Source organism: Jaculus jaculus, chromosome 2, assembly GCF_020740685.1.
Source record: "Jaculus jaculus isolate mJacJac1 chromosome 2, mJacJac1.mat.Y.cur, whole genome shotgun sequence".
NCBI classification, from domain to species: Eukaryota; Metazoa; Chordata; class Mammalia; order Rodentia; family Dipodidae; genus Jaculus; species Jaculus jaculus.
The window spans coordinates 85,484,417-85,556,505 of NC_059103.1; positions in this window are offsets into that span (position 1 = coordinate 85,484,417).

Genomic DNA, 72,089 nt, shown 5'->3' on the forward strand with positions numbered 1-72,089 from the left:
AAAGATAGCATCTTCAACAAATGGTGCTGGACAAACTGGATAACCACATGCAGGAAACTAAAACTTGATCCACACATTTCACCATGCACAACACTCAAATCCAGATGGATCAAAGACCTCAACATAAGACCAGAAACTCGAAAACTACTGGAAGAAAATTTAGGAAGTACTTTCCATGATATAGGAATGGAAAAAGACTTCCTGAATAAAACCCAGTGGCTCAAGTTCTTAAACAGTCACTCAACCATTGGGATCATATGAAGCTGAAGAGTTTCTTTACAGATAAGCATATAATAAACAAAGCCAATAGATTACCCACAGAGTGGGAGAAAATATTTGCAGGTTATCCAACTGATAGAGGCCTTATCTCTAGAATTTACAAAGAACTCAAAAGTCTAAACAATAAGAAGACAAATACCCCACTCACAAAATGGGGCACAGAGTTAAACAGGCAATTCACAGAGGAAGAGATACAAATGGCAAACACACACCTAAGAAAATGTTCATCATCCCTAATCATCAGAGAAATGCAAATTAAAACAACTATGAGATTCCACCTTACCCCAATAAGGATAGCCAACATCAAAAGGTCAAATGAAAATAAATGCTGGCGAGGATGTGGAGAAGCAGGGACACTCATTCACTGTTGGTGGGAATGCAGGATGGTACAACCACTTTGGAAAGCAATATGGAGACTCCTGAAAAAGCTGACTATAGAAATACCAACAGACCAAGTTATACCATTACTGGGCATGTACCCTAAAAGCTTCAAACCAAAAGCCAGAGAGATTTGCTCAACCATGTTTGTAGCAGCTCAATTCGTAATAGCTAAAAGCTGGAATCAACCCAGATGTCCATCATTAGAAGAATGGATAACAAAGATGTGGTATATCTACACAATGGAATTCTATACAGCAGTAAGAAAAAACGACATAAAGAAATTTGAGGAAAAATGGTTGAACCTGGAACAGATCATTTTCAGCGAACTTACCCAATCACAGAAAAAAAATCGACACATAGTCTCACTCATCTGCAACACCTAACCTGAATTTGCCCAAGATGCCTTACATACCCAGCAAGCACCTCATGGACTAGACAATAAGATGGATGGGTGGGCGGGGAGGGAATCAAAGGGTGGAAAATAGTAATCCGGACCCAAACGGCAATGGTACCATAAAATTCTACTTCCTAAAAGACAGACCAAATGACTGAACCTTCACTAGTCCCTTACAGGAAACACCTGAACCACAAGACACTGGAGAGGGTAGGATCAAGACTGACCTAAATCTCCTACATCTTCCTTCCCTCCCTCTCCCCCTCTCTCCTCTATCTCTCTCCTCTCTAACTCTTGTATATTAGTTATCTTTTTACTCAATTTCTTAGTGGACACTGACCTGTAACCCCCACTTCCAGCTTGGGCCTACAATCCACAATGAGCTTTTGATCAGAGAAACCTACAAGGTTTCCCAAAACAATGACAGACTTCTGTCAGAGTAATTGATGACCCACCAAAGGCCAGTGGTAAGACCCTATTGCTGAAGACTCCATACGCAGCTGGCACGTAAAATGGAATGACATGGCTGGAAGCCAGGAGAGAGTCAGTCCCCAGACAGTCAGCGTGTCTAGTGCCAGAAGGCGCTACATAGGCGACTGGGGGAAGTGACCAAGATCTGTCCAAGCAACACATTGTTTAACCTAAGTAGCAACAATTAACTGGATGTGATACCCACACAAGTGCAATAGTGGTACACAGCCATGGTGAGGAATCAATTGCTCTTGATTTGGCTAACTGATCCACTCAGTGGTACTAGACCCTTAGCTGGAGCTGGGAAACAAGTCAGAACCATACCCAAACACAAGCCCACTCTACAATATCAAGCTACCATCAATCACGGGGTATAAGAGGGCCTACACCTATCAAACTGTCTATCAAAAAAGTAAGTGTTATCTCAATTTTCTGGGTGCTAACTTACTCTCCGTTGGAGAATCTGCTTCTCTTTTCCAGATAGATGCAGATCCTAAGAAGAGAGCTGCCCCAACATACCTCAGAAGGGGCCCCACTGAAACTAAGGACAACTGGCGAAATAAGCAAGGGTGATGTTTTCCTGTGAACTGGATACCAGCACAAAGGGGAAGGAGATCAATGCAGAGAAAAATCAACTCCTACCAAATCAGAGAGCCAGAGCCTCAGAGGCCCCCAACACCTCAGCACTGAAGCAGACCAAAAATGAACCCAACATGGCTCAGGGAAATCTTGCGGAAGAGGGGGCGGAAAGAATGTCAGAGTTACATGTTGGGTCATGATTTTCAGAGACATTTATCATACTAATAACTGGGGGCTAACTCCACAATGCACGACCCATTTTCAATAATAAGGAGGGTCTAATGGGAGGGGACAGATCACAGATGAGCCTAAATAATGGTACCAAACTGCCTGTATTTACTGAAAAGAAAACTAATAAATTAAATTAAAAAAAAAATAAATAAATCTTTAAAAATAAAAATAAAAAAAAAATAAAGTGTGTACCACCTGGTACAGACTATCAGGGAATTGGGGACTCAGGGACACTTCAATCAAAGGCAGAGCAAAGAGCCTGCTTCCACAGAAAGCTGGAAGGGTCATCAACTTCTCTTTGATGGGAAAATATACCTGGCAAAAATTAAAGGAGGAAAGGTTTGTTTCCTGTATAGGTTCTAGACATTATGGTAGGGAAGGCAAGGGTGGCAAGAGCTGGAAGCAGCTGGTTACATTCAGTCTGCAGATAGCAGTGAATTTAGTCAGCCAGTGGTGTCTTTTCCTATAGTCCAGGACCCCATCTACAGTTAATTTGGGTCTTCCTAACACAATTAACCTAGTCAAGATAATCCCTCACTGATGATTCTGGGTCAAGTTTACAATCAATATGAACCATCACAGGTACTCTCAGTGACTCAGTGACTATCACTATCACTTACCTCTGAAAATGATGCCTGAGAATAGCTTAGATCCCGAGCTCTAGTAGATGGACCTCCTTGAAATTTCAACAACTAAACTAGATCACACTTCATTATTGCTGTTGAAGAGCAATCCAAGGGAATGATTCTACAACAATCTAATGCAAATTCAAGCTGTCATAGAAGAGCTTTAGGACTGGGGAGATGGCTCAGTGGGTAAAGTTTTACCACACAGGTAGGAGAAACTGAGTTTACCCACATAACAGCTGGATAGGAGTGGCACCTATCTGTAATCCCAGTGCTGGGAATGTGGAACAGTTGATCCCTGGGGGATAGCAACTAGCTTGTCTAGCCAAATCAATGAATGCCAGGTTCAGTTAGAAACTATAGAAAAAATGGTGGAGGCAGGGGAGATGGATCAGCAGTTAAAGATGCTTCCTCCACAAACCTGTTCAGATCCCCAGAACCCAGGCAAACCAGAATGCATAAGGGCACACATCTATAATTCCAATGGACTTAAGTCAGTGAGTTGGGAGATTTCTGGAGATCACAGGCCAGCTACTCTTGCTTTTGCAACAGCATACAAGACAGGCTTCTAACAGTGTGGAAGGAGAGAAATATTACCTTCACATTGTCCTCTGACCACAATACATGTGCTGTGGCACACATACACTCATGCATGTGCATATATACAAGCACACACAGAAACAAAAAAGGTAAGAACCCACTTCAAGTTGCACTAGCAGAATACTGGAGCAAATGAATGTAAGGAAGCACACATTGTCTTTCTCATTGCCTCCTTTCTTCACAAAAGACCCACAGACGAGCTCAGCTTCTCAAGTCTATGATATATCAATTAAGAAATGAATATCGCTGGACATGGTGCCACATGCCTTTAATCCCAGTGCTCGGGAGGCAGAGGTAGGAGGATCACCATGTTTCAAGGCCACCCTGAGACTACATAATTAATTCTAGGTCAGCTTGGGCCAGAGTGAAACCCTACCTCAAAAAAACAAAAAAAAACAAAAAAAAACAAAAAAAAAATGAAATGAATATTATTCTTATTTCTATGTGGCATTTTATAAATATGAGTAAAAATAATCTTCAACAAAAATATTATATTTAGATATATATCATGGTGGTAACCTTAAAAATTATTTTTTGTATTCTATTGAATTTATTGACTAATTTTTAAAAATATCTGTTCTAAATACTCTACAAAAGGGCATAGCTCATTCTGTGACATATAAAAACCTGTGTGACCATCTAGCATACTGCTGTTTTATGTTTCATCTCCCTTTCCAGTGGATTTGGGGTACACACAGGATACAAGTGTAACTTTAGATAAAAAAAACAGGACTAGTGACTAAGAAAATATAACTCAATTTAACATGTAAGCCACTTATCAGAGGACAAACCCTTTGCCACTTTTAAAACATATTTTATTTGTTTATTTTAATTATCATTTATGAGAGAGAGAGAGGTGGGGGGAGAGGGAGAGAGAATGGGAGCATCAGGATCTCTAGTCATTGCAAACATACGCCAGTCACATGCACTACCTTGTGCATCTGCCTTACATGGGTACTGGGGAATCAAACTTAGGTCATTAGGCTTCACAGGCAAATGCCTAAACCACTAAGCCATCTCTCCAGGCCCCCTTTGGCACTTTTGATAAGCTGAATTGTCCTCCAAGAATTCTTTCAACCATATTGTTTCAACTAAAACACGACAGAATAATAGTAAAACCTTAGGATTGTCATGAGGACTATAAAACAGAGGAAATATAATAATGTTGTGAAAATGCTATAGCCCTGAAATAACATCTATTTATAGCTTAACACTAGTAATTCCTTACTGATTATAGTTTTGATTTAGAACCTAAAGACATATATCATGAGTTCCTTCATACTCCTGATATTTCTTGGTTTTATACAATTTCCCTCATGGCTTTGAGGAAATGTTTAGGAGTATCTATTTAATTTGTAATAAGAATGAAGCTAGAATTTTAGAGTGTACACACTATGATAATATTTTGTATATTACTTTCGGTCATGAAAATGGAACAGTCTTTTGATCCAATTCGAATAATGGTCAATGCATTCTACAAAAGGACAGATATAGCACAATATCAATGGCCTCATCTGAACCAGCTCACCAGCAACCAGCCATGCTGTTCTTCTGGTCTCATCTGAGGCACTCATGAGCTCATTCAGCTGGCAGCTTGACTTGGGCTTCCCATGTGTCTGTCAGTGGAGCTGGCTCTTCATCTGTTCCTCCATCTGCCACAAGCTCACCCACCTTCTTCATATGGTAGAACAGTAGTGTGCAGCAGCTTGAAAGCCCATGGCTTTGCAAACCTCTGCTCACTTTGCTATTGACTATTTTCCCAATAGCCAATATCCAAAGTGATATTATTACTCCCAAAGTCAATGGAATGGGTAGCTATGAAAGAGATCACAGGAACAAGTACAAAGAAAGACCTAAGGCTACAGAGTTTTTGTTATTAAAGTGGACCATTACTTATACCTTTTCATTCATAATAATGAAAACAGAGATCCTTTTTTATTCATCTCACTTTCACTCTTTCTTAATTATATCAGTATTTTTGTTGAATATTTATGTCAAAATTGTATAAATTATATCAGAGATACATGCAAATTTAATTTTCTCAAGTATTCCTTGCCCCCTGAATAGTGTACTGTAATAGTACACTGCAATATTTTTCTTATGTTCTAATTTCTTCTTTAGATTTATTTATAAATTAAATTTCACTGAATGCATGTATGCAATGTATGTATGCAAGCTTTGTTACTTCAGACATAAGTATGACGATTTCTCTAAAAGATAAAATACAACTTTAATCCCAGCTTTCAGGAGGCATTCAGGAGGCAGAGGTAGGAGGATTGCCATGAGTTCAAGTCTACCCTGAGATTACACAGTGATTTCCAGGCCAGCCAGGGGTAGAATAAGACCCTACTTCAAAAAAACAAAAGAAAGAAAGAATGAATGAAAGCGAGAGAGAAAGAGGAAGAAAGAAAGAGAGAAAGAAAGAAAGGTAAAGAAGGAAGGAAGAAAGAAAAAAAGTTGGAAGAAAAATGATTCATGTATACCATTCTTGGATATTTTGACAAAGAAATATGATAAAGATGCTACTGAGTTATCAGAGCATTAATGTTTATTGGAGCACTACCCACAAAAGCCAAGTTATGTAATCAGTATTGGTAGATTAAAAAGTCATTCATACACAATAGAGTATTATTCTTCTCTTAAATGCCAATGGAGGTTTATTGTGCAGGAAAATGGATACAGCAGCATACCATCATGTTAAATCTGGATGTTGATTTTAACTTGTTTATGGAGTTGAGAAAATGATCATTCCTAGCTTGTTAAGGCTGCCAGGACACAGTCTCTGACTTTAACAACTCTGGCAGCAATTACCATGTTATAGGTAAGGTATTCCAGAGATAATTTTCACCATCTCCAAGAGAATATCTGATTCAGAGGACTCCTGAGTGGCTCCTAAGAGAGCATTCTACACTAATGGTGGATTTAACCTATTTTAAATAAAGGGTTCTTCAACTGACAGTAGATAGTAACAGGTAGAATCAGACTATGTGTCCTGAGGTCACACTGCCAGAAACCTAGACAAACATGCTTGTATCTTTCTACAATTCAAGAATATGCTAAGCCACAGTAAACTCACATGGTTTTGGTAATTTTATTTGCAGAGATTTTTCAAGTAGTCCTGCTTTCCTTTGTTGCCAAGTGAATCAAACAGGCTTTTTGCATAATACTAATTATTAACATTAGTTTTCAGATTATACACATTATGTCATACAGTGTGTCAGTCAGTCTGTTTGTCTGTCTATCTATCTATCTATCTATCTATCTATCTATCTATCTATCTATCTATCTATCTTTCTATCTATCTAACTATTATGTATCATCTGTCAACTATCATCTATATATCATGGTTCTATATGCACAGCATGGTGGTAAAGGGTTAAAGCACATTTCAAAAAGCTTTAAAGAGAACTTACAGTCCAAAGTATATAGTGATTTAAAGAGACTCTATATGATACAAATTTACCATGATGTAAACAGACTCTATATGGATAGTACAGCGTACCCACGCAGAAAGTCTGCTGGAGAATCAACTAGCATCCAGATCACAGTTTTGAGCAGAGCTGTAGGAGTAAGGTTCAAAACCCTGGGGACCATAGAGGCAAAGGACACTGCTAGGATTTGGCAGAATACTCCAAGTAGGCTCTCTCAACATTAAATAATTTTATTAAAAACATTACTTCATCTTACATAAAATTTAGAAGTCCAAGTTTTGCTGTATATAAAGTTATATACACACATGGAGTACTTGTACATAATCAGTACATGTATGTTAAAGTTCATCATTCTTAATAAAATTTTATTGTGTTCTTTCTTTTTCAGATACTTGAATTTCTGGTTATAGCAAATGACCCTTCCCCATCAATTTATGTTTTTATTTTAAAGTTATCATTTTATAATAAGTCATTTCACTATTTGGAATTAATCTCTGTACTATAGTGGGTATGACTGGGTATAGTTTGGAAAGTTCTTATTCTGTGATCTTAATCTTTAATTATTCTCCTTAAGTTTTTTAATTATTATGTATTTATTAAATTATTTTGGATACATTGGAATTATATTTAATATTGGGTCAATTTAGAGTAATAAGAATATCATTACCATATTTAATCTTCAAAACCATAGACATGACATTCCTTTTCACTTATTTGGCCCTTTTAAAATGTCTTTCATGGGTTGAGAATATACTTAGGGGTAGAATGCTTACTTAGTATGCACAAGGCTTTGGTTTCAACTATCAGTACTGTAAAACTACTATTCCACCTAAATATTATTTTTTCACTAATCATTCACATATTTATTAAGTTTATTGCTTGATATTCTGTCCTTTTGTTGCTATTATAACTAAACATTAAATAAAACATTAACTGTTCTACTGGTTTATAAAATGAATAACACAGACTTGATACAAAGGAGACATAAAACATTGACCCTTTTTAACATATCAATTTTATTTAATTAAATAAATTATTTTTAAAATTATAATTTTCTTGATTTTAAAATTCCATGATTGATTGGTCAGCATGAATTTTCAAATGATTATCTCAAAATTACTTTCTAAGAATTATAGTACATGCAAAAAAATGATTTATTGCTTCCAGGACATAGTGAAAAATGCTATTAAATTTGTAAGGGAAGTGGTTCTGACTGAATCTTCAGAAATTGGGACTGGCTGGGAAAGTGAACAGAGATTATGTTTTTGTCAGTTTTATTGACTCTGATTGTAAAGGAAACTTTTGAAAAGTTGTTGTTATTTTTAGTTTCAGGAAAAAAAATGGTCATTTTACAGTGATGCAGCACCATATGTTTCATTATAGGAGGAACTCAGGGAAAGATCCCTCGCTATCTTGACATTTCTCCAAATGAAATCTTCAGTACCCTTTCAGGTTGAGTGACAGTAACGATGAGATCATCAGAGCTGCCCTCACTAAAGACTTATTTCAAGAGATTTTTTTCATCTAATACTACCTCTTTCTACTTTAGAAATACATTTAACAGAGCCATTATAACTGGAAAAGATATTGAGAAAAATGAAGGTAAATACAACACTTGTAAGCGAATGTGTTTGGAAATTATATATCAATGCTATAGTTCACGAGAAATTTTAGCACTACTCAGAAATGTGATACTGATGTCTGTTATTATATTCTGTGTAAACAATTATATACATATATATATGTACATAGATATGACAGATATCAGTAAATTTTCATCATCTAATATTTGTATCTAATGTTCTAATGATAAAATCTCTTCTATGTGCTTATAGTATGACAGTTTTACTATGTCTACAGTAAATCTTAGCTATGCCATGCATAGAATTCAAATGGCCTTTGAAAGTCACGTGTGTGAAAGTGTTCCTTTAATAACACTCTTGTAACTTACCATTATATTATATTTAGCTACAACTGGTTATTCAGGGACTTTAGTGGTTTTATACAAATTGAAGGATTTTTTTTCTTGTTTTGTGAAGATTGTCTTTAAATTTTTATTAAGGATTTCATAGAATGTCTAGTTCACTGTGGTTAATATGGGCATTTTGATAGTACTCATTCTTTTAGTATTATAAATCAGAGTTACATATTACTTTCTAATTTAAATAATAGGCTGCTAAGGAATTTAAATACAACTCATCTTTATATAGCATTTAGTGAACTACAACTTTGCTGATTCCACATGTAGCTTATAAGAGTTGGTTTAGTCTTTATTATTTTCTATATATAAGATCTCATCATCTATAAACAGTGATCACTCAATTTATTCTTTCAAATCTGATTGTTCTTCACTTCTTTATTTTACCAGATCACTTTGATTGGGACTTCAGTTACTATCAAAAAAAAAAAAATGTTGCACATGTGAATCTTCATCTTGTTCCATGTCTTAGAAGAAATCATTTAGCTTGTCCCCATTTTTGCCTGACAACAGTGGCTTGTAATATGAACTTTTTTTTTATAGTTCTCTGTTGTTTCTTTTCTTTTTTTTATAAAAAATTTAATTTATTAGTTTTCTTTTCAGTAAATACAGGCAGTTTGGTACCATTATTTAGGCTAATCTGTGATCTACCCCTTCCCATTAGACCCTCCTTGTTAATGAAAATGGGTCGTGCATTGTGGAGTTAGCCCCCAGTTATTGGTATTGATAAATGTCTCTGCAAATCATGACCCAACATGTGACTCTGACATTCTTTCCACCCCCTCTTCCACAAAATTTCCCTGAGCCATGTTGGGTTCATTTTTGGTCTGCTTCAGTGCTGAGGTGTTGGGGGCCTCTGAGGCTCTGACTCTCTGATTTGGTAGGAGTTGATTTTTCTCTGTGTTGATCTCCTTCCCCTTTGTGCTGGTATCCGGTTCACAGGAAAACATAACCCTTGCCTATTTCGCCAGTTGTCCTTAGTTTCAGTTGGGCCCCTTTTGAGGTATGTTGGGGCAGCTCTCTTCTTAGGATCTGCATCTATCTGGAAAAGAGAAGCAGATTCTCCAACGGAGAGTAAGTTAGCACCCGGAAAATTGAGATAAGACTTACTTTTTTGATAGACAGTATGGTAGATTTAGGCCCTCTTATACCCCGTGATTAATGGTAGCTTGATATTGAAGAGTGGGCTTGTGTTTGGGTATGGTTCTGACTTGTTTCCCAGCTCCAGCTATGGGTCTAGTACCACTGAGTGGATCAGTTAGCCAAATCAAGAGCAATTGATTCCTCACCATGGCTGTGTACCACTATTGCACTTGTGTGGGCATCACATCTGGTTATTTGTTGCTAATTAGGTTCAACAATGTGTTGCTTGGACAGATCTTGGTCATTTCCCCCAGTCACCTATGTAGCGCCTTCTGGCACTAGACACGCTGACTGTCTGGGGACTGACTCTCTCCTGGCTTCTGGCCATGTCATTCCATTTTACGTGTCAGCTGCGTACTGAGTCTTCAGCAATAGGGTCTTACCACTGGCCTTTGGTGGGTCATCAAGTACTCTGACAGAAGTCTGTCATTGTTTTGGGAAACCTTCTAGGTTTCTCTGATCAAAAGCTCATTGTGGATGGTAGGCCCAAGCTGGAACTGGGGGTTACAGGTCAGTGTCCACTAAGAAATTGAGGAAAAAGATAACTAATATACAAGAGTTAGAGAGGATAGAGATAGAGGGGAGAGGGGGAGAGGGAGGGAGGGAAGATGTAGAAGATTTAGGTCAGTTTTGATCCTACCCTCTCCAGTGTCTTGTAGTTCAGGTGTTTCCTGTAAGGGTCTAGTGAAGGTTCAGCCATTTGGTCTGTCTTTTAGGAAGTAGAATTTTATGGTACCATTGCCGTTTGTGTCCGGATTACTGTTTTCCACCCTTTGATTCCCTCCCCGCCCTCCCATCCATCTTATTGTCTAGTCCATGATGTGCTTGCTGGGTATGTAAGGCATCTTGGGCAGATTCAGGTTAAGTGTTGCAGATGAGTGAGACTATGTGTCGATTTTTTTTTTCTGTGATTGGGTAAGTTCGCTGAGAATAAGAAAAAACAACATAAAGAAATTTGAGGAAAAATGGTTGAACCTGGAACAGATCATTCTCAGCGAACTTACCCAATCACAGTAATATGAACTTTTTTTGCATTAAGACATGTTTCTTCTGTAACTGATCTGTTCAGTATTTTTATATGGAAGGAATCTTGAAATATAAGAAGTGTTTTTTTCTCCATCTATTGATAATAATGTAGGGTTTTGTGTATATGATGTGTGTGTGTGTGTGTGAACACACACATGTGGGTGCAAGTGTGTGCATGCATATTTAGATATTTGAGTGTGGGCACACGCTTGTCACAGAGTGTGTGAGGAGGTCAGAGAACATCTTTGGAAATTGTTCTTGACCTTTTATCTTGTTTTAAGGTACAGTCTCTCACTATTGTTGTTCAACTCTAAGTTTGCTAGATTAACTGGCACAAGTTTCAGGCCTGTTTCCTATGTCTTCCTCCAATTTCTCTGTAGGTACACTAAGATTATAGATGTTAGTACAATAGCATCCAGTTTTACATGAGTTGTGAGGATCTAAACACAGGTGCATATAGTTTTTATTTTTAATTTGTGAGGAAAAAGAAAGACTGAGAGAGAGGGAGAGAGAGGGAGAGGGGGGGAGGGAGGGAGAGAGGGAGGGAGGGAGGGAGGGAGGGAGGGAGGGAGGGAGGGAGGGAGGGAAGGAGGGAGAACGCACCAGGCAAATGAAATCAAAATGCATGTTCCACTTATGAATTTAGCTTTTGGTGGATACTGGTTAATTGAATCTGGGCCAGTAAGCTTTGCAAGGGAGTAGCATCAACCACGGTGAAATCTCCCTAGCCCTGCCACCATATAGTTTTATACTTCATACTTGATGTGGCATTTTAGAATGTTTTCCTTTATTATATTTTTCAAGGGTAACTTATTGTTTAAATATTTATTTTATTTTACATATTTATTTGAGAGAGAGAAAGAGGGAAAGAGAGAGAGAGAATGGGTGCTCCAGGGCCTCTAGCACTGCAAACAAACTCCAGATACATGCACTACCTTATGCATCTGGCTTACAAGGATACTGGGGAAATCTAACCTGGGCCCTTAGGCTTTGCAGGCAAATACCTTAACTGCTAAACAATTTCTCCAATCCAAGGGTAAATTATTTAATTTTTGTTGTTGCTTTTTTCCTAGTTTTGTTTCTTTTTATTGCAAATGATACACAACATGACTTTCTTCTTAAAGCATTTATGACCCTTATTTTGTGGCATATCATATGATTTCTCCAGAGAATGCTTCCTGTACTGGAAAGACTATACATAAGCTTTTGGACAGCATGTTCTCTGGATGTCTTTGAAGCTCATTTGTTAATCTGTGGAAGACTTTTACACTACTGTTTATTTTCTGTCTTGATGATATGCCCATTGCTAAAAATGGCCTGTTAATGTCCATAATATTATTATACTGGTATCCATTTTGCCTTTCAAACTTATTAATAATTGTTTGAAATATGTACGCTGTACAGACCCTGGACGGTGCATATTTAAAATTGCTATTTCCCTTTGTCAGATTAGCCATTTTATAATGCCCTTAGAGGTGACCTAACTTTTTCTTATTTTAAAATGTATTTTTTAAGTTTTTATTTATTTGAGAGTGACAAAGAGAGAAGAGAGAGAGAATGGGTGCACCAGGGATTCCAGCCACTGCAAACAAACTCCACATGTGTGTGCCCCCTTGTGCATCTGGCTAATGTGGGTCCTGGGGAATTCAGCCTTGAACTGGGTTCTTTAGGTTTCGCAGGCAAGCACTTAACCACTAAACCATCTCTCCAGCCCAGACCTGCTTTTTATAAGTAACAAATCATTGCATTCTGTCTTTTTATCTATTCAGTCACTCTGTATGTTTTAATTGGAGAATTTAAGTTTTTGACATTAAGGTAATTATAGATGGGCAATATCTTAACACAGCTGTTTTGTAACTTGTTCTGAGGCTCAGTACAGTTACTTTATACCCTTCTACCTCTATAATCTCATCATTTGCCTTTAAGTAATTTACACTACAGGAGTATTTTGATTCCTTATTCATGACTTTGGGTTGTTACCTTTTAATTCCAATGCTACTGATATTAGTTTGTTAAGCATTTCTTTGTTTATTATTTTTTGAGAGAAAGAGAGAGGAAGATATATGGAGAGTGAACATGGGTGAACAAGGGCTTCTTGCCACTGTAAATGTATTCCCAAAGCAGGTGCCACTCAGTACATCTGCCTTTATGTGAGTACTAGAAAGACTCAAATCTCTAGGCTTTGCAAACAAATGCCTTAATAGCTGAGCCATCTTTCCAGCCCCAGATATTACTTTGGCAAACCTGTCACATTTTTTTTTAATTTGTCTGTTTAGTTACTATTATTGAGATTTATACCTTTCAGTTTTTCTTTTTAGTCACTAGTGCCCTACCTTTTTTTTTTTTTTTTTTTTTCCAAAAGAAGAACACTCCTTGTTAGGACTGGCCTGTTAGAAATACATTCCTTTATGTGTTTTTGTCTGTGAATGTCTATGTGCATTCTTCCTTTCTGGGTTCAGTAGTCTTGGTTCACAGGGTTTAGGGCTGGAGAGATGGCTTAGCAGTTAGTATTATTTTTCACCTCAAGAATTTATGTTTGATTTTCCTTTACTTGATTACAAATCTGTTCCAAGTTTCTCTGTTGGAGCATTAAAATAAATCTCTGTAATTTCTTGAAATTCATTGAGTGTCTTTTGAAAAAAATCTCCAAAATGATTGATATTTAATTTTATAAGGTACATTATTTCATTTCCACTATTAGATTAGGTTGTGTTTTCTTAAATATTCTGGATGAATGTTTAAAAAACTTGTGGTCTGGGTATTTATTAATTAATATTTTCTCACAATCTGTACAAGCTATCTTTATGATGACTATTCCAGAAGTTCTAATCTGGTTATTTTTTCCTAGCACATAGTAACTTTTGTACTAGATGGTGCCTACGCCTAACTTTAGAGTATTGAATTTTGACATGCTCTTATTATTTGACACTAGAGAGCAATCAATGGCCATGTTTGTCTCTCACCTGAAGTTGCATGAGAGCACCCCACAGTGCTCTCCCTGGGATGGGAATAGGTCAAAAACATTCTTCACAGTAACTAGCCTATTTTTGGCAGTACAGAGTCCTTCTCATCTCTAGACATTGAGCCATGTCTGCAATCAAAAATGCCAGGAGAAGATGTGTCTTGCTCTAAAACCATATCCTATGAAGTCTAGTAATATGTTATGGTAGGGTCAATGTTTAAGCAATATGACTATGTACCACGAAGATGGACTTATGACCTGAGACAACTGCAACCAGTCACTGATAATGTTAAGTAAAATCAAATTCCAGTAGTTTGGCACCACTTTCTCCCTGGTTACACAGCCGGAACCTAAGTGTTCAGGCAGTCCTGAGGATAGAGATTGATAAGATATTCATAGTTTTAACTTGTAACCTCTTGGCACTAATTTCTAAAAGAGGCTTTTGATTACTATTCTGTCTTTTTCCATATTGAATAGGATCTTGTCCCATACTATACTTCCTGAGGTACAATAATATTGGTAGCCACCAAGACTGATGCAAAGTCAGGGTCATACCTGAGTCTTACAACTTCAAGGACTTGCATAATCTGTGCATAGACACATTCTGTGGTTGAGAATATTGGAAGCTGAAATTATGTATTCACAATGAGAATATGGATCTCCACTTGGCCCTGGGATAGGACTAGGGACTCTACCTGGTTGTTTCAGAGTGAGTTTAGAGACTACTGTTTCTTGCCACTTCAGAACTGGTTTTGAGCTCCAAGACAAAGTCCTCCAAACATCAGGGAATACTGCAGAAGAGGGGCAGAAAGATTGTAAGAGCCACATGGTGGGAAGAAGTATCCTGAGGCACTGCTCCACCCTCTATGGAGACTGACTGGTATATTCGTCATGCAAAAGTGAATACCAATAACCCCACTGAGGAGGGCCTTCAAGAGAATAGGGGTGTGGATAGGGGAATGTGACAAACATGATAAACTTGTAATATATTAAAAAGTAAAATAATAAAAATATATACCAAGGTATTTTATTTCTTTGTTGCTATTGAAAATGAGACTGTGTCCCTTACTTCTTTCTCTGTATCTTTGTTATTTGCATGTAGAAAGACTACTGATTTTTGTGTATTGATTTTATATCCTGCTACTTTGCTATAGGAGTTAATCACCTTCAAGAGTTTTGGGATGGAGTCTCTCAGGTCTCTTATGTATACAGTCATGTCATACCTTGGATTAATGTTAACCAAGGAGGTGAAAGTTTTTCTATACAATGAAAACACAAAACCACTCAAAAAAGAAATTGAGGAGGACTTGAGAACATGGAAAGACATCTGTGCTCCTGGATAGGGAGAATTAATGTTGTGAAGATGGCAATTCTACCAAAGGCAATATACAGATTTAATGCAATTCCAATTAAAATCCCAACATTGTTCTTCACAGAGAGAGAAAAAAAAAAAGATCTCAAATTTCATATTGAAAGGAAGAAGGCCTTGGATATCCAAGCATATCCTCAGCAAAATAAAGACCTCTGGAGGCAACACCATACCTGATCTAAAGCCATAGTAATAAAAGCAGCATGGTACTAGCATTAAAACAGGAGTATAGACCAATGGAATAGAACTGAGGACCTGGAAAAGCAACTATACTACCTGATATTTGAAGGAGGCCCTAACTATACAGGCTGGGAAAAAAAAAAAAAAAAAAGAGAACATTTTCAACAAATGGTGCTAGACAAACGGGATAACCCAATGCAAGAAATTGAAACTTGATCCATACATCTCACCATGCACTATACTCAAGTCCAAATGGATCAAAGACCTCAATATAAGACCAGAAATCTGGCTACTACTGGAAGAAAATAGAGGAAGAACTTTACATGATAAAGGAATGAAAAAAGACTTCCTGAACAAAACCCCAGTAGCTCACAATTTAAACAGTCACTCAACCAATGGGATCACGTGAAGTTGAAGAGTTTCTTTACAGACAAGCATACAGTAAGCAAAGCCAATAGATTACCCGCAGAATGGGAGAAAATATTTGCTGACTATCCATTTGACAGACACCTAATCTCTGGAATCTACAAAGAGCTCAAAAATATAAACAATAAAAAGTCAAACAATGCACTCACAAAATGGGGCAAAGAGCTGGATAGGCAGTTCACAGAGGAGGAAATACAAATGGCAAACACACACTTAAGAAAATGTTCATCATCTCTAATTATCAGTGAAATGTAAATTTAAAAAACTATGAGATTCCACCTTATCCCAGTAAGAAAAGCAAAAATTAAAAAAATCATATGAAAATAAATGCTGGTGAGGATGTAGAAAATATAGGAACCTTCATCCACTGTTGGTGGGAATGTAAGATAGTACAACCACTTTGGAAAGCAATATTGAGGTTCCTGAAAAAGCTGACTATAGAGTTACCAAATTCCCAGTTATTTCCTTATTGGAAATGTACCCTAAAACCTTTAAACCACAGTCCAGAGAGATTTGCTTAACCATGTTTATAGTGGCTCAATTCATAACAGGTAAAAGGTAGAATAACCCAGATGTACAACACCAGAAGAATGTATAACTAAGATGTCTATATCTACACAATGGAATTCTACACAGCAGTAAGAAAAAATGACACAATGAAATTTGAGGAAAAGTGGTTGAACCTGGAGCATATCATTCTCAGTGAACTTACCCAATCACTGAAAAAAAAAAAAAATTGCCACATAGTCTCACTCATCTACAGCACCTAACCTGAATCTACCCAAGATGCTGACATACCCAGTAAGCATCTTGAGAACTAGACAATAGGGTGGGTGGGAAGGGAGAGGAGGGCAAGGGAGGGGGTGGGAGACACAAATATAGACCCAAACAGCAACGGTACCATAAAATTCTACAGCCTAAAAGGCAGACCAAATGGTTAAACCTTCACCAGTCCCTTGAGGGATCACCTGAGCCACAAGAAACTGGACAGGGTACAATGAAGACTAACCCTAATCTTCTACAGCTCCTTCTCTCTCTCTCTCTCTCTCTCTCTCTCTCTCTCTCTCTCTCTCTCTCTCTCTTCTCTTCTCTCTAACTCTTTTATATTACTTATCTTTTTCTTCCTTCTCTTAGTGGGCAATGACCTGTAACTCCCAGTACCAGCATGTGGCTATCATCAACAATGAGCTTTTGATCAGAGACACCTACAAGGTTTCCTAAAAGAAAGACAGAGTTCTGACAGAGTACTTGATGACTCACCAAAGGTTAATGGTAAGACCCTACTGCTGAAGACACCATATGCAGTTGACATGTAAAATGGAATGATATGGCTGGAAGCTGGAAGAGAGTCAGTCCCCAGAGAGTCAGTGCATCTAGTGCCAGAAGGTGCTACATGGGTGACTGGGGGAAATGACCAATACCTTTCCAAGCAACTCATGGTCTAACCTACTTAGCAGCAAATAACCTGTCATGATGCTCACACAAGTGCAAAAGTGGCACACAGCCATGGTGGGAAACCAACTGCTCTTGAGTTTGCTAACTGATTCCCTCAGTGGAATGGGACCAATAGATAGAGCTGGTAATCAAGTCAGAACCATATCCAAACATGAGCCTGCCCTCCAATATCAATAATGGGCTACAAGAGGGCTTATACCTATTAAACTCTCTATTAAAAAAGTAAGGGCTGGTGCTAACTTAGTCTCCATTGGAGAAACTGCTTCTCTTTTTCAGATAGATGCTGATCCTCAGGAGAGAGCCACCCCATCATACCTCAAAAGTGCCCTGGCTGAAACTAAGGAAAATTAGTGAAACAAGCAAGGGTGCTGTTTTCTTGATGAACCGGATACCAGCAATAGGGGGAAGGAAATCAACGCAGAAAACAATCAACTCCTATCAAATCAGATATCCAGGGATCCAGAGGCCCCCAACACCTCATCACTGAAGCAGACCAAAAATGAACCCAACATGGCTCAGGGAAATTTTGCAGAAGAGGGTGCAGAAAGAATGTCAGAGCCACATGTTGGTTCATGATACACAGAGACATTTCCTCCTACCCATAACTGTGGGTTAACTCCACAATGGATGACCCATATACCTCAATAAGGAGGGCCAGTGGGAGGGGGTAGGACATGGATGAGCCTAACAATGGAATACTTGACTGTATTCACTGTGTACAAAACTAATTTTATATATATTCCAAAATTATATATATTTAGCCAAGTGAATAGAGCCTTGACAGTCCTTAAAATTTTTATAGTCTCTTCCAAATCAAGTCAAGTGGAGATGAGGTAAAACAATATTAAGTCATAGGTAATAAGAGAAAATACAAAACATAAAGTAATTGTTTGCCTGCAAGACTTTTCAGTGAATGCAAGAAAACAATAGCAGAGAAAATACCATGCCCCAGAAAATGATTTACTGTTTTAGGACTCATTTTAAGTTCATAATAGATTTTGTTGCCCTGACTTTGCAGTGATATATTTATTTCATGCCCAATTTAGAGCAAAGTCAACTGCAGAAGCCTTATGAAATGTTAAGACAAAGTTACTTTTTATCTTTTGAGACACATCAGTCTGCAAGTCTGTAAACCTTGAGGCACCTAATGTAATGTTGAAAAATCTGTTAGCATGTTTCTCTAGTGCTCTTGTGAAAAAGAAAATATCATTACTTTACCAACATATAGCTTCAATCTATTCAGCTATTATAGAACCTTTTAAGTTGACTCAATTCCTAATATTTACATTGAATACATTCTCATTTGGGACTTTGCCACCAAATTTTCTGAAAATGGAAATAGTAATAGTAGACTTCAAGAAAGCAGGCAATTGCAGCAAGCAAGCCTTACCTCTCTTCTTGGTAGGCATTATCATACACAAACATTTGAAGAGTAAATCTATTCTAGCTGTCAGGTAATCAGCAAAACATTCAATCACATATGAAATCTGTGTCTGGTTTTTAAAATAAGTGCTTGTTTGTTTTTTTTAATTTTTATTTATTTATTTATTTGAGAGAGACAGACACAGAGAGAAAGACAGATAGAGGGAGAGAGAGAATGGGCCCGCCAGGGCTTCAAGCCTCTGCAAACGAACTCCAGACACGTGCGCCCCCTTGTGCATCTGGCTAACGTGGGACCTGGGGAACCGAGCCTCGAACCGGGGTCCTTAGGCTTCACAGGTAAGCGCTTAACCACTAAGCCATCTCTCCAGCCCAAAATAAGTGTTTTTTGGGAAAAGATTTTCTTAAGGTTTGTAATGACTTTCTATGATAATGAGTATGTCACATCTTGTTTAATTTCAGGGTTTTCTTTTGATTATCAATGACCTCATAATTCTACTTAAAGCTTAGAAAGCACAAAGCATCTAAGTGTCAACTTAATTCTCTTTCTCTGGCTAAAACTTCTATCTTTATCCAATTCTAGTCATCTCCAGTAATGTCACTCAAGTATATTGGAATTATTGGCTTACTTTTCATCATACTAACTTGAAAGGCATTTTTAAAGATTTTGTACTCCATAAAGAAACAGACTTGAGAGTGAAAATGAAATAAAGTGGAGTTTAACTTTGACAACTATACATTTTGTTTGGCATGTGCATTTTAAATGTTTTTTTTTTTTTTGTCTCATTTAAGATAGTATGCTATATGAAGTCCAGCATGACCTTAAATTTAAAATCCTACTACCTAAGTTTATTAAGAGCTAGGATTACCTTGCCTGGCTAAAATGAGTTTGAAATGAAGCAGCTATATTAGTATCTATATTGGTCAGTGTGACTGGTTAGATTGGCAAAATTTTAGGGTAACACTGAGTTTCTACTATGTATACAAATTCTTAGCAGACTTTCTATACTGGTGTTATAAAACCCCTCATTGTTTGGCTGAATTTAGTTTGAATTTACTCTTATAAAACCATGAAGATCAATACCTGTTAAGAATATGAAATTACTGATGTTGATTATGTCATCTATCAACTAACTGTAGGCATCCCTGTTTCCCAAAGATTATCATTACAATAAGAAGGAACATCCACATTCATTTGAATTTGTCTCCTCATAAGAATGATTAAGATGATGCAACATCAATAAAATCAAGACCCTGTCTGTGCTTGCAATCCACAGAACTACTTTACTCATATCTTATTTCTAAAGAAATTTACAATAAAATGGTTTCAAATATACATACTTAAAGCACATGTTATACATATGTGTTTATGTTCCTCATAAGAATTACAAGAGGATTTTACTTAACTTTAGCCTACTTACCACTTTCTTTACAGTACCTAATTCAGTTCAAATAGTTATATTGAGACTTTTCATGTTGTTACATAATCTGTCTTCGTCCTCATCTCCTTACTCTTAAGGATGTGTAGGACGCCCTGTTCCTTTTACTGTGCTTTGCTCACATGCTGCCTCCAGCTCACGTTGCCTCATCTTCCCAGACTCAGCTCTGACTATATTTTTGCTTTCTTAAACATAAAGATGTTATGAGATTTTCTATGATTTATTCCCTCAGTTGATTTGTAAAAGTCAAAAACCAACTGATATTACCTATATTACTGTTACAAAATATAATTGACTTCAGATATAAGCACCCTTGAAATTGCTTTGTCTTCTAGTATTTGCCCAAGTCTTGATTTCTGCCATTTAGTGGAAAATTCTCCTAGGATAATATTTGGGATTTCTTTCTATTGTCTTTATCATAATCTTGCTTGATAAAATTTTATTTTGTGTTTTAAATTAAATCCATTCATCATATTTCTTCAAGGCATCCCTCCTGAGTCTTTTATATCTTGTCTCTGTCACTAAAATCTGCCAGCATCTGCCCTGTACATGGTAGCTGAATGTTATACTACTTACTATAACAGCTACACTTTTTTCAGTATTCTGAAGGATCATTGTCTCACACATTTGTCACTAAAAAGAGAGGGATGTGGACAGATGCTAAGCAGCACAGCACTTGGCTTTATAGGAAGAAAGTTATAGAATGACACAACTAAGGACAAACAGTACTTTTTTTCTAATCATCCAGCTTAAATTCTTGGACAAATACTGTGATTTTTGATGCAAAGAGAAAAAATGGTCCAAAATATAGCATGAAGCAAAGTCTTGAGGCAGTAAAAGTAAGCAAAACAGAATCAATTCAGAAAGCCTTCAATGAGTTTATTTGTACCCTTGAAATTTGGATGTGATACTTGAAAAACAGCAAACAAAAAAAAAAATGAGAGTGATGACCTTTTTCAAGCAATGAACTTCTCTAAGGACTGGACTTTTTATGCATTATCTGTTAACTTTAGAAACATGAAGATAAGTGGAGCCAATGCAGAAAGAGCCATGCTGTATAAAAGTTAGAGCTATGAGTTTCCTATCCCTTTCAGACAATGTCACAAAGTGTCTCCTCCCTATTGATCAAAAATATATTTTATTATCCAGATCGGGTTTCACTAAGTAGCCCAGGATGGTGTTAAGATTATGATCCTGGTTCAGCACCATGCATGCTGAGATTATTATACATGTCCTTTGATACCTAGTAGAGATAATTAATTTTAAAAATAATTGGTTATAGGAAGCAAGGTGATTCTAATTTTTGAGGCCAAATCAGAATAAAATATATTTAATTTACATAATAACATGCATTCCTAATTTGCATAAATTATCTTCCACAGTTAGTTTTCATGCATAAGGTACCTCTATTCAATGAAAGGCCAACATATCAATGGGATAGATTTGATTAATAAAGATTAGGCATCTTTTCTGTTTGTAGTTCTGCCAGCCTTTAAGGTCTCAATTTTATCTTTGACTGCAGTCTGAAGAAAAATGTGTGGATGGAAATGTTTGTTACAAAATTTGACCTAAAACAGTAAATATCCCTTTCTTAAATGTCTCATTGTCCATATACTGCTACATAACCAAACACACTGTTGGGGGCAGGGGGACAGAAAACATAGCTTAATTCTGAGCTTGGGAAGGACGACAGGTGCTCCTGTCTTATAACCATGTAAAAAGGCCTATGTTTGGGAATTGAGGATGTATTCCTTCAGGCTATATATGCTCATGCCCTTTGTTCTACATTTTCTTCCTACCAAAAATATTAAAATTCTGAATATGCTATCCTGTTTTTTTTTCTTCTATTCCATGACTTTTACAGAGTATAAAAACATTAAAGATATTATTGAGAAAATTCTCATAAGGAGGACTCTGGACAATCAACTAATATTTTTTTCAATAATATCCACATTATGAAAACGTTTCTTCTATAACAATAGAATATATTTTGGAAACATATTTTATAGAATTTCAAGAGATGTGTCATGATGGTACAAACTATAATCCCAACAGGACTATTGCCTTAAGTTCAAGGTCAGCTTGGCTTGCAAAGCAAGTTTCAACCAGAACTACATAGCAAGACCATGTCTCAGAAACCAAACAATTAAAAAAATTAAAAAACAAATAATACTCATTTTAATTTAATTACACCTACAATAAAATTCTAGAGCTTCTAGAAGAGTTAGGATTCTGTCACTATAAATAGAATATGGTTTTAAGACTTTTAAAAACAAATGGTATTAATAATTAAGATATAAAAAGAGAGTAATGGAGAAAGAGAAAAAGAAGTAATATAGGCATAGGAAGGAAAGTATATGAATTAGAAGTGTGAGAAATAACAGTGAAAATTCTATTGAAAATAAAGAGCATTAATAAATGTTATTCAATCAAGCATGACAAAAGCTAAAACAAAATAACGAACTACAAAGTGAGGGCTGGAGAGATGGGATAGTGGTTAAGATGCTGGTCTGTGAAACCAAAGAACCCAGGTTCAATTCCACAGGACCCACATAAGCCAGATGCACAAGGTGTTGCACATGTCTGCAGTTTGTTTGCAGTGTCTGGTGGCCTTGGTACACCCATTCTCTCTCTCTCTCTCTCTCTCTCTCTCTCTCTCTCTCTCTCTCTCTCTCTCTTTCTCTCTCTCTCTCTTTCTCTGCCTCTCTCTCAAATAAATGAATAAAAATTAAAAAAAAAATATTTAAAAAGTAAATGCAAAGTGACAATGAGGAGCATTAAAATTCAATAAAGAATAAAAACACTATATCCACAGTCAATATTTCTTTCACAATATGTATGACAACATAAGTAGTTTTTTTCCCCCATCTTATTTTGCTAGTCCCTTTATAAATCATAACAACCCAAGAATGTCCCAGATTAGGTTCTACACAAGAACAGGCTCTCTATGGGAGATTCCCAGGCCTTAGTGTAGGTTGCCACACTTAGTAACACCTTGCCTCCACACTCCCACAAAACCCCTGCTAAGCCTTCTCTCAAGTGTGGTTTTCAAAGTTCAAGACTCTGAGGCTATTTCTTCAATGACCTAAAAGTTTTGCCTGAGTAAATTTGCATTGAAGAGTCCATTTCAGGAGCCAGGTGTGGTGGAACATGCCTGTATAATACCACCACTCAGAAGGCAGAGGTAGGAGGATTATTGTGCGTTCCATGTCAGCCTGAGACTACATAGTGAGCTCCAGGTCAATCTGGTCTAGAGTGAAATAGCTCATTTCTCTTATTCACACATTTCTCTGTCTGTAGCATGCTGTGTGTGTGTGTGTGTGTGTGTGTGTGTGTATGTGTTTATGTGTTGAGGGAGTCTCCTCTGGATTTGGAAATACAGTAGTCCATCATCTTATGCCTTTCCTTATAAAGGGATTTGGTGACTACCTTTGTCACAAAATGGGAAGAAAGAGGTGCAACATGCCAAAAGTCTTTTCCAAATGTCTGATTCATTCAGATAAGATATGTGGTGTGGGTAATAACAGAGTCATGACAAATGACTAATGGGAATGCTACATCTTCCTCACATATAGTTTCACTAACTCAAAAGGGGTGCTATCACTTAGGAATATAATAAATGAAAATTATTTTAGTATATGCACATAAAACTGGGAGGCAATATAAATATTATTAGAGGGGTTTTGAGCTTAGCCATTTGTGGTACCCAATTTCCAATATAGTTGAAAATGTCCTCAGAAGAAATTGGTACAAGTTTAGAGTAAGAATATGAATATGAGTTTCTCTCCTGAAGTTTTATAACAATGAAGGTGGTTAGAAAAATTGGTTTGGTTTGTAGAGATGGCTTAGTGGCTAAGGCACTTGTCTGTAGAGCCTAAGGACCCATGTTCAACTCTCCAGGTCCCACATAAGCCAGACATACAAGGTGATGCAAGTGCACAAGGTCACACATCTGGACATCTGGAGTACAATTGCCATGACTAGAGTCATGGTGGGCCAATTCTTTCCCTTTCTCTTTTTCCCTCATTCTATCTCTCATTAAAAAAATCACATGTATACACACACTCATAAGAAAAATATGTGTTTGTTTTTCTCAAAGGTTGTAGGAGTCTTTGATTTGGAGTTATTTAATTATAGCTGAAATTACCCCACTTTACTTCTTATCTCCCTATTTTTTTTTCTTTCTGGAAGCTTGTGAATTATCTACATAACCAATTTGACGTTTTAGTTCTCATATTGAACATGTACTCTGTAATAATGGTATTTAACACATACTCTTTATATTTATGAATCTTTTTATTTATTTATTTTATTTTGCAAGCAAAAAGAGAGAGAGAGAGAAGAGAAACAGAGAAATTGGGCATGCCATGACCTCTAGCCACAGCAAACAAACTCCAGACATATGTGTTCCTTGTGCATTTGGCTTATGTGTGTCCTGGGGAATCAAACCTAGGTCCTTTGGCTTCACAGGTAAATGCCTTAACCAAAAAGCAATCTCTCCAGCCCATAATGCATACTTTTAATAGAGATTTAGCATATAGTCCTTTTCAATTAAAAAAATATATTTATTTTCAAGCACACACACAGAGAGGGAAGAGAGAGAAAAATAAGCAGATAGTTAGAATGGGTACACTAGGACCTCTTGCTACTGTAAATGAACTCCAGATGCATGTACTGCTTTGTGCATCTGACTTTATATGGGGAATGGGGAATTGAACCTAGGCCCATAGGCTTTCCAAGCAAGAGCTGTTAACCATTAAGCCATCTCCCCAGCCCAATGTTTTTCTCAATTTCTCTAGGACACATGTCACATTTTATCATATAAAACCTTTCTTCTCCAAAAGCATTTTAATTTTTGTTACTATTTTAAACAAAATTTATATTTTATATCTTTTTAATTGTAATTGTTTATTTTAATCTTTTTCTTCATAAAATTTAGAATACATATTCTTTTTTTTAATATTTTTTTAATATTTTATTTATTTATTTGAGAGCGACAGAGACAGAGAGAAAGCTAGATAGAGGGAGAGAGAGAGAGAATGGGTGTGCCAGGGCTTCCAGCCTCTGCAAACGAACTCCAGACGCGTGCGCCCCCTTGTGCATCTGGCTAACGTGGGACCTGGGGAACCGAGCCTCGAACCGGGGTCCTTAGGCTTCACAGGTGAGCGCTTAACCACTAAGCCATCTCTCCAGCCCACATATTCTTATTAAATACATATTCTTATTAAAAATAACCATTCCAACCAGGCGTGGTGGCGCATGCCTTTAATCCTAGCTCTTGGGAGGCAAAGGTAGGAGGATCGCCGTGAGTTCGAGAGGCCAACCTGAGACTACAAGTGAATTCCAAGTCAGTCTGAGCTAGAGTGAGACCCTGCTTCAAAAACGACAACAAAAATAACCTATTCCAAATTAAAACATATATATATATATATATATATATATATATATATATATATATACAAATTAAAGACAACCATATAAACAGTGCATGATATTCTGAGTCCTCAAAATTACTTGACACAACTACCCATGTAGGCAATGCCAGGAAAATACATTAAGATGGCATCATGTACCATATTCAAAGTGACAGTTTCATGAAGCTTTTATAATTATAAAACAAAAAAGTTGATAAACCAAGGCACTTTACAAATACATTAGTGGGAACATCAGCTACAAAACAGGCAAATCTATGCTATTCCCTTCAGAAGCTATGTGATGATATTCTTAGCTTTGGGGTTAGTGTAAATGAATGGTCTGTTAAAACATCCTTAAAAGTGACAAGATGATAGTATCTAGGTTGCTGAGTCATGTACATGTGTGGGCAACTAATGCCCCTTAAATATGTTGAAGATAATGGGCATGGTGGCTCATGCCTTCAATCCCAGTATTTAGGAGGCTATGGTAGGAAGATTGCTTAGGCTATCTTAGCACTTCAGACTGAGATCCAGGTCAGCTATGGCTAGAAAGTAAGACACTACCTCAAAATCCAAACAAACACAATGTTAAAAATAGAGCAAGAAAATCTGGCCCTGACTCTGGAACTTTCCAACTCTCACAAGCAAGGAAGTTCTAATAGCCAATCAGTCTTGTAGAAACACAGATGTGGGTTTTTCTCTGTGACCTTAAGTTAATACCATATAGCATTTCTACTTTTAAAAATATATCTCTTTTTCTTTATGTTGCTTCTTTTATTTCACTGAGAACTCCAGTTCTGTATCCTTCCTTTTCAGTGTGTACTCCTAACCTTACACTTCTAAGCACTCCCCCATGAACAACCTCAACCCTCCTTCCTTATTGCCCATCTTTTGAATTCATTGGTCAAAATGTCATGCATTAGAAAATGCAATCATACTACTCTGCATCCTCTGTGACCATTGCAAGGCTACTGCAATGTCCTTTTGTGAGTCTGGTAAACATAAAGATGATTGCCTGTTTAAATTCTGAGTTCAACCTGAGTTGTGGCTTCAGACTTGCTGATAAACCAGCTGTTTGTTTCACATTTTTCACAATATCCATTGTTTTTTTTTTATTTTTTCCATTTTAAAAACATTTAATTTTACAAACTGCCCTATGTATCCATTTTGGTTTAACATATTCAATTTTATTAGAAACTATTAGTATAGATGCAGCCTTATCTACTTTTCTTGACACATAATTATATGATAAACTGTTTTCAAAACTATAAAATTTTTAAGATGGAAAAGTGTAAATCCAACTTATTTCTTATACCAAAAACTGTAGCTAGAACCAAAAATATCACCAAATATTCATGCTTGTTTGTGTGCACATGCACACAGTTGTGTGTGTGTGTGTGTGTGTGTGTGTGTGTGTGTGTGTATGTGTGTGTGTATCAGGTGGTCAGTCTCTCATTTTTAGGGCAAAATAATCACTATCTCCTTCAAGATTGCTTAAAAGGATCTCAGAAGACTCTCATAAAATAACATCTGTAGTTTTGGTGTTTTATCAAGATGATCCTTATATTTGTGTTTCTTAAAGTTTCATAGTTGACAAAGTTACAAAATGCAGAACAACATCAAAGAGTAAGTGATGGTCACCCATGCTCACTTGAGAAGACAGAGTGAAGTAAAAGGGGGGAAATGGCAAAACATGCATCAAATTTTGTTCTTTTTGTTGTTATAAAATTTTTAGGTTTTTTCCCTTTTTACACAACAAAATCAGATGTTACCAAGAATAGATAAGATATTGAAATCATGAGCACATATGTGGACCAAAAGTACTATTATATAGTGCTCTTATAAACTGTTTTTTTTTCTATTCACTTTTTATGGATTACTTTAATCTATGAGCATATAGTAATTTGGTCATGTACCTTTATCTTTTTTTTTCCTGTTCTGCATTGCCCTCTGTTTCATGCTGACCCTCCTCTTTGAAGGTAATCTTTCCTCTGTTTTGTTGTCCTTCATTTTTATCCTTTTCCACCTTCCATGTCAAAATATTGATGGACTCAGAACAAAGGTGGTCTTGTAGGGGTGGCAGCTACCATTGTGGGACCATGAATCAGTTCATATCTGGAAGACAATGCCTCGTAGTATACCTGTGCACCCTGTAGGTCTTTCTTTCCACCCTCTCTTCCCCAATGTTCCCTGAGCCTTTGAGGTTCAGGTAGAAATACCTTTTAGTGTTGAGTTTCTTATAGCCTTTTGTGAATTTTGAGTCTCCTCATTGTCTATTACTATCTCCATAGGAATGTATCTCTGGCTAGCAATGAGAACAACACTCATACTCTGTTCATTTTCATCTCTGTGTTGATTTCCACAATGATAGCGATCAGTATTTTTTGTTATAGCTAAGATTATTCAGATATTATGTGCTTTGGGTTCATTTTATTTATTTATTTTCAAGTAAAGAAGGAGGGAGAGAAAGAGAGAAAGAAGGAAGGAAGGAAGGAAGGAAGGAAGGAAGGGAGGGAGGGAGGGAGGGAGGAGAGAGAGCAAAAAGAGAGAGAGAATGGGCACAACAGACCCTCTTGGCACTGCAAATAAGCCCCATATGCATGTACCAATTTGTGCATCTGGCATTATATAGGTACCAGGGAATCAAACACAGACTATCAGCCTTTAGGAGCCATCTCTTTAGCACTAAGCTTTTGATTCTTTCCATTCTTTAATACTTCCTTACCACTGTCTTCCCTGAAACCCCATTTCCATCTCCATGAGCCCTGTGTGATTATTCTGACAAAGATTAGTAAGGGGCAGCTTCATGTGTACATCTCAGTTTTATGCAAATAACAAGAATAGCAAAAGAGTAGCAACAGGATTATTATTTTAATATTTTAATATTGGCATTTCTAAAACATGAGCATAAAATACTTTCTAGAATTTATGTTCTTTTCTTCTGAAAAATGGTTCTTTCTAAAATGTTTCTCCAACATGGTTTACACTTATACATTCATGGACAGTTTTATATTGCTCAGTGATTTTAGGAACTTGAAGGAGCAGATTCGGAATAAGGCATAAATCATCTTATCAGATATAGCTATTACTAAATTTATTTTACATATTTTTTTCATATATGTGATAAATACAATTTTTAGAGGTTTCATATCTCCCCAGTTCTTATGGAATATTTTTTAAGCCAAATTTGAGCCTGGTGACTTAAAACTATTTTGAAATTTTTTTAAACTTTATTTCTGCCCCTGTTGTGACAACTAACTTTACTTTAATATTTAGTTTTGCAACTAGTAATGCTTAACAAATTTATGCAGCATAAAATAATAGAAAAAACTCACTGGTTTACACTAACCAATTTCAAGTGGAAAATTATTAAAACCTTACCATTGAAAAATTGCAGTTTTGGTTCTCATTGACAATACTCAATGTATTAATATATGTTAACACTAAATCATTTATGTCTATTGGGAATAAAGATTCAAAAATAGTCATTACAAAAATATTATGTTAAAATGTTCCCAAATGGCTATTCCATTTTACTTTGCTGTCTCATCCTTCATGTAATAGAGACTTTATGTAAAAAGAAATTCATTTTCATTTTCTCAAAATAGATTTTCTTATCTTAAAAGTCATATTTTGTTAATGCTAAAGGCTGAACACTTCCACATATAGTTTAATATTAGTGTCCAGCAGACATGACATTTAAAATAACTTAATGGATCAACCAATTATGAAATATCATTTATGAAATTTTCATGTTTTCAAATGAGACATTAAATTTTTCATATGTAGACTAACTTTAGACAAGAGAACCATGGGTGAGTATAATGTATTAGCCAAACTGTAAGAAATTGGTGATATAGCATTTTCAGTAATAACAGATTTAATTTCTGCAAAATGGCTGTACTATGAAAAGTGCATTCTTATTAGTTAGCATTAATGAGGTAGTAAAGCTCTCTCCCAATCTTAATATATGGAAATGGGCATTCCTTCCATGGCTATATCTCTAGCTTTTCATCATCTATGTAAAGTTATTAGGGCAGGCTGTGAGATTTGAGAATACTTCATTTTGCCCTCTAAATATGTATAAATACTCAGATCTTCTCAGATATGAACATAGTTATCATCTTTTCCATTTCTGTAGCACTTATAAGTACATTTTCCTGAAGTAGGATTTGTAAAATATTATGATGGTGGAATGAAAACTATCATTTTTAAATCCCAACATTGATTTACAAGTCTAATAGAGACTGTCTACATTGTTTTCATGAGTAATACATAATAACACTGTCATTTATTTTTAAATGATTATTCAGATTGAAATAACTAAAATTGCCAAATGCCAAAAATTGGTAAGATTTTGTGGAAATTTAAATTGGCAAATCATTATGCAAAACAATATGAAATTTAAAAATAGAACTACCTTATAATCCAACAATCTTCCCTCTTACATATATAATATATATGTGTACACACACACGTATATATTTAAACTACATACATATATGATCATTTCTTTATAAAGGAATTTGTTTTTCTGAATTTATTATTTAGATTTATTTATTTATTTAAGAGAGAGAGAAACAGAATGGGCATACCAGGGCCTTTACCCACTGCAAAAGAACTCCAGATGGATGTGCCACCTTGTGCATCTGGCTTAGATGGGTACTGGGGAATAAAACCTGGGTCCTTAGATTTTGCAGGCAAGCACCTTAATCACTACACCGTTTCTCCAGCCCCCCACTTCTGAATTTAGTGAAGCATTGTTCACAATAATCAAAGTTTACAAATGATTTAAGTATTCACCAATTGATTAATGGGTAAAGAAATACATAAGATCATATACATATATAAGATATAAATATATAAAACATAATCTGACAAAATTCTGCTTGACAATGTATGATCTATTGTGAATAATGGTATATTATGTTCATTATTTATGTTAAATGAATAATTATTAGTTACTATTGCCAAAAGGCAAAATGTGGGAACCTATATAAAATGGTGGACCTGATAATTTATCTTAGTATGGTCATAATTTTACTATGTGTATATTATACAAAGGTAGATTTGCTATTTTATATTAACATAGATTTTACTTTTAGAAGTTAAAATTTACATATAAATTTTATTTTTAGAACTTAAACTTGATGTAGAAAGTATAGACTGGCAATTGGTGGTACATAATAAAGGATGGTAGGGGAAAAAGAGAGGGATTGGAGTAAGAACACATAAACCTAAATATAATATGAATAAGTGCCATAGAAACCAACTTTATCAGTTAAAGCTTATGTAGAGAGAGAGAGAGCTTGTGCAGAAGTAGAAGTGCCCTGCTTTTATGGAAAAAGATTTAGTCTGAAGCAAGTGAATCCCAGCAAGCGAGATGGGTAATGGAAAACAGAGAATTGTTAGTTGGAGAGGCCAATGAGCCACCCCTCCCCTCACCCTGCAAATAAGGTAGGTCATTGACAAAGCACTTGATTACCCATCAGAAACGCATGGCAAGATCTTATTTGTGAAGACACTACAGGGTACAGTTGCAGGACACTGAGAAATCAAGTTGGAACTGAGATGAAAGTCATCACCCTGGATAGCTGCCATTCTTGAAGGCATTACGTTATTAGATGAGGCCTCAATTATTGGAGGGAATTCATGGCTAGTACTGAGAATCAAGTATAAAACTTAGGGTATGTTTTGTATTTACCGTCTAATGCTGAGACAAAGCATCTCACCAGAAGCAGATGATGAGAAGAAAGTACTTATTTTGGCTTAATCTCTAAAGGGGGAGCTTGGTGATGACAGGGGACAACATGGCACAAGGAGAGGCAGAACATCACCTCCATGTCACAGCACGGGGAAGACAGAACCAGGACAGTGAGCCACTCTAGCAAGAGGGAGCTAGCTATACTCCGAAAACCCTTTCCCAACAAGACACCTCTACCGGGCATGGCTCCATCTACCAAACTCCCACTAGCTGGAAATTAAGCATTCAAAACATATGAGTTTATGGGTGTGGTGCTTTGAATAGACTAGATGGCCCCCAATATATTCAGTTGCTTATTTGTTTGTAGTTTGCATCTTTAGCCACCTGGCTGGAGTCAGTATCACTGTGTGGATCTTAAGGTGTGGTGGTGGGTTTCAGATTTCAATCTAAAGATATGCAAAGTGTGCCTAGCTGGAGTTCCAAAAGTGTGCTGTGTGGCTTTTGGCTTTTGGGCTTGTTTTTCTCTCTGTCTGCTTGGGCCTGTGAAGGCAGGCCAGCTTCTTCTGCCATTATGGAACTTCCCCTGGATCTGTAAGCTTCAATAAATATCCTTTTCTCCATAACTGTGCCTGGTCTGGAAGTTCATCTCACCGAACCTGAAGCTGTCTGCTACAATGGGTGAGACCTAATTTAAGCCACCAGGGCATGGAAGGTCAGGGACCTAATAAAGAAGCTTCTGCTGTCCTTTGCTAAAAAGAGACATTATGCCTATCAAACAACCTTATAACTATATATGTATAAGCTCTCTTAGTAATCTTTAACTCACTTTTGATAAAAGAACCTTTTTTTATAGATGACAACATATACTGAGGAGATCAAAGAATCACCAAAATAACAAGAAGAGGGCTGGAGAGATGGCTTAGTGGTTAAGCGCTTGCCTGTGAAGCCTAAGGCCCCCAGTTCGAGGCTTGGTTCCCCAGGTCCCACGTTAGCCAGATGCACAAGGGGGCGCACGGTTCTGGAGTTCGCTTGCAGAGGCTTGAAACCCTGGCGTGACCATTCTCTCTCTCTCTGTGTGTCTGTCACTCTCAAATAAATAAATAAATAATTTTAAAAAACAAAAAAAAAAATAACAAGAAGAAATCAGAGTGTCTAACATGAGACGAGTCATCTCTATCATACCTGCTACTGTTCAGGGAACACTGTAGAGGTAGTTATGGAAAGAATATGATACTGCTTTCATTGCTAACCAGAGAATCATCTCAATGGAGATGGTGATAGACACCGAAGACACTCAAAATTTATCAAAGGAGAAAATAAAAGACTATTGAGAGCTCAACAATAGACACTATTTCTACCAACACTTCCAAGGCTCAGGGTACATTATAGAATATTATGGGAATGATGCAAGAGTCATTGGGTATACAGGCACACTGTAGAACACTTTCCCCCAGGCATAAACTAACTGGTGCATTTATGACCCCTCCATGGCTACTGAGTTTTGAAGTTACTCTCTTGTTGCTGGGATAAAGCATACATCAAAAAGCATCTGATGGGAGGAAAGCTTACATTTTAGCTTATAGTCTCAAAGGGAAGCTTTGATGGATGGGAAAGCATGGCATAAACAAAGCTGGATATAACTTCCTTGCTATCCCAAGTGGAAAACAGCAACATGGAAGTGAGAAGAACTCTGGCAAAGACAAGCTGGCTATAACACCCTAAGCCAGACTCTAGAAATACACCTCCTGCAACAAGACTCAACCTCCCAAATTGCCACTACCTGGGGACCAAGTATTTAAAACACATAAGTTTATGAAGAACACCTAATTTAAACTACCACATTCTGTCCTTGGGCCCCATAAATTTATAATGTAAAATGCAATGCATTCAGTCATTCCAACACTGCTCAAACATACGTGCAGTGCAAGGTCTCTTTATTATGAACCTGTAAAACCAAAAACACATAATGGCACAGAGCAAATATTCACACTGCAAAAGATGGCATTAGAAGGACAGATTGAAACCACGCAATATCTAAAACAGGTAGGGCAAACATCAATTCCTAAAGTTCAGTGTCAACTTGAGACCCACAACAAATTTTTCTGGGTTCCAATTCTGCCCCTCCAGCTGAGCTGTTTAGAGTCCAGAGAATAATCTACACCAAGCTGGCAGCTCTCTAGGCAGCTGTTCCATAGTCCTGACATCTGAAAAAATCCTAAAATGTTTCCACTGAAACCCATGGTTCATCCCAATGGCTCCATTCGGTCTCTACACAGACACTCCGACAACTCTGCTTCACATTTCCCAGTAGCCATATCCAAAACCTCAAACAGCATTGAAAATTCAATGACCCTCTCCTTCCTGCATTTGTCATACTTCTATTGTACTAGCTAGGTTACTTTTTATTTTTTTTTAATTTCAGTGTGTAACAAAGCCCACTTTGAAGGACAAGCAAACTTTTCAGCATTCTGGTCCCTTACCCCTTACTTTTGCAATATTCAGCTTTGTTTTTCTTGCTGTACCAATGCAGAACAGCTGTCCCAATTTCAGTATTCATATTTTCTCAAGCAATTACAGCAAGACTGGCTGCTGTATCCTGGCCAACCTTCATTTATTTTTGTGCCATATCTTTCTGCTTACACCAGTTTATTTCTTTTCAATTCCACCTTACTCAGGTTCTCAACACACAGGCAGAACACAGCTAGCTTCTCATACTAATGGTCTCTAATCCAGTCTGGACCAACCTCTTTTTTTGCCTCATAAGCCAAGCCTCCACATAATTCATAGTTATTTATGCATTTAGTTCTTTAAATTCTGACCAGAATGACCCAGAAAACACTGTTTATGGCACTTCTAGGTATCTTTTAGACCAAGGTTGAAATCCTTCCATATTCTTCCACAAATCAGGTTCATAAGACCAAAAGCCACACACCGAGTTTTTCATCATCAATTACACCATTTATGGTACCAATTTTCCATTTTAATTACCTTCTTGTTGCTGGGATAAAGCAGCCAACAAAAAGCAGATGATAGGAGGAAAGAGTCTACTTTGCTTATAGTCTCAAGGAGAAGCTCCATGATGGCTGGGGAAAACATGACATGAACAAAGGATTGACATCATCCTATTGCCATAGCACAGGAAACACTGCAGCAGGAGAGTGAGGCTAACTCTGGCAAGGGTTGTTAGCTATAGCACCCTGAGTCTGCCATCAGAGATTTCCTAAAGCAAGGCTTCACCTCACAAATTTCCACCACTTGGTCACCAAGCATTCAAACACATACCTTTATGGGGTATATTTTATTTACAACACCACACCAATAACCCCTATTACCAGCTTGCTTCTGGTCACATCAGCTTTGTGATATGGAGGACATAGGAGGACAAAAAGAATTGAGACCATATGGCAGAGGAGGGAATTTCTTGAAGGATAAAGGTCTCCAGGAATGGGAGAGTATGAAAGACAAGACAGAAGATAAGTAAACAACAATGTAGCCCATGTAAAGCCAGGTGCACAACATGGGGCATCCATCTAGAGTTCATTTGTGAAGGCTGGAGGTCTTGGTGCACCCATTCTCATTCTCTCTCTCTGTCCTTATGAATAAATAAATACAAATAGTTCAACAAAAGCTGATAAAAGGATAGGAACATGATCAAATTACTGTATACTCACATATAAAAGTTCTCAATAAAAATACTAAAACAATTGACATTACTTGCTGAAAGTAGCAATAAGAATAAATGAAATAATTATGTATTATTTAGACCAATCATGAGATGCTTATGGAATTTTCATGATACCATTCATAATATCCCATTTTTGGTGGGTCAGCAACTTGGCTACAGCCTTGCCTGGACATGGACATTATTCCATCATAAGGCTACAATCACCTTGTCAGCTAGGCAATGGGTCTCATTAGAAGGCATGATATGGGGAGGATTTAATTGTAATCTTACTGTTCTGATTGTTGCTAGTATTCACATGACCCTCAGTTCACCTTTTAGCAGAATGTGCAGCTGATGCACATCCTTACAACTCTGCTACATGGACTTGAATGGAGCAACTGGCTTCATCAAAGCAAACAAAGGAAAGAGTAAACACAAGATAATCTGATGGGTTGAGGTGGATACTTCAACAGTTCTTCCAATTTCATGAAAGGGATACCTGACATACATTCTCGTATTTAGAAGCTTTTGACAAGAGAACTTCATATATGGTACCTGGGGAGGAAACATTAGAATTCTTCTAGCAATCTGCCCATTACTGTATATAATTTCTAGAGAACTCTTTGAGTTCAAAAAATGGCATGATACCTAGTATAAAACATATGAGTGGCTGTGTTTTTTAATGTAATTGATAGCTTGCACATTTTATTTGTTTTAATATGTATGTTGCTAGCTCCAGGCTGGCCTCAAACCTGAGAACCACCTTCCTCAGTCTCACACATGCTAGGATTACAGATATGTACCACCACACCATGCAGTATTAGCTATGTTTACTACAAGTTCGGGATTAACTGGTACATTACCAACATAATCTGATTTTGTTGACTTTTTCTTCTTTTCTTTTTCAGTAGAGTCTCATTCTATCCCAGGCTGACATGGAATTTACCATGTAGTCTCAGGGTGGCCTTGAACTTACAGTGACCTTCCTACTTGTGCCTCCAGAGAGCAGAGATTAAAAGTGTGCACCACCACATCCAGCTGTTTTTTTTTTATTTGATTTTCTGAGACTTGCCACATCTTTAATATACAAAAATGAGATATGTTTTATCTTATGTACCATTTTTGTTATGAACAAAATTTTTATGAACCATTTTTTCATAATTTTCAAAGTAAATCATGTAGATTTAAGGTATTAAGAAGTATTAAAATTTACAGCTAACTATTGCAAGTTTAGTGGGAAATCATTTCATTAAATTTTGGTACAAAATAATGATGGACATTTGAAATGGAAAGATTTGAAGATTTAATTAAAATGTTAATCTTTTGCTAGAACAAAGGTCATAATCATAAAATGTAATTGAAAGGAGTTCATTATCTTGGGTGCTAATGTGCTATTTCCATTTCAAAAATTTATATTGCATATTTGCCATTTAAAGAATAAGTGGATATCATTTATTTGAGTGCATGAACTAAGTTGTCAAAGGCGGTTGTAAACCATACTATTTTGGAAATTAAGTTTCCAAAATTCATTTTCTCTTTGAATACACTGTTTTGCAAGCAGTTGCTATCTCATTGAGGCTGTCACTGTTCCCATTGCCTATTCACAATGTCAGTGACAAATACTTCATATAATTGATAAGACTACATCATCCTTCCAGGCAGCAAAGAAATTTTCATCTATCTATTGGTAATATATCTGACAGTTCCATAAGTTTGTCAGCTATTCACAGAAAAGTTCCTTCCTGGACATTCTTAAAGTCACACACATATTGCAAGATGGCAACTGGTCTGTAGTTAGTACTTTGATGTGAGTTCCTAGACTGTTTGTAGTATTTCCTTCTCAAGATGTTCTCCACACTGTATCTATCTTCTTCTCCAAAAAGAAGGCTGGATTCCATACTAGGTAATTTGCAGCTACAAGGGCACTCATCCTATAGTTAATGCTAGGGTAAGAAGGCAGTAAGGGGGAAGAGGAAGTGTTGGGCCTTGAGAGGCTCGGATGTGAGGCCTAGTGGAACTTCCTGAGCCTAGCTAACGTTTGGTGACCTGCCTCTGGCCAGCTATGACTCAGCAGGATGCCTAATGGCCTCAGGCCTGCTACTTCTGTGTAGGAAGTTGGAGTTCTCCCTCACATGCTTAGAACCAATCATCTCAAAAGTCACGGTATGCTATTGGCCCTCACATCTCACCCCATTCTAAAATCCCCACCCTCATTCTCAAAGCTATATAAGCACCTGCCTGTTACAATAAAGTGAGTACCTGCTTTGACAAGATTTCTGGCTTGGTGGTTTGTTCCTGGCTGTCGACACCCACCCTCCTCATCAACCCATTGGGAGGAACCAGTGGGCCTCATCCTTCCTCAGCACAATCTGTCAGGGAGCCCGGCAGTCTGGCACCCAACATGGGGCTACAGGAACCTGGCAGATTGGTGCCCTGTATGAGGCATTCTTGTTGAGGAGGTCAATCGGTGTGCGTGTGTGGGTGAATGTACCCTCATAAGTTATGAGGCAGCCTTCATATTTAATGTGCTAAACTTTGCTTCTATAATCTGTACTTGCTTGTCAGCATCTTTCCATTCCCTTTCTCTTTCCTTTCACTTTCATTTCACCAGCAAGCTGCATCTGCGGCTTTTGTATTTCTGAACAGGTCATATGTCACTAGTGGACACACCATGTGGGCAAACCTGGAGGAGACTCGAGGTGTATTGCCCCCTCATTGGAATGAGGGCTCCGTCCTGGAAGATGAAGCAAATCTGCTGGGGAGACCTGATCCTATCCACACTCCTATCCACACCATGTTTGGTATCATTGAGCTGTCCCCTAAGGACACAGACTTGTCTGGCCATCATGGATCTAAATCTGAACTTAATTCTACAGCATGTTTACCTATCTTTTGGGTCCTTGTGTTTGTATTGTACTCATGTGTCTGTGGGTTGCTATTGCCCTAATTTGATGGACATTTCTCTCTTGAATTTATAATATGGAACAGTCTCACTCTAAATCAAATCCTGTCTTAGAATCTTTCAGGAAACTCCTGAAGAGTAGAGGGCTTGATTTGGCTGATAATCAGGCTCGACACACCTGGGATTGCCTTCTTAAGGTGGCATCATGGCTGCTGGAAGGAAATCTCTTTGATTGGGACAGTTGGGACAGGGTGGAGACCCTTGTTCATTAGGACACACAAGGAGAAGGGTCAAATACCCCCCTTAGGGGTCCTCCCTACAATCTCAGCCCTTAAGGGCTGCTTCCCTCCAAGACAAACCAAACAAAAACAAAAGACAGAGGAAAAAGGAAAAAATCTTGCGGAAGAGGGGGCGGAAAGAATGTCAGAGTTACATGTTGGGTCATGATTTGCAGACACATTTATCATACTAATAACTGGGGGCTAACTCCACAATGCATGACCCATTTTCATTAACAAGGAGGGCCTAATGGGAGGGGGTAGATCACAGATGAGCCTAAATAATGGTACCAAACTGCCTATATTCACTGAAAAGAAAACTAATAAATTAAATTAAAAAAAAAGAAGGGGGAGGGGTCCACAAAACTACGGGTGATATGAATAAATCCTATGGAAACATTAAAAAAAAAAAAATAGTATACAGCCTGATCAGGCTACTCCTCCTGGAGATGCAGCTTTAAAAACCCCAGAAAAGGGTGGATCCTTATACCCCTCACTTGATCCATTTGGGAGTGCTCCTTGGCCTTCTGGGGGACCTCCCCCACCTTCTCCATCAACTAATCCTTTCTGGAACCCTACTCCCCCCTTCATTTTTGACCACCAAGCCACCAGAAAGTGAAACTATTCTATTTCCTGTCAATCTAAATCCTGAGGGTAATCACCCTGCTACCTGGTATCCATGGGAAGCTCAGTACCTTAAGGAGCTTAAAAAGGCAGTCTCAGAGGATGGACCTCACTCTCCTTGGGCTGAGAACCTATTAAAGAGACTTGTCTATCAACCTTGTATGACCCAAGATTAGAAAAATCTAGTTAGGGCCATCTTGCTGGGTCCCCTATACATTAAGTGGTGTACCATTTTCAAGATGTGTGCCGTATACAGGAAGAGTGAAACCAAAGTCAATAGTCCCCTGTGCCCATAACTTTTGGGATGCTGTCTGGTTCCTCTGATCAATATGCCACAGGCACTCAACAGGTGGCTATACCTGATCCATATAGGGACCAGGTCAGGACACTGGGCTTGGTGGCATGGAAAAGGCTTGATGAGGAACCCTCTGAATCCCCCCTTATGGGTATTAGTCAAAAACCATCTGAGGACTTAGCTACATTTGTAGATAGGGTGGAAAAAGTCTCCAAAAAATAATTTCCCACAGGGCCATTATGGGATCAGTTTACTATAATGTTAGTTTGGGAAGGGATGATGGCCGATTATCACCTTGCCTGGTTAGGTCTCAAGGACAACGCCATGAGTAGATTGATTGTAACCACCAAGGGCATTGGAACTGTCTCCCATCAGGCTAGAGCCATAGCTGCTGCCCTTCAGGAAAATAGACACAAAGATTTGGCTTCTGTGATCTGCGCACTAGAGTTAAATCCTAAAACTAACATGTTTCAGGTGTGGGGGCAAGGGCCATTTTTAAAAGGAGTGCCCCAACAAGACAAAGCCCCCCCCTCCCCAATCCCTGGGAGGACGACCAATGCCCCTTGCACCTGCTGCCCTAAATGCAAGAAGGGGTTTCATTGGCCTAGGGAGTGGAGGTCGAAGTTTGACATACAGGGAAAGCCTTTAAACTACTCCTGGGTCTCCCCCAGCCCCATTAAATAAGGGGAAAGAGACCATCAAAGCCCATTGGACCATCCCTCTCATCCCTGGCCTTAGACCCATTATTATTTTAAATATTGGCAATAAAAGATTCAAACTTCTCATTGACACTGGAACAGACCAAACGGTCCTGAGAAAGGAGGAAGTGACCCCTCCTGGTAGCTTGTGCCTGGCCTTCCCCTACTGGGAGTTGGCGGGCAGTCCACTTGCTGGGAGAATGCCATGTGGCTCCCTTGGACTGACCCAGGTGGGGGCAGGGGAGAATTCTGCCCTCTCATGGTGACTGGGCTAACTGCAAACTTACTGGGTCAAGACATCCTTGGAGATGCCGAGGCCTTCATCACTACTGACCATAAGGTCTTTTATAATGATTGGTTAGATGAAGAAGAATATCTACAACAGTTTGAGGAAGGGAGGAAATGTCATCCCAATTATAGAGATGACCTTTACTTTGAGCAACTCACACAAAAGTACTCCAATGAACACCCCCAATTCTAAGGGCCATTTCCCAGCCCCACCCACCATTTAAAATCCAGTAGAGACTGGGGGATCCTATATGGGTTGAGCAGTGGCCTCTCCCTTCTTCTAAGTTACATGAACTCCACATACTTATTGATCAACTGTTGGAGGGTGGACATATCCATCCATCCACTAGTCCCTAGAACTCTCCTGACATTAAAAATTGCTTCTTCTCTATCCCTCTCCATCCAGGAGACATGGAAAAATTTGCATTCTCTGTTAATTTTTGTGGCCCAGATAGAATATTTGAGTGGACTGTCTTACCTCAGGGCATGGCTAATAGCCCACCCATTTCTCTCCATTTCTGCCATCCATTTTCTCTTCTCTTACCAATCTCCCCAATACTCTGTTTCATATTTATGTGGATGATATTATTCTTGGGTACCTAGAATCTTCCACATTCCATGACCTTACCCACCAATGTCTAAATATCCTTCATACTCACAGCTTTAAAGTAGCTCCTGAGAAAGTTCAAACTGTGCCTCCTTTAAGATCTTGGGCTCAATCCTTACCCTAGTTAAAGTTTCACCTGTTAAACCACAACTTTATATTCAGGATTCTTTCTTTCTTTCTTTCTTTCTTTCTTTCTTTCTTTCTTTCTTCCTTCCTTCCTTCCTTCCTTCCTTCCTTCCTTCCTTCCTTCCTTCCTTTCTTTCTTTCTTTCTTTCTTTGCTCAATTTTTATTAACATTTTACATGATAATAAAAAATATCCCATGGTAATACCCCCCCAACTTTCCCCTTTGAAATTCCATTCTCCATCATATCCCCTCCCCTTCTCAATCATTCTACTTACATATATACAATAGCAACCTATTAAGTATCTTCCTCCCTTCATTTCTCTTCCCTTTATATCTCCTTTTAAACTTACTTGCCTCTGCTTCTGAGTTTTTTCCTTCTCATGCAGAAGCCCAACCACCTGCAGCTAGTATGTCCAGGTAGCTATAGCCACCTGATATGTGAGAAAAATGCTAAAAATACTCACTGGAGAAAAGATAGCCTCTTCAGCAAATGGTGTTGGGAAAACTGGATATGTATCTGTAGAAGGATGAAAATAGATCCTTCTATCTCTCCATGCACAAGAATTAAGTCCGAATGGATTAAAGACCTTAACATCAGACCTGAAACACTAAAACTGCTAGAGGAAAAAGTAGAGGAAACCCTTCAATATATTGGTCTTGGCAAAGACTTTCTGAATACAACCCCAATTGCTCAGGCAATAAAACCACAGATTAATCACTGGGACCTTATGAAATTACAATGAGTTTGCACTGCAAAGGACCCTGTGAATAAAGCAAAGAAGTAACCTACAGAATGGGAAAAAATCTTCACCAGCCATATATCGGATAGAGGATTAATATCTACGATATATATTCAGGAGTCTTACACCTTGCCTCAACTCCAGAAACTCTTTAGAGAAATTAACTGGATGAGGCCCTGGATACCTATAACCACTGAGGAATTATCCCCCTTGTTCAACTTCCTAAGAGACCTTGGTCTTTCATCCCAAGTAACCCTAATGTCTGGGCAGAGAAATCCTCCATAGAGTCCAGGAGGACATAGATAACTCCAATCTCAAGCGATTTGACAATGATCTCCCTCTTTCCCTCTACCTTTTCCCTGGGGAGACCCTGATAACTTCTCTGCTGGCTCAAAAGGGCGAGCCTATTCAGTGGACTCACCTCTTGACTGGTGGGGCCCCTAGGGTCCATTCTTTAAGTAACCAAGTAGCTGATTGCATCATTAAAGGAAGGGAAACTGCCATTAGACCCTTTGGTATTGAGCCTCACTCCATCATTACCCCATAGAAGATACCTGATTTCACTTGGCTCCAAAGAAATAATATGAGTCACTATGGCACTTGAGGGGTTTCTGGGCACCATAGACTGCCATTATGGCCCTCATAAGTGGATGAGCTCCTTATCCATGTTGGAGTGGACCCTCCCAGACTTTTCCTACCTCAACCCAACCCTGACTTCCTCATTGCCTTTACAGATGGGAGATGCCAGGGTGCTTCCCTGGATGTGTATCTCCCCTTCAAATTGGGGGTCAAACCTGAGGCCATCAAGTCTATCTCTTAGGAAATAGAGGGATCAGCACAGTACAAAGAGCTTTTTGCAGTTGTTCTGGCCCTAGATACCATACACGAGCCTTTCAACTTATTTTCTGATAGTCTCTATGTGGTAAATCTATTGTCCAATCTAACTGAAGCTCACATTAGACTTGATTCCAACCCTTTATCCCCCTTAATGATCCAGACTCACACCCTATCTTCACATAACACCTTTGAGGTCATCAAAATTTACCAGGTTTCCTCTCTGAAGGAAACAGTTAGGCTGATCAATTGGCCTCTGTGGCTCACTGTCACACTGTCTCAGACACTATCCAATTTCATTCACTAACATACACCAACTGGAGAAGCCATGAAAAAAGATTCCCCCAAATACCAAATAAAGATTTTGAAAAAAATTATTAGGACATGCAAGTCTTGCCAACCCTTCCTCCCGGTTCCCCCCCACCTCCAAACTTCAGGGAGTAACCCTGGGTGTCTTCACCCCAACCAGCTTTGGCCAATATATGTTACTCATTATTCCCGCTTTGGAAAACTAAAATATATTTTCTTATCAGTTGATACTTTCTCCCATACCTGTTGGGCATCTGCACATGCCGGGGAGAAATCTAAACATGCCATTAGTCATATGCTTCAATGTTTTGCCACTCTCGGGCTGCACAATCAGGTAAAAACATATAGTGGCCCTTGCTTTGTAAGTCAAAACTTTACAAGTTTCCTCCAGACGTGGCAAATTACACATGCCACAGGCATTCCATATAGCCCTGGAGGTCAAGCTATCATTGAAAGAAATATCCAAACACTTAAGTCACAATTACAAAAACAAAAAGGGGGGAATCACTCCCCCACCCCATGATCAGCTAAAGAAAGCATTATTCACCTTAAATATTTTATTTTTTTCTAGAAATGAAAAAATGTCTCCATTTCAAAAACATCCTCTGTCACATACAGCTCGATCAAATGGAGAGACCCATTGACTGGGGCCTGGAGAGGACCAGACTCACTCCTTACAGGAGGGAGAGGGTTTGGATGGGTCTTCCCTCAAGATGAAAAAAGATCCATTTGGATACCAGCAAGAGACATAAAATATTTGTCCCAAAATGGGACACTGACAATCACTTCTCCAGGGAGTGTCCCACCTCTCAGGACTGTTCCTAAAATGGTCTTCACCCTACTAAACCAAACAACTCCCTCCCTTGTGGAGGATTGCTATCTTTACCTCTGATCTGGGCCTCCATGGCTGCTGGCAGTAATCACCAATGACACAACTACAGTTGCCCACACCACCCTAAAAGTTGCTCAGCAACACTCCCCATCCCTGTCCAGCTTTTCCCAATGTCTCCTTCTGGAACTTACATTTGGACCCTGCCTTCCTCTAATAAAGTCCAATACAGATGTAGGATACATTCATCCTCCCTTCTGTACTTTCTTTTTCTTTCTTTTTTTTTTTTTTTTTGGTTTTTCGAGGCAGGGTCTCACTCTGGCTTAGGCTGACCTGGAATTCACTATGTAGTCTCAGGGTGGCCTCGAACTCACGGCGATCCTCATACCTCTGCCTCCCGAGTGCTGGGATTAAAGGTGTGCGCCACCACGCCCAGGTCCTTCTGTACTTTCAACACAAGGGAGCTCAGTGCTCAAAGCTGCCTTCTTTCTGGAATGGTTTATGTTTGTGAAGGTGGGATGGACTATGATTTTCTGCCCACCAATTGGATGGGCCTTTGTGCCCCAGCCACCTTAATCCCAGATGTAGATATCATTCCTGGAGATGAAGCCCTACCTATACCCTCTTTTGATTATATTAGAGGGATACATAAGGGCTGTACAAATGATACCTTTACTCATTGGGTTGGGAATAACCATGGGCATGGCCACTGAGACAACCGGGATGGGTATGGAAGCCCATCTCTACAAAAAAACTCTCTCTCCAGTTGATCAGTGACATAAAAGCCGTGTCCAGTACTATCCTTGATCTCCAACAACAGCTAGACTCCCTGGCTGACGTAGTCCTACAAAACAGGAGGGGACTAGACCTATTAACTGCTGAAAAGGGAGGTATATGCTTGTTTTTACAGGAAAAATGCTTTTTATATGCCAATAGATTGGGAATCATTCAAGACAAGATCAAAAGTCTTCAGGAAGACCTGGAGAAGAGATAGTGGGACCTCCAGGACAACCCACTGTGGATGGGGCCTGCATGGCTTCTTACCCTACCTCCTCCCTCTAATTGGACCTCCTCTTCTCCCTTCCCTTATTTTCACTGTTGGGCCTGATGTAATTAACAAAATTACACAATTCATTCACCAGCAGCTACAGGCAATAAAACTCCATCAGGTTGAGATACATTACCACAGGCTGGAAACTCAGGAATTAAGTTCCTCAGATGACCCACTGCCACCTCCTCTGCCCTCCATGTGACCGATGATGGGTAAGATTTCAGACTGACTGAGACAACCTAAGACAGGCCATAGAGTGGGTTCTCAGCAAGCTAAACACATGGAACCCAGTGATGGGTAAGTTCCCCAGAGGGGGACAACCTAAGACAGGGGCCATGGTGACTAACGCTCTTAGAAAAACAAAAGGGGAGATGTTGGGTCTTTAGAAGCTACAAGGGCACTCATCCTAAAGATAATGCTAGGGTAAGAAGGCAGTAAGGGGGAAGAGGAAGTGTTGGGCCTCGAGAGGCTCGGTTGTGAGGCCTAGTGGAACTTCTGAGCCTAGCTAAAGTTTGGTGACCTGTCTCTGGCCAGCTATGACTCAGCATGACACCTAATGGCCTCAGGCCTGCTACTTCTGTGTAGGAAGTTGGAGTTCTCTCTCACATGCTTAGAACCAATCATCTCAAAAGTTGCAGTATGCTATTGGCCCTTCCATATCACCCTATCCTCAAATCCCCACCCTTGTTCTCAAAGCTATATAAGCACCTGCCTGTTACAATAAAGTGAGTTCCTGCTTTAACAAGTTCCCAGGTAGGTGGTTTGTTCCTGGCCATTGACAACCAACCTCCTCCTCAACCCCTTGGGAGGAAACAGCACCCCTCATCCTTCCTCAGCATTACTTGCCAGGGGAGCCAGGCAGGAAGGGAGGGAGGGAGGGAGGGAGGGAGCAAGGGAGGGAGGTGGAGGGAGGAGTTGGGGGAGGAAAGGAGAAACAGAGGAAGGGAGGAGGGAAGAATGGAAGGAAGGAAGGGAGAAAGGAAGAATAGATGGAAGAAAGGAAGGGATGAAGGAGAGAAGGAAGGAAGGGACAATTTATTCTAAGTGTTAAGAGCTTTACATGACATAGACAATTCTTCACTTCTCCGGTATTGTATTTTTGTGGCTAGATGAAAGTTAGTAGGATTGTGATAGAAAGAGCAGGCTTGCATACAAGATGCAATATGGCTGGAGAAATGGCTGAGCAGTGAAGGCATTTGCTGCAAAGCTTAATGACCTAGGCTCAGCTTTTCAGTGCCCATGCAAATCCAGATACACAAAGAGGCACATGCATCAAGAGTTCTTTTGCTGTGGCTGGAAGTTCTAGCATGCTCAATTTCTGTCTCTGTTTATCTCTCTCACATTGCAAATAAATAAAAAATATTTTCAAAGAGATGGATATATAATCCTTTCTTCACAATTAGAAAAACAGACTCTCTTATAGAGATGCCAAGGTATATACAAAATACTATAAGCATTGTTTTGTGTAAGATAGACTGTCAATTAATAAATTCAGACCCTAAATTTCTATAGGGCCTTGGTCCATAATACCTTGTGATTTATCATTAGTATATCAAGTTTATATTCCATATTCTCTATAACAATAGGTTGTTTTCTTACATTAAGTAAAACAATGTTTATTCAAGATATATATATATATATATATATATATATATATATATATATATATATATATATATGTAAAATGAGGTAAATTATTCAATAAATGCTATTTATTAATTTAAAAAGTTTCACTACATAAATTTATTTTCTGACATCTTAATTGCTTATTAACTACTTTAATAGTTCCAGTAATATAAATATATAAGTATATAAGTAGATTGTGCATCCATATAAATATTTGATAACTAGACAAATCAATCAAAACATACTCAGTGAAGACTCAATTAAAGAAGGAAGAGATCAGTACAGGAGAATAGAGTTGATATTAATGATAATTATGGAGTTGTTTTTGGTTTTCTTATTTTTAAAATATTTTTATTTATTTTCTAGCAGAGAGAGAGAGAGAGAGAGAGAGACTAAGGAGAGGCAGACAGAGAAAGAGAGAAATAAAGCATGTGCACATCAGACTTCTAACAGCAAGCTGCAAATGAATTCCATATGCATGCACCATTTTGTGCATTTCCTTTATGTGGGTACTGAGGAATTGAACCTGGGTTTCAGGAAAGTGACTTCAACACTTAGCCATCTCTCAAGCCCCCCCCCCCCTTTTAAAATATTTTAAATTTATTTGTTTATTGGTTTTCTTTATTAATTAGCATTGTATTCAGCAAATACAGTCAATTTGGTAACATTATTAGGCTCATCTGTGACCTAACCCTCCCCTAGGCCTCTCCTTGTTGAGGTACATGGCTCATGCATTGTGGAGTTAGTCCACAGTTATGGGTAGGATAAATGTCTCTGCATATCATGAACCAACATGTGGCTCTGACATTCTTTCCATCCCTTCTTCTGCACAATTTCCCTGAGCCATGTTGGGATCATTTTTGGTATGCTTCAATGATGAGGTGTTGGGGGCCTCAGGGTCTCTGGCTCTCTGATTTGGTAGGAGTTGATTTTTCTCTGTGTTGATCTCTTTCACCCTTGTGCTGGTACCCGGTTCACCAGGAAAACAGCACCCTTTCTTGTTTCGCCAGTTGTTTATTACTTTCAGCCGGGGCACTTTTGAGGTCTGATGGGGTGGCTCTTTCCTTAGGATCTACATCTATCTGAAAAAGAGAAGGAGATTCTCCAATGGAGAGTAAGTTAGCACCAGGACAAATGAGATAACACTTACTTTTTTTATACAGAATTTAATAGGTGTAGGCCCTCTTGTAGCCTATGGTTGATAGTAGCTTGATGATGGAATGTGGGCTTATGTTTGGATATGGTTCTGATTTGTTTCCCAGCTCCAGCTATGAGTCCTATACCACTGAGGGGATCAATTGGCTGAATCAAGAGCAGTTATTAGTTCCCCACCATGGCTATTGCCACTATTACACTTGTGTGGGCATCACGACAGGTTATTTGCTGCTAAGTAGTTTAGACCATGAGTTGCTTGGACAGATATTGGTCATTTTCCCCCAGTTGCCCATGTAGCACCTTCTGGAACTAGACGTGCTGACTGTCTGGGGACTGACTCTCTTCCAGCTTCCAGCCATGCCATTCCATTTTACATGTTGAACACATAAGGTGTCTTCAGCAGTAGGGTCTTACCATTAACCTTTGGTGGGTCATCAAGTACTCGGACAGAAATCTCTTTTTCTTTTAAGAAACCTTGTAGGTCTCTCTGATCAAAAGCTCATTATGTGGGCTAGAAAGATGCCTTAGTGGCTAAGCACTGTCTATGAAGGCTCAGGACTCTGGTTTGAGGCTTGATACCCCAGGACCCATGTTAGCCAGATGCACAGGGGATGCATGCATCTGGAGTTTGTTTGCAGTGGCTGGAAGCCCTGGCGCACCAATTCTCTCTCTATCTTATCTGCCTCTTTCTCTCTCTCTCTCTGTCACTCTCAAATAAATAAATAAAAATGAACCAAAAATATACATTTTAAAAAAACAAAAAAACAAACAAAAAAAAATGCTCATTGTGGATGATAGCTACATTCTGGTACTGGGAGTTAAGGGTCAGTGCCCACTAAGAAAAGGAAGAAAAAGATAACTAATATACAAGAAATGGGGGAGGGAGAGGGAGAGGGAGGGAGGGAAGCTGTAGAAAATTAAGGTTAATCTTCATCATACCTTCTCTAGTGCCTTGTTGTTGATGTGTTCCCTCTAAGGGCCTGGTGACGGTTCAGCCATTTGGTCTGCCTTTTAGGAAGTAGAATTTTATAATACCATTGTCCTTTTGGTTTAGATTTGTGTTTCCCACCCCACCGTTGCCCTCCCCTCCTTCCCCACCCATCCTATTGTCTAATCCACAACTTGCTTGCTGGGTATGTAAGGCATCTTGGATAGATTCAGGTTAGGGGCTGGAGATGAGTGAGACTATGTAGTGATTATTTCCTGTGATTGGGTAAGTTCACTGAGAATGATCTGCTCCAGGTTCAACCATTTTTCCTCAAATTTCATTGTGTCATTTTTCCTATTGCTGTATAGAATTCCATTGTGTAGACATGCCATATATTAGTTATCAATTCTTCTAGTGATGGACATCTGGGTTGATTCCAACTCTTAGCTATTACAAATTGAGCTGCTACAACATGGATGAACAAGTCTCTCTGGCCTGTGGTTTGAAGGTTTTAGGCTTGATACCCAGTAAGGGAATAAATGGGTCAGTTGGTATCTCTATAGTCAGCTTTTTCAGGAGTCTCCATATTGCTTTCCAAAGTGGTTGTACCATCTTCCATTCCCACCAACAAGGGATGAGTGTTTCTACTTCTCCACATCCTCGCCAGCATTTATTTTCATTTGATATTTTTGATGTGTGCTATCCTTATTGGGGTAAGGTGGAATCTCATAGTTGTTTTAATTTGCATTTCTCTGATGATTAGGGATGATGAACATTTTCTTATGTGTGTGTTTGCCATTTGTATTTCTTCCTCTGTGGACTGCCTGTTCATCTCTTTGCCCCATTTTGTGAGTGGGGTGTTTGACTTTTTACTGTTTAGGTTTTTGAGTTTGTTGTAGTTTCTAGAGATTAGGCCTCTGTCATTTGTATAACCAGCAAATATTTTCTCCCATTATGTGGGTAATCTGTTGGCTTTGCTTTTTCTATGCTTGTCTGTAAACAAAGTCTTCAGGTTTATGTGATCCCATTGGCTGAGTGACTGTTTAAGATTGTGAGCTACTGGTTTTTTTTTTTGTTTGTTTTTTGTTTTTTTTTTTTTTTCAGGAAGTCTTTTTTCATTCCTATATCATGCAAAGTACTTCCTAAATTTTCTTCAAGTAGTAGTCGCATTTCTGGTCTAACATTGAGGTCTTTGATCCATTTAACTTGAGTGTAGTGCATGGTGAAATGTGTGGATCAAGTTTCAGTTTTCTGGATATGGTTATCCAGTTTGTCCAACACCATTTGTTGAAGATGCTGTCTTTTTTCCAGCCTGTATTATTTGGGCCTTTGTTGAATATCAAGTAGCTATAGTTGCTTGGCCCAAAGTCCAGGATCTGCAGTGGAGCTAGGTGGTCACCATCTTGGCTGGAAGTCCTATTTTTATTTATTTATTAATAAGTAAACACACAGACATACAGCTTTTGTTTTTTCATGAAGGGTCAACACAGGCTGACCTCAAGTAGATGACCCTTCCAACTCCTAGAAATAAGGTGTATTAGTCAACGTTCTCTAGAGGAACAGATTTGCTAGAATGAATTATTTTAAAAAGGTAATTTATTGGATCAGCAAAAATCTAGCTAACGGGTCACTTGGGGTGATGGTAAGTGGGACATTCCCATTTCCACCCCTTGATTCCTGGACCCGTGAATCTGGGCTATAGGAGAAACAGTACAATATATAGAACACTGATTCAGAGCATATACAGCCTGCTGGAGGACACTTCTCCAGCCCTCCAAGCTGTGGCCACCTAGTTGGCACTGTAGCTGTTTCTTCAAAAGGCCATTCCACCATTCTATCAAGCCAGCTGCTTCAGGACAGTGGGGCACATGGTAAAACCAGTGAATTCCATGATCATGAGCCCACTGCCGTACTTCCTTGGCAGTGAAGTGAGTTCCTTGGTCAGAAGCAATACTGTGTGCAATGCCATGACAGTGGATAAGCCCACAGATGGTAATTTTGTCAGAAGCACTATGTGCAGGAAAGGTAAATGCGTACCCAGAATAAGTGTCTATTCCAGTAAGGACAAAACGCTGCCCTTTCCATGATGAAAGAGGTCCAGTGTAGTCAACCTGCCACCAGTTTGCTGGCTGGTCACCCCGAGGAATAGTACCATATCAGGGGCTCAGAGTTGATCTCTGCTGTTGGCAAATTTGGCGCTCAGCAGTAGCCATAGCCAGGTCAGCCTTAGTTAGTGGAAGTCCATGTTGTTGGGCCCATGCATAGCCTGCATCTCTGCCACCATGGCCACTTTGTTCGTGGGCCCATTGGGCAATGACAGGGGTGGCTGAGGAAAAGGGTTGAACACTATCCACAGAACGGGTCAGCTTATCTACTTGATTATTAAAGTCCTCCTCCAATGAGGTCACCTTCTGATGAGCACTGATATGGAACACAAGTATACTTATATCCTTTGCCCATTCAGAGTGTTCTATCCACATACACCTTCCCCAAATGTCCTTTTCACCAATTTTCCAGTTGTGCTCTTTCCAAGTCCCAGACCATCCAGCCAAACTATTGGCCACAGCCCATGAGTCAGTGTATAACCGCACATCTGGCCATTTTTTCTTCCAAGCAAAATGCACAACCATATGCACTGCCTGAAGTTCTGCCCATTGTGAAGACTTCCCTTCTCCACAGTCCTTCAGAATTTTCCCTGAAAGGGGCTGTAATGCTGCAGCTGTCCACTTCTGGGCATTGCCGGCATAACGTGCTGAACCATCTGTAAACTATGCCCTAGGTCTCTCCTCCTCAGTCAGTTGATCATAGGGCACACCCCATGATGCCATAGGTGCATGCTTGGGGACAGAAGGCATTGCAACAGGAGTAGCAACCATAGGCATTTGGGCAACTTCGTCATGTAACTTACTTGTACCTTCAGGGCCTGCTCAAGCCCGATCACATATATACCACTTCCACTTAATGATGGACTGCTGCTGTGCATGTCCAACTTTATGGCCTGGTGGGTCAGACAATACCCAGCTCATAATGGGCATGTGGGGTCGCATAGTAACTTGATGGCCCATTGTCAAATATTCAGTTTCCACTAAGGCCCAATAGCAGGCCAACAGCTGTCTCTCAAAGGGATAATAATTGTCTGCAGATGATGGCAGGGCCTTGCTCCAAAATCCCAAGGTTCCTCCGCTGTGATTCACCTATGAGGGCCTGCCAAAGGCTCCAAACAGCATCCCTGTCTGCCACTGAAACCTCAAGTACCATCAGATCTGCTGGATCATATGGCCCAAGGGGTAGAGCAATCTGCACAGCAGCCTGGACCTGTCGAAGAGCCTTCTCTTGTTCTGGGCCCCAATGAAAACTAGCAGCTTTCTGAGTCACTTGGTATATGGGACAGAGTAAGACACCTAAGTGAGGAATGTGCTGTCTCCAAAATCCAAATATGCTCACTAGACATTGTGCTTCTTTCTTAGTGGTAGGAGGGGCCAAATACAACAACTTGTCCTTCACCTTAGAAGGAATATCCCTGCATGCCCCACACCACTGAATGCCTAGAAATTTCAGTGAGGTGGAAGGTCCTTGAATTTTGGATGGATTTATTTCCCATCCCCTGATGCACATATGCTGTACCAGCAACTCCAGAGTGGTTGCTACCTCCTGCTCATTTGATCCAATTAGCATTATGTCATCAATGTAATGGACCAACGTGACACCCTGTGGAAGGGACAGGCGATCAAGGGCCCTGCGAACTAAGCTATGACACAGGGCTGGAGAGTTAATCTAACCTTGAGGTAAAACAGTAAATGTGTACTGCTGACCTTGCCAGCTGAAGGCAAATTGCTTCAGGTGGCCCCTATGGACAGGTATGGAGAAGAAAGCATTTGCAAGATCAATAGCTGCATACCAGGTACCAGGAGACATGTTAATCTGCTCAAGTAAAGAAACCACATCTGGTACAGCAGCTGCAATTGGAGTTACCACCTGATTAAGTTTCTGATAATCCACTGTCATTCTCCAGGATCCATCTGTCTTCTGAACAGGCCAAATAGGAGAGTTAAAGGGAGATGTGGTGGGAACCACCACCCCTGCATCCTTCAAGTCCTTTATGGTGGCATTAATTTCTGAAATCCCTCCAGGGATGCGATATTGTTTCTGATTCACTATTTTCCCTGGTGGTGGGAGCCTAAATGGCTTCCATTTGGCCTTTCCAACCATAATAACCCTTTCTCCACACGTCAGGGAACCAATGTGGGGGTTCTTCCAACTCCTAAGTATATCTATCCCAATTATGCATTCTGGGACTAGGGAAATAACCACAGGGTACATTCGGGGACCCACTGGACCCACTGTCAGTCTAACATTTGCCAAAACTCCATTGATCACCTGACCTCTGTAAGCACCTACTTTAACTGAAGGGCCATGGTGCTTTTTGGGGTCTCCTGGAATCAATGTCAATTCAGAGCCACTGTCCAGTAGGCCCCAACATGTCTGATTATTTCCTTTCCCCCAGTGTACAGTTACCCTAGCAAAAGGTTGCAGGTCCCTCTGAGGAAGGATAGGTGTAAGTTTAATACTGAAACTTTTGGCAGTTGTAGGAGGGTCCTTCCCCAAGGGAACTCGGCCAACCCTTCAATCAAGGGGCTCAGGATCTATAAACTGGCTCAAGTCTGGAAACTGATTAAGAGGTCTTGATTCTTTGTTGCTATAATTCAAAGAGGCTTTATGTCCCCTTGCTCTGGAACTTTTCTGCTTATACAGATCAAGAAGAAACTCAGTAGGCTTCTTATCTATTTGACTTCTGGGAACACCATGATTAATCAGCCAATGCCAAAGGTCCATACGAGTCTTACTTTTATGTGCATAATTTTGCCTACACTGTCTATTATGAAAAACACATTCACCCTGCCTTTGGCAATTCAGCGCTGCCACTTGGCCCTTGTTACCCCAAGATCCAGTTATGCCCATTGCATCTAAATCACCTAATGCAGCAACTGCAGCTCCCACTGTGAGGTCTTCTTTACATAAAAGACCAATGATAGGGGACTTTAAGTATGCTGGAACTCCCCTCACAAATCTGTTTCTTATGGTATTAGTGAAGGGCACATCTTCTGGTCGCTCCCATTGTGGGGGCAAAAATGAGTTTACATGGCAAATACACTCCAGCATTCCAAGTTTTCCGAGCTTTTTAATCCCTTCATTGACATTAAGCCAAGGGATATCAGGCAGCTCAAGCTCATGCACAGTAGGCCATCTTTGGAGCCATACTTCAGTCACCCAGTCAAATAAACTCTTGGCACCCTTCCAACTGCATGAGCTGCATTGTTAAATCTAAAGTCTCTGTTCAATGGGCCCATTTCAGTAAATTCAGCCTGATCCAATCTTATGTTCCTTCCTCCATCATCCCACACCCTTAAAATTCATTCCTACACATATTCCCCATGCTTCTGCTTGTACAAGTTAGAAAACTGAAGTTCCTTAGGAGTGTACCTCACCTCCTCCTGTGTCACACTTTCTATCTCACCTTTAGAAGCCTGCCTAGCCTTTCTTCTGGTTAGGCCTAGAGGCAAAGATGGGGGGGGGGGGGAGACGACTGAGAATCACCTGCATTTTCTGCTGATTCCTCAGACAAAGAGGGATGAATTCCCTCAGGCAAGGGTGGGGAGGATAATAATACTTCAGGATCTGGGGGTAGGGATACAACTGCTGCTAAAGGAGGGCAGGTCATATTTTCATCCAAAACATCTTCTTCAGAATCTAACATTGGGCATGTATTTTTGGCATCAATGTTGAAATAATTTTTTAAATGTACATAGAGGATCTTGATTTTTTTTTTTTTTTTTTTTTTTGTGGGTCAGGGAGAAGAGCACAGATTCAGAATGAATCTGTTGATAGAGCAAAGCCCATAAAAATATTACTGGAAGCAGGAAGAACCAGGAAGTATACAGAGAGCTGTCCCTGTTTATCATCTTGATGAATTAGGTTAAGGTTCAGTCTTTAATTGCCTTTTCATCTCACCAGGATACTTTAAAATATATATTTTTATTTTATTTACTTATTTGAGAGAAAGAGGGGCTGAGAGAGAGAGAGAGAGAGAGAGAGAGAGAGAGAGAGAGAGAGAGAGGGAGAATGGGCACACTATGGCCTACAGCTGTGGCAAATAAACTCCAGACACATGTGCTGCCTTGTGCATCTGGCTTATGAGGATCCTTGGGAATCAAACCTGGGTCCTTGGGCTTTACATGCAAGTGCCTTAACCACTAAGCAATCCCTCCAGCCCTCACCAGGATATTTTGATACCTATGTTTTTGGACCTGTTCCCCTATCTAACTACCTGCAAAAGAAGGCTACTTTGCTCCTAATCACTATCACTACTTTTCATTACCTCCCTGTAGAGTCATATTATGAATTTATCAAGAGATAAATCCATTCATAATGTCAGATTCCACATGACCTCATTTTTTCTGGAAATATTATCAAGGACCTATCCAGAGACGTGCTTTATTAATGCTCTGAACATTTTCCAATACATTCAAGTTGACAATTAAAATTAAGCATCACAAGGCCAACACTTATCAACTTGATCTCCAAACACATTACTTTAAATCATGATATCCCTTTCCAAGCCTCCAAAAGCTCATAGTCATCTCATAAGGCAAAATTAATTTAGTCTATGATCAAGAATACCAAGTCTTAATAGTACAATTTTTCTTTTCAAAACTCTAGGGCCCAAGGTAATGTTTGAAGTATAAGTTTTTAAAAATTAAAAAGAAATTATAAACTTCTAACACAATGGAATATTCACTTTCTGATAGAGAGAAATGTGAGACCAGAAGGAAAGGATTGGATAAAAGTGAGATAAAACCACAACAGCCTAAGGTTTAAATCCTGGAACAGTATGACTAGCATGTGGACATATTAGGCATTAGGTGTCTCCCAGATTGGCAGCTCTGACTCTCAATCCTGGCCTACTAGAGCTTGCATCTTCTGTCTCTGGCTGACTTTCCTCATTGCTGGAGCTTTTCTGTTCCAGACATTCTATATCCTTGCCATCTCCAAACAACATTGGCTTTCCCTTTCCACTTAAGGTTCACTCTCACAGCCACAATCATCACCTCCTTATGAGCTTCTTGTCAAGAATCTGACTCTGCCTCACAGTTTTGGGTTATAGGCATTCCTGATAAATACAGGCCAAAGCCTTCATGACCTCATAACTCTTAAATACTGTGTTCATGGGAAACCATCCCTGTGTGGATCAAAGAGAGGTCTGCTAGCTGGGACCCTATAGACTATGCTTGCTTTGTTCTCTGAGTGTCTTGAGGCAAAACCTGAAAAAATAGTTCCCAATGTGACCTTGGGCAATGAGGTCATCCTGGGACACTGTCTTCCACAAAATTTGATGCACACCTTTTCTTTACAGACTGCACATTATAATAATCTTCTGATGTGAGGCTGGAAAGATGGCTTAGCAGTTAAGGCATGCGCCTGCAATGCCAAATGACCTCAGTTTGATTTCCCAGGATGCAGGTAAGCCAGAAGAACAAGGTGGCACATGCATCTGGAGTGCATTGGCAGTGGCTAGAGTCCCTGGCATGCCCATTCTCTCCCTCTTTCTTTCTTCCTTCCTTTTTCTATCTCAAATAAATTAATTAATTAAAAAATTAAAAATCTTCTGATGTAGTTTTTCTCTGTATTTTCACTGAAAACCTGAATAAAAGTGTCTAGTAGTAACTACTATAGCCTATGTGCTATGTTGTTTTGATTTTTTTTCTTGCAAATTAATTAGGTCACTAATTTTGAATTAAGCTTCCTTTAATCTCTTGGACACAGATAAGATATGAATTTTCTGCCACAATGCAACATGAATATTTCTATTCTAATTCCAACAGAGTCCTTTTAGACCACTTATTTTATAAGGCCAGTGTCCTGATACTGGATTTCCTTTCTTATTTCTGTTGGTATTCTGGTGCTCAGAGCTCTCACCAGAAAAATACATTAAGTTCTGTTTACATCATTCTAGAACTCCTCTAAAATACATTTCCAAGCATTTCCAACTTCCTTACACAAAGAAGCTCAAAAATTCCAAGAACCACATGGTCTGGTTGAGACATGGACTTGGTACTTGCAACTAAAGATGCCTTCCAGAGAGTTAAGCCAAATTTTATGGACTACTCTTGTGCTAGTCTGAAAATGCTAAGTGCAGAGAGAATTGTATTTGGAGGCTTGCTTATGAACTTTCAAAGGGGAAGGAAAGACTGCAAAAAACCTTGTGGTATCTGTGCTACTGGCATAAGGGCTGGCTACATTCTGCTTCTAATACCCAAAGGGTTGGATCAAGGCCAAATTTGTAAAGGACTGATGTTCTTGGCTAAAGATATAGAACAGAGAGATATAAGATTGAAAATTAGAGAAATTTAAACAAGTGTTAAATTAACTGGCTCAGAGACTGGTTTTAGGCTACTAAAGTTTCTATTGTCAAACACTTTTGCAATTGTAAGGTTGATGGCCCAACTACTTAACATTGAATCAATGGAAAGCATGCCTGAGGTGTTTTTACCCCAAGAAAACTGAATGACAGAAATGCAAACTCTTTAGAAAAGAAGGAACATGCACTTCAAGGTAATAACTGATTTGTTTCTTACCTTAATTTAGAGGATGACGACTCACCTGATATTGTATTCAGAAGCCAGAAAAATGCATGGAGTTGGTCACAAAGTGCACATAGTTCCAGAAACCACTGTTCAGACATGCCATGGGGCAGAGCATGACGACCCTGATCAGAGAGGCCAGTGAAACCATTCAGATATGGACTGTGGTTTGCATGGAGACCTGAAGATGTTTTTGATATACCAGGATTATGCAAGTGCTACCATGGAGTGCTGTTGGCTCAGAATGGAATTTTTCCCTAGTTACTCAGCTTAGCTGCAGTGGTGGAATTGGAAAATCTGGAGAGTATCTGTTAGTAGTATCAGACTTGAACCATTATAGGAATTAATGAGTCAATGAGACTAACCAGGAAAAATTCACTCTAGAGAGAGGGAGAGAGCCTTTATTCACAAGCAGACCTTTGCTGGCTAATGCCAAAAACTTGACAGAATCCCTGAACTCAGATCATGCTGGAGTTATATACCTTTTATAATCCTCTGTCTGAATTATCAAGCACATCAGTCCATTACAAATTTAACCTTGATCCAACTCTCTGGGCCTGGGCAGCAGGATGCAGCCAGCCCTTATGCCAGAAGCCCAGTTACAACAAAGTCCTCTGCAGTCTTTCCTTCTCCTTAGAAAGCTCATGAGCCAAGCCTCGAAGTTCAATGCTGTCTGCACTTAGCATTCTCATACCCCCATCAGAGTAGTCCATAAAACTTGGCTTACCACTCCAGAAGACATCTTCAGTTGCAAGCACCAAGTCCATGCCTATTCCTCCAAAACAAAGGTTCCAAAAGATCAACATCCACATAGTCAGGTTCATCTCAGCCCATTCATCGGTACCAAATTCTGTAGCAGACAGCTTCAGGTTCACTGAGATGAACTTTCAGACCAGGCACAGTTATGGAGGAAGGGATTTATTGAAGCTTACAGATCCAGGGGAAGTTCCATAATAGCAGAAGAAGGTGGTCTGCCTTCACAGGCCCAAGCAGACAGAGAGAAGCACAAGCCCAAAAGCCAAAAGCCACAGAACACTTCAGGAAATCCAGCTAGGCATACTTTGCATATCTTTAGGTTGAAATCAGAAACCCACCACCACACCTTAAGATCCACCCAGTGACATTGCCTCCAGCCAGGTAGCCAGCAGATGAAAACTACAAACAATAAAGAACTGAATATACTGGGGACCATCTATTCAAACCACCACACCCACTAACAATGCACTGACTCCATGAGGCATTAATTCCAAAATCCCCATCAGCTGGGAATCTAGCATTCAGAGCACATAGTTTATGGGGGACTGTTGGGCACTGCCAGGCACAGGCTTGGTTGAGCACTCTAAAGCCAGTTTGCTACAACCATTATCATGACCAGATTAACATCAGCCAGGGTCATCCTTAGTTAATGTGATATAAGCCCTAGGTCAATAGTCATCTTAGATATCTCAAAGGAGTCTGTAATCTGATCAAGCACTTAAAGACTTAATCCATTGTTTCTTTAAACTTTTTGTTTAAATTTACTCATATTTTTATCTACATATTTTAACCTTACAATCTATGTAACCATTTTGTAACAAGCTATTTTTTTTATATTTTTTTTGTTTACTTTATTTATTTGAGACTGACAGAGAGAGAGAGAAAGAGGCAGATAGAGAGAAAGAAGGATACAATGGGCACACCAGGGCCTCCAGCCACTCAGATATGTGTTCCCCTTGTGCATCTGGCTAACATGGGTCCTGGGGAATCAAGCCTCGAACCAGGGTCCTTAGGCTTCACAGGCAAGTGCATAACCATTAAGCCATCTCTCCAGTCTTGTAGCAATCTACTTTTATCAAATATTTAACATTGAAGATTTAAGGTTTCCTCTCAAATATATTTTCTTTAGCTACTTTGTCTCATTGCCAATACCAAAAAAATTTGCTTTTATCATAAATTTTTTTTTTAATTTTTTAAAGTTTTATTAGCATTTTCCATGATTATTAAAAAAATCGCAGGCTGGAGAGATGGCCTAGCGGTTAAGTGCTTGCCTGTGAAGCCTAAGGACCTTGGTTCGAGGCTCAGTTCCCCAGGTCCCACATTAGCCAAATGCACAAAGGGGCGCACGTGTCTGGAGTTCATTTGCAGAGGCTGGAAGCCCTGGCACACCCATTCTCTCTTTCTGCCTCTATCTGTCTTTCTCTCTTGTCTGTCACTCTCAAATAAATAAAAAAAAAAAAATCCCATGATAATTCCCTCCCTCCCCCACACCCTATTTTCCCCTTTGAAATTCCATTCTCTATCATATTACCTCCTGATCACAATCATTGTACTTACATATATACAATATCAACCTATTAAGTACCCTCCTCCCTTCCTTTCTCTTCCCTTTATGTCTCCTTTTTAACTTATTGGCCTCTGCTACAAAGTATTTTCATTTTCACACAGAATAACAATCATCTGTAGCTAGTATCCACATATGAGAGAGAACATGTGGCGCTTGGCTTTCTGGGCCTGGGTAATCTCACTTAGTATAATCCTTTCCAGGTCCATCCATTTTTCTGCAAATTTCATAACTTCATTTTTCTTTACTGCTGAGTAGAACTCCATTGTACAAATGTGCCACATTTTCATTATCCACTCATCAGGTGAGGGACATTTAGGCAGGTTCCATTTCCCAGCTATTATAAATTGAGCAGCAATAAACATGGTTGAGCATGTACTTCTAAGGAAATGAGATGAGTCCTTTGGATATATGCCTAGGAGTGCTATAGCTGGGTCATATGGTAGATCAATCTTTAGCTGTTTTTGGAAACTCCACACTGATTTCCACAATGGCTGGACCAGATTGCATTCTGACCAGCAGTGTAGAAGGATTCCTCTTTTTCCACATCCCGCCAACATTTATGATCATTTGTTTTCATGATGGTGGCCAATGTGACAGTAGTGACATGGTATCTCAATGTAGTTTTAATCTGCATTTCCCTGATGGCTAGTGATGTAACACATTTTTTTAGATGCTTATATGCCATTCATATTTATTCCTTTGAGAACTCTCTATTTAGCTCCATAGTCCTTCTTTTGATTGGCCTGTTTGACTCCTTAATATTTAACTTTTTGAGTTCTTTGTATATCCTAGATATTAATCCTCTATCAGATATATAGCTGGCGAGGATTTTTTCCCATTCTGTAGGTTGCCTCTTTGCTTTTTTCACTGTGTCCTTTGCAGTGCAAAATCTTTGTAATTTCATGAGGTCCCAGTGATTAATCTGTGGTTTTATTTCCTGAGCAGTTGGGGTTGTATTCAGAAAGTCTTTGCCAACACCAACATGTTGAAGGGTTTCCCCTAACTTTTCCTCTATCAGTTTCAGAGTTTCAGGTCTCATATTAAGATCTGTATTCCATTTGGACTTAATTCTTGTGCATGGAGAGAGAGAAGAGGCTATTTTCATCCTTCTACAGATATATATCCAGTTTTCGCAACACCATTTGCTGAAGAGGCTGTCTTTTCTCCAATGAGTATTTTGGGCATTTTTATCGAATCTCAGGTGGCTATAGTTACTTGGGCTTACATCTGGGTCCTCTATTCTGTTCCACTGATCTATGTATCTGTTTTTGTGCCAGTACCACTCTGTTTTTGTTACTATGGCTCTGTAGTATAGGTTAAAATCAGGGATGGTGATACCACCAGCCTTATTTTTGTTGCTCAGAATTATTTTAGATATTCGAGGTTTTTGGTGATTACAAATGAATTTCTGGATTGTTTTTCTATTTCCATGAAGAATGCTTTTGGAATTTTAACAGGGATTGCATTAAATGTGTAGACTGCTTTTGGTAAGATTGCCATTATCACAATATTGATTCCTCCAATCCAGGAACAGGGGATGTTTCTCCACATTCTAGTGACTTCTGCAATTTCTCACTTGAGTGTTTTAAAGTTTTCATTGTATAGATTCTTTACTTCCTTGGTTAGGTTTATTCCAAGGTACATTTTTTTTTTTGATGCAATTGTGAATGGGAGTGATTTTCTGATTTCATCCCCTGTGTGGTTGTTGTTAGCATATATGAAGGCTACTGATTTCTGTGTATTTATTTTGTATCCTGCTACCTGGATGTAGGTTTTGGTCAGCTCTAACAGTTTGCTAGTAGAGTTTTTAAGGTCCTATATGTATAGAATCATGTCATCTGCAAATAATGATAACTTGATTTCTTCCTTTCCAATTTGTATCCCTTTTATGTGTGTCTCTTGCCTTATTGCTATGGCTAAGACTTCCAGAACTCTATTAAATAAAATTGGGAACAGTGGAAACCCTAGTCTTGTTCCTGATTTTAGTGGAAAAGCTTCCAATTTTTCCCCATTTAGTAATATGTTGGCTGTAGGCTGGTCATAAATAGCTTTTATTGTATTGAGTTATGTTCCTTCTATTCCCAGTCTCTGTAGGACTTTTATCATGAAGGAATGTTGGATTTTTTCAAATGCTTTCTCTACGTCCAATGAGATGATCATGTGATTTTTTTGTCCTTCAACCCATTGATATAATGTATTACATTTATAGATTTGTGTATGTTGAGCTATCCCTGCATCTCTGGGATAAAGCCTACTTGGTCAGGGTGAATGATCTTTTTGATATATTCTTGTATTCTGTTTGCCAATATTTTGTTGAGAATTTTTGCATCTATGTTCATGAGGGAGATTGGTCTGTAATTTTCTTTTTTTGTTCTCTCTTTGCCTGGTTTTGGTGTCAGGGTGATGCTGGCCTCATAGAAGGAGATTGGTAAAATTCTTTCTTTTTCTATTTCCTGGAAAAGCTTAAGAAGCAATGGTGTTATCTCTTCCTTAAAAGTCTGGTAAAATTCAGCAGTGAATCCATCTGGGTTTGGGTTTTTTTTTTTTTATTTGGGAGATTATTGATAACTGTTTGATCTCCATGTTTGTTATAGGTCTCTTTAAGTGATTAATCTCATTTTGATTTAATTTAGGTAGGTCATATAAATCAAGGAAATCATCAATTTCTTTCAGATTTTCATACTTTGTGGAGTATGTGCTTTTATAGTATGCCCCCATGATTTTTTGAATTTCTCTGGAATCTGTTGTGATGTTACCTTGTTCATCTCTGATTTTATAAATTTGTGTTCTCTCTTTCTTTTGGGCAGATTTGCTAAGGGTTTATCAATTTTATTTATCCTTTCAAAGAACCAACTCTTTGTTTCATTAATTCTTTGCATTTTTTTTGTTTCTATTTCATTAATTTCTACCTTAATCTTTATTATTTTTCCTGCCTACTGATTTTTGGTTTGCCTTGTTTTTCTTTTTCCAAGGCTTTAAGGTGAAGCATTAGGTTTTTTACTTGTGACCTTTCTAATTTCTTAATATAGGCACTCAAGGCTATAAATTTACCTCTTAGAACTGCCTTCATTTTGTCCCAGAGATTTTGGTATGTTGTGTTCTCATTATTATTTGACTCTATAAATTTTTTTATTTCCTTATTGATTCCTTCATTGAGCCATTCATCATTTAGTAGCGTATTGTTAGTTTCCATGATTTTGTGTATGCTCTATATCCTTTCTTGCTACTGATTTGTAGTTTAATTCCATTGTGGTCAGATAGTATCCAAGGAATTATTTCAATTTTCCTGAATTTGTTAAGATTTGCTTTTTGTCCTAATATATGGTCTATTTTAGAGAATGTCCCATGTGCTGCTGAAAAGAATGTATATTCTGCAGCCTTTGGATGAAATGTCCTGTATATATCTGTTAGGTCCATTCCTTCTATAACCTCATTTAGTCCAGATGCCTCTCTGTTTATTTTTTCCCGGGATGACCTATCAATTGATGAGAGTGGGGGGTTAAAGTCACCCACTACCACTGTGTTTGGTGTTATCTGTGACCTTAGTTCTAATAATGTTTGTTTGATGAATTTGGGAGCCCCCATGTTAGGTGCATATATGTTTAGGATTGTAACGTCCTCCTGTTGGAGTGTGCCCTTAATCAATATAAAGTGGCCTTCCTTATCTTTCTTGACTAACATTGGACTAAAGTCTAACTTGTCAGATATTATGATAGCAACCCCTGCTTGTTTTCTAGGCCCATTTGCTTGAAACACCATCTTCCATCCTTTCACCCTAAGATAATGTCTATCCTTTGTAGAAAGGTGAGTTTCTTGGATACAACAAATTGTAGGATCCTGCTTTTTAACCCAGTCTGCACACTTATGTCATTTCATTGGGGCATTGAGGCCGTTGATATTAAGAGATATTATTGAAAGGTGTGTATGTATGTTTGCCTGTGCTCTCTTGTGTTAACTAGTATTTGGGTATTGCTTGTTTTTTCTAGGTTGCTTATATGTGTACTTTTCCTTTTCTTCAACATGGAGGATCCTATCAATTATTTTCTGTAGAGCTGGTTTTGTTTTCAAATACTCCTTTAATCTGCTTTTTTCATGGGATGTCCGTATTTCTCCACCTATTGGAATGGATAACTTTGCAGGATAAAGTAACCTTGGTTGACAGTTGTTATCTTTCAGAATTTGGAATATATCACTCCAAGCCCTTCTGGCTTTAAAAGTTTGTGTTGAGTAATCTGCTGTAATCCTGATTGGCTGGCTTTTGTAGGTAACTTGATTTTTCTCTCTAACTGCTTTCCATATTTTTTCTTTGGTGTGTGTGTTTGGAAGTTTGATTATAATATGGTGAGGAGAGGTTCTTTCCAGGTTTTGTCTGGCAGGTGTTCTAAAGGCTTCCTGTATCTGTGTTGGGCCCTCTTTCCCAATTTGGGGGAATTTTTCTTCTATGATTTTGTTGAAATGCCTACTATGCCTTTGGAGTGGAATTCTTTTCCTTCTACTATACCCTGACTTCTTATATTTGATCTTTTTATAGTGTCCCGAATATCTTGAAATTCCCACTCATACTTTTCTATAAGTTTGTCTTTCTCTTTGTTGGACTGTATTAGATCTGCCACCTGGTCTTCTAGCTTAGATATTCTGTCCTCTCCTTCATCCATTCTACTGGTGAGATTTTCTACAGAGATTTTTTTTATTTCATTAACTGTGTTCTTCATTGCTAGTAATTCTGACTGATTTTTCCTTATCATTTCTATTTCCTTATTTATGTCATGTATTGCCTTCTTTATTTCATGAAATTGGTGTCCTGCATCTTCTTTGATTCCTTTGATTTCTTCTTTAAGTTCCTCTTTGACTCCTTTGATTTGTTCTCTGACTTCTTTGAACATATTTTCACTCATTGTTTTGAAATCTTTCTCAGGCGTTTCCTCTGACTGGTTCTCACTGGAGGTCATCTGATTTCTGGAGCTGGGCACTGGCTTTTCCTGCGGTGCAAACCGAGCCTGGCAACTGTGGCCCTGCAGATCAGCACCCCACTAATGGAACTGCTGCTGCTAAAGGTGCTTCTGCTGGGTCTGTCAGCAGCTGAAGCTCTGCTGCTGGGCCCACTGTTGCTGCTCCTTCTGCTGCTGTTGCTGTCGTAGCTGCCACTGCTGCTGCTGCTGCCACTGAAGCTGCTGTTGCTGGGTCTGCCACTGCTACCGGTCCTGGGTCTGCTGCTGCTGGGGCTGCTGTTACTGGTGCTGGAGGCGCTGATGTTGTTCCTGGACTCTGTTCCTGCTTGGGTCCTGCTGTTGGCCCAAGTTGGCATGTCCGGGTCCCGGGTCTCTGCTCTGTTTGCTGGAGCTGGGCTCAGGCAGTGGGGGCGGGGAGGGAGCCGCAGCTGCTCTGGTTCTCTTCCTGTTCCACGTGTTCTTCTACCTCGGGGTCTGCTCCTCCATTGTTCACTCCCGCTCTCCCTTCATGCTTCCTGAGTTGCGGAGAGCGCCGGTGTGAGTGGAAGCTCCCCGCAACTGGCGTTTCCTGCGGCTGTAGCTGAGCCTGGCAGCTTTCTGGTGTGCCGCCTCGGCCGCAGTTGGCAGAGCTGCTGGGGCCACTTTTGCCAGCCTGTGTGGGCTCTGGAAGCTCTGGTTCTCTTCTACTTCTCCGCTGCTGCTTCAATTTCCTATACACCTCACTTTTTAGTAAAAGTGTGTATTTTGCTGAGTTTTTTTTGTCTTTTTCCCCCCAGGCTGCTTTGGCGTGGAATCTACACTGCCATCTTAACCAGAAGTCCATAAAAATTTTTAATATGACAATTTAAGATTTTTAAAACTGTCCTCAAAAGGCTCTTTGAAATAACTTTTTATAAGAGTAGAACAGATTTGAGTTATGTCACTTACATATTGTGTGTGTGTGTGTGTGTGTGTGTGTGTGTGTGTGTGTGTGTGTTTGTTTGGAGCCTCTTTTATATGTTTTTTGAAACATATTTTTTAAAACATGAAAGCATTTTAGAACATTATTAGAAAATTTCTGACAAATGTATTTATCTTTTTTAAATTTTTTTTGTTCATTTATTTATTTATTTATTTGAGAGCGACAGACACAGAGAGAAAGACAGATAGAGGGAGAGAGAGAGAGAATGTGTGTGAGTATTCCTGAATATGAGTATCAGATAATTTTGAGGTTATATTTTCTTAGCAGTATTATAGAAGCATATAGGGATAAATTAAATTTTAAAAGTTACAATAAAGTTTTTTGTAGCGTCTCTATCTGTCTGCAGCAACTTAGAACTCATCCATCATGATCCTAGAACCAGGATCGAGAGATTTTCCATGCCTATAGCCTCCCTGGCTATGAAAGGCAGTGAAGCCAACAAATTACAGCTATCAGAGATATTTCCAGGGGTGGCCTCTGGACCTGTGAGCAACTGGGTCCCCACATTCACCACCTGAAGAGGAATGTGTACAGGGGACAAGGCAGCAGCCACAGCAGCATCTGGAACTCCAGAGTGATCCCAATAGGAGCACAATTCAGCCCTCTGTGGTCTCTCTTGTCCATTTGGGATCAGCCCTTTCGTCTAACTTTTTCTGACAGACTCTCAGTTAGGCACCTTCTTTCAGCCTCCTCACCCCATCCCACATCTTCTATTTACATAGATCAAAGAAAATAAAACAACTTTTAAATAGATACATTTCCTTCAGAGCCAAAAACCAAGGGTGGGACTCCTGGCATTAGCATAGAGCTAGAAGCAATTTAGCAGACCTGGCACAAGCATTTCGGTTACATTTAGATTAGAGGCTTTTTTGACAAACTTATAAAGGGACTGTTACCTCAGTTTGCCTCCTTTATTGTTTAATCCTTTTCCCAGTGTCAGGCTATGAGCGGTAACATTCCCTGGTAGCTTAAACATTAAGGAAATATTATATTATTTTTATTTCTAGCCTATTGTGGTGGTTTGATTCAGGTGTCCCCCATAAACTTAAGTGGTATGAATGCTAGGTTCCCAGCTGACGGATATTTGGGAATTAATGCCTCCTGGAGGGAGTGTATTGTTGGGGGAGGGCTTATGGGCTTTGTAGCCAGTTTCCCCTTGCCAGTGTTTGGCACACCCTCCTGTTGCTGTGGTCCACCTTATGTTGGCCAGGGGGTGATGTTCACCCTCTGCTCATGCCATCGTTTTCCCCTGTCATTGTGGAGCTTCCCCTTGAGCCTGTAAGCCAAAATAAATCTCTTTGTCCCAGAAGCTGCTCTTGGTTGGGTGATTTCTACCAGCAATGTGAACTGGACTGCAACACCTATATTGGACTGGATGGAGTATTAAATAATTTATTGTAAATATCAATTTACTAATAGATTATAAGAATTTTGTGAATATACACCTAATTAACTTGATAGGAAAAGACAGGAAGTGACTCTAGGCTTGACACTTTTTAGACAATGTATGACTGACTACTTTATCTCAGGGGACAACAACCTGTAGTTAATTTGACTTGACAGAAAGGAATGTTAGCTCTATATTTACAGAATACACACACACACACACACACACACACACACACACACACACACACACGGTAATGAGGATTTAAACAAAAGATTGTAAAAGATAAAATTCCAATACAACCAGTTTTTAGGGCTTCTGTGTAAAACTCCAGAAGTTTTATTTTGTTTTGTTCTCTCTCGCTCGCTTTGACGTTCATTATTTTGATTGTTTTTGTTTGTTTTTTTCTTCGTTTAACCCCTCCCCTTTTGTAAATTTGGACTTAGCCATCTTAAAGTCTTATTTGTCAGTACTTCACCACTTGAGAGTGCGTTTGGAAGCAGCTCTTTGAGGGGGGCTGTCTCTGGCCTTGAAGCTTCTGATCTGCCTTTAGCTGAGCTATATATTTTCTTGTTCTTTTTTCCTAAATTTCAGGGACAATGTTGGATTATTCTCAGGGCTCCTGGGAAGTTCCCTGATCTTGTCATTTGTTAAATTTTAAGAGCAGGAGAATCTTGAATGTTTTCCTGCCTATTATCTTAGTTACTTCAAGTGTGTCCTCTGGGTCCATTCAACATTAAAAGCTTGCCATAATTCACAGTGGCCTTTAACTTTACTAGTGTCATTTTAGTATTATAATCTCCTAAATATTCCCTTTTGAAGTATGGTTTGTTTTTGAGCATGCAGTCTAGGACAGTGGGCTTGGTGGAGGACTTCCCCCTCAATGAATTTCCCACTGTGTAGGTGCTGCAGAGCAGACACAATGACAAAGCCTGCCTGAGCACACTGTTCAGGACAGGAATCACTCTGCAGTCTTAGGACTGTGAACCACATGCATACTTGTACACACATTCATATCAAGTACATTTTCAAGTAGACTCCAGTCAGCCATCTCCACCAAAGATTCCCTAACTGAGCACTTAGAATTCCCAGGGAGAAGGGGTTAATCCAGGAGAAAAGGGGTCAATTTGGGGAGTCACCCAACAAAGGAGAAAACAAACAACAGACAAACTCAGAGGGAGGAGTTTACTAGAATTGCCAATATAATCCCCAAAAGGGATTAGCACCACTCATGTAGTATAGGCGATGAGGGCAGTAGAACTCTCCCCACAGGAACAAGCGAGTATCCAGGGTCCACTTCCAGTTACTGTTAAGCCAAAGTGAGCTCAGAAGACAGTCCAGCTCTCCTGTCCTCAAGACTGACAAAAAGACAAGATGGAACAACAAAAAGAACAACATAGACAGGATAAGACCCATATGAGCAGACCTTGCTTCATCCACCAGGTTGCTCTCCTGGCCCCAAGATGGGAGGAGACTTAGTGCTGTATAGCACAGGTGGATTCTTAACTGCCACCCATGGACAGTTTAGGACCAAATCAGACCCTGTAATTGTTTCTGGATCCCCAACTTAAGTCGTGTGGCTTGCAATCCAGTCATTGACCAGAAAACTGGAAAACTGGACTGCCCATGCTCATACTTAAACTCATGCACAATCATTATATGAGACCAGATACAGTGTCTTAGATGCATCTATCACTTGCATTGTCATTTGGCTAGCCATGAACTCAAACAGAACCAAATGTAGGGCTCTCATGAAAGACAGAATCAAAAAAAAAAAAAAAAAGGTCCGGGGTTGGAGAGATGGTTTAGTGGTTAAGTGCTTGCCTGTGAAGCCTAAGAACCCTGGGTTTGAGGCTCGATTCCCCAGGGCCCACATTAGCCAGATGCACATGGGGACACACATGTCTGGAGTTCTTTTGCAGTGGATGGAGGCCCTTGTGCGCCCATGCTATCCTCTCTCTCTCCAACTGCCTCTTTCTCTCTCTGTCTGTCGCTCTGAAATAAATAAATAAAAATAAGCAAAAAAAAAAAAATTATTAAAAAAAATCCGAAAAAACAGGTCCTCTGCTACTGGCGTCCCAATATAATTCTAGAGGACAAGGGAAGTTTACTCATCAAGCTTTTACTCTCCTACCCTAAAGAAGGTTTCCCCAGGGGCCTGTGGGGTCTGTCCTTCCGATTCATGGGAAAGTTTCCCACAAGGCCTGCCCTTATTAGCCCGAAGAAGGTTCCCTGAGTAGCCTTGTCCTTTTCAGTTTATAGGAAGATTTTTCATAAGGCCTTTCCATTTTAACCTAAAGAAGGTTCCCTGAGGTGCCTTTCCTTCCCAGCTCATATGTAGGCTCCCCACAAGGCCTGACCTTCTTGACTTGAAACCCAAACTGATATCAGTGTACAAACTTACTCCTAGGAGAATTTAGAAGGACTTACTCCAATTTTTGTGTCTAAGTAAACAGCAGTCATTCCAGATCTGTCCAGACACAGGGGGAAGAATAGGACCCTGGAACGTCCTCAGGGGGTACCTCCCACCCTCTGAAGAAAAATGTCTAGAGTGAGGTTGAGTACCATGGGCTTTGGGAGATCTCATGGGGCCTCCAAATGTCCATGCAAGAGAATTACAAACCACCATGCTTTTGTAGCCAACTGAGAGTACTTTTTATTAAGCTGGTGACTGAGAGGGGTCATACCAGAAAATACTTTCAGTGCAGAAGCTCAGACTTACAGTGATTTTTAAAGGCAAAAGGCCATAAAAATTACAAGAACACTGGTAAGGGAATCTTTGAAATCACAGTCATTCTACTCCTTATCCTGAAGTTGTCTTGAATTGAAACACCTAGGCTACACTCTGGGGCCATGGGAAGCCCTGACAGTGTTGACAATGCAGATATGATCCTCCCAGGAGTTAGGGAGTTTACAACTGAAATGTGCCCTAGCAGATCAGTGTTAGTTTAGCTATTTCATTCCCCCAATAAATGGAGTCAGGGCCTAGTTAGTGCAGGATGGTATTGTCTTAGCTATTTCAGTATGTTAAAAGTATATAACATGTTTTAATTTTACAAGATTCACAGTTAAGACACAATTAAATATCCGACGAGACATAGGACTTTTAAACTATCTTAAGTTGGTAAACATTATGGGGACCCTTTGAAGTTGCCCTGAATATAATTTATAACGTCAGATGGTTTTGAATCTATTTGTGGCCAGGTCAGAATGTGGTAGTTTGAGTGGATGCCTCCAAAAAGATTCAAGATTTTATTCAAGCTTGTAGCTTAGATCTCTGACAACTTGGCTGGAGGACACATTACTGTGAGCAGATCCTGGAGTCCAGCTCTAAGGTGTTACTGAGGGCAGATAAGTTCCAGCCTAAAGGTATGCAGAGTGATTGAGCTCTGCCAAAGCTTCCTGGAGGGTGCTTGCTTGTGTTGCTGGTGGTGGTCTGTCTCTCTGCATGGAGTTGGTAAAGGGGACCAGCTTCTCTGCCATTATGGAACTTCCCCTTGATCTGTATTATTCATTAAAACCCTTCCTCCCATAATATATAACTAGTTTGGAAGTTCATCCCAGCAATGTGAAGTTTACTATGACAGAAATATGTGCCTTATATATTTTCTGAGAAAATAAGTATTACTTTTTTCATCACATTGTTAAAATATCTAACATGAACTATACATATTCAAAAATTACAAGTTCCATTATTATTGTGCATCACTGGTCGTTGCCATATACAGCATGGAGGAAATGTTGCTTTGTCCTACCAGACTTCTATGATATTATAAATATTGCAACAAAGCGAGTCACACAAAGTGTTTCCAGCACTATTAAGAGCTATGCCTACTTGATACTGAAGTATTAAGTGTACATTAAAAGTCTGTTTAAAAACAATGCACTAACCTTAATTAAAAACAGTTTATTGCTAAAAATGTCAGTGATCTTCTCAGCTATTGATAATTGACATTGGTAGACTTGCTAACACAAGACTGCCACAAAATTCAATTCGTAATTCACAAAAATGAGGGTATGACTGTGTTTATAAAATTATTTCCTAAAATATTAATATTTTGGTGGATGGAGAGATGACTTATCAGTTAAGGTACTTGCCTGCAAATCCTAATGACCTTGGGTGAATTCCCCAGCATCCATGTAAAGCCAGATGCACAAATTGGTGCATGTGTCTGGAATCTGTTGTAGCAGCTGGAGGCCCTGGCATGCCAATTCTCTCTGTATGTCTCTCTTCTATCTCTCTCTATGCTTGTAACTAAATAAAAAAGAATATTTAAATTCCACATTTTATCATATTTAAACTAATAATATATTACATGGCAACTCCTGTGATAGGTTTCTCTGTGGTTATTTTTTTTATTGCATTCTCTACCCTTTATTTTTCCTTCATTGAACAAGAAATGTAATTTGCTAAGTGAAAGATGTCAGCTTCATATCTTGATTTAGTGGACTCCTGTCTTGCTGTGCATGGCTACCCTCACTTACCCCAAGTACATGTAGAGCGATGAGGTTGAAATCAAGTCTTCACACAACACAGTCTGATAACTGGCATGATTTTTCTTGTCCTCTAAGTCATTTTAATTAGCCATGGTAGAGACTTTGTAGGAATTTTCATTGAAATTTAAAAGGCTGTCAGACATATTGAAGAAAATGAAAAGTTCACTAGGAAGTAAACAGACTTAAAGTAATTTGTAGGAAGCTTATGTTTGAATGAAAAATATCCAAGCACTCTGACAAACAACATATTAAACTATTCTCTATAAAAGATGAACCCTTTGGAACAAAAACCAAATGCATATAGTGAATTGACTGTATTAGCAAAACCAAAACCAATCTTCAAAACTAATCTTTTCAACAACTACCACCCAGAAAGAAAAATAAAATAGGATTTCACACCACATACAAAGGACACTTATGTCCATATTAGCTAAATTTCTTACGATAAGCAAAGCATAGTACTCAAGCAGACATAAAACCTAGTTTTCCCTTGAAGTTGAGATGAAGTTAGGTATTAGGTGGCAAATGATCATTATCACAACTTTAGAGATGCATCTATCTTCCTACATATTTTGCAAACATTTAACTTTGGTCTACTTATGTACATTTACACAATATTCAGAAACAAGCAAAATATGAGTAATGTAACAAATTTACTAGAGAAGATAAATGTTTTCTCAAACCTGCAACTTTCTTATCCAGTGATATCAATCATTGTTAGCACTCTTTAACTCTTCTCATTAATACTGTTTATCTGAGATAAGATTATTGTTATTTTATAAATGCAGACACAATTGGTTCATTCTTCAGTGCCTGTAACTCTGTGTAATAATTCTTGAGTATTTTCTTTTAAAAATATTTTATTTTTATTTATTTATTTGACAGAGAGAGACAGAGAAGGAGGGAGGGA